General features: G+C 40.1%; 3 protein-coding genes and 3 pseudogenes across 3 annotated transcripts; 3 read left to right on the forward strand and 3 right to left on the reverse strand.

Moving 5' to 3' along the window:
- Window positions 1–586: 586 nt before the first annotated feature.
- LOC102908852 (olfactory receptor 6C3-like) lies at window positions 587–3,880 on the reverse strand. Its single transcript, XM_006996160.2, has 2 exons — window positions 3,852–3,880; window positions 587–1,538 (listed from the first exon to the last, which is right to left on the reverse strand). The coding sequence occupies exons 1-2, from the start codon at window positions 3,878–3,880 to the stop codon at window positions 587–589; spliced, it is 981 nt and encodes a 326-aa protein (XP_006996222.2).
- A 7,734-nt stretch (window positions 3,881–11,614) lies between these two features.
- LOC102909160 (olfactory receptor 6C3) lies at window positions 11,615–12,550 on the reverse strand. The gene has a single exon (XM_006996161.1). The coding sequence runs from the start codon at window positions 12,548–12,550 to the stop codon at window positions 11,615–11,617; it is 936 nt and encodes a 311-aa protein (XP_006996223.1).
- A 12,849-nt stretch (window positions 12,551–25,399) lies between these two features.
- Window positions 25,400–26,338, forward strand: LOC143269313 (olfactory receptor 6C4-like; annotated as a pseudogene).
- A 12,703-nt stretch (window positions 26,339–39,041) lies between these two features.
- LOC143269342 (olfactory receptor 10P22-like) lies at window positions 39,042–39,980 on the reverse strand. The gene has a single exon (XM_076554410.1). The coding sequence runs from the start codon at window positions 39,978–39,980 to the stop codon at window positions 39,042–39,044; it is 939 nt and encodes a 312-aa protein (XP_076410525.1).
- A 1,745-nt stretch (window positions 39,981–41,725) lies between these two features.
- LOC102909782 (large ribosomal subunit protein uL14 pseudogene) lies at window positions 41,726–42,118 on the forward strand (annotated as a pseudogene).
- Window positions 42,119–51,478: 9,360 nt separating this feature from the next.
- Window positions 51,479–52,380, forward strand: LOC102910110 (olfactory receptor 6C2-like; annotated as a pseudogene).
- The last annotated feature ends 19,709 nt before the right edge of the window (window positions 52,381–72,089 follow it).

Genomic DNA, 72,089 nt, shown 5'->3' on the forward strand with positions numbered 1-72,089 from the left:
AGAACAAGGGAATCCGTGGCTGATATGTAGAACTGAATGGTATTGTAAAATAAAATAAAAGGAAAAAAATGAAAAAAGAATGATAATTCTGAAATCTACATCCTGACACACTTTCTGTAATGCTAAATGTACTGTCTACATAAAAATAATGTACTGCTATTCAAAATAATAATCATTAGCCTAGACTTTTCATATTATCTAAATATATTTCAATAAAGATTTGAAACATCAAAAAATCATGAAGCAGAATTCATTTTTATCAAGTTTATTAAGTTACAATGAGAATAAATTTATAATAAGATATAACTGCAATTAAGAAGAATTTTGATATGGAATGCACAATAGAAATATCTGAAAGGACTTCATTTTTTTAGAAAAATATAGATATAAGTAAACACATAGAAGATAAATAGACCTATATAGATGAACACACACAGAAATGACTTGAATGTACAGAGCATGATTACTCTAAATATGGAATTTTATTAAATATCAGAATGTCAATCCTATTACAAATCATGCTTTTTTTCTCCCTTGCCTATAAATTCAGAAAGAAGAAATTATACTTTTAACATCACCAATGCTTTTATTTGCCAGAGAAAAGCACTACCTTTTGGATGGTGTCCTTAAAGGCTTGCTTTACTTGCTGGTTCCTCAGGGTGTAGATAAATGGATTCATCATAGGAGCAACAGAAGTATTGAGAATAGCCACTCCTTTGGTCAGTGATGCTCTTTCTTTGGCAGAAGGATTAGCATACATGAATATGCAGCTGCCGTAGGAGATAGAAATGACAATCATGTGAGAGGAGCATGTAGAAAATGCTTTTTTTCTCTGACTGGCAGACGGAAGTTTCAAAATTGTCATGAGGATGAACATGTAGGAAAGAATGATTAATGCCAAAGTGAAGAGCAGGATCATGATTGCAGAATAAAACCCAATCACTTCCAGGAGCCACGTGTCTGAGCAGGATAGCTGCAGGAGGGGGAAGTAGTCACATGCAAAGTGGTCAATGACATTGGAGCCGCAGTAATCTAACTGAAGAAAAAGAATGACGGGTGGGAAGATGTTTAGGAACCCTGCCAGCCAGGCAGAGAAAACCAGCAATATGCAGACTTTCCTGTTCATGATGGTGGTGTAATGCAGCGGTTTGCAGATGGCAACATAGCGGTCATAGGACATAGCAGTTAGAAGGTAAAATTCCGTGATACCCATGAAGATGAAGAAAAACAACTGAGCCGTGCAGTTATTGTAGGAAATAGTTTTGTCTCTGGTAACAATCGTGCTTAGAAATCTAGGGATGCAGACGGTTGTAAAGGTTATTTCTAAAACAGAGAAGTTCCTGAGGAAGAAATACATGGGGGTCTGTAGATGGGGGTCTACCAAGGTGAGAGTGATGATGGTCAGGTTTCCAGTGACACTTAGAATATATGTGATAATTAAAAAGAGGAAGATTACAACCTGAAGCTCAGGGTCATCTGACAATCCTAAGAGAATGAATTCTGTGGGCACTGTGTGGTTTTTCATTGTGGGTCTTCTTCTCATTCTCTTTAAACATACAAAGTATATTCCTCTATAACATAAAACACAGAAAAATATTGAAGATAGGGCATGGTATTTGGAAAACATTTTTAAAGATATGAAGAGTCTTATGAAATAAAAATTTGACCTTATTTTCAGTTCAAATGACAAACAACATGTTCTTCAATCTGTTGTCTGAAAAATACATTATAGCTACAAATGTAGATTAAAAATTCTGATATCACTTAAATCATTTTTCCAATGCTTTTAAAGTAGTTAGATCTATAATTATTAAAAATTATCAAGTTGACTGATGAAGCATGTAAAATAGTGTAACTGATCTTCCCTTCCCGCAACATTGTAAAAATGAGTCTAGAACATGGCAGAGTCTAAACACACAGTTCAAAAGCTTTAGAGGTAATTTGATCTTACCTTCAGATTTACATTTTGCAAATCTTAGTGCACTGTGGTTTAGGAAACTTCCCAAATCCAGCAACAATTGACTCTGATGACCTTCTCACTGGAGAAGCAATCTGCTTATTTATGGACATGTTCAGACATTCCCTTCTATATTTCATTTTGCAGGGTCTTTGGATAATGATATTTTTCTCCTGTGTGATTAAATTTTTTCTTTTATATTACAAAGACCAGAGGACAAGACAGGAAATGTGTGTCTTTCTTTCTTCCTTTCTTTCTTTCTTTCTTTCTTTCTTTCTTTCTTTCTTTCTTTCTTTCTTTCTTTCTTTCTTTCTTTCTTTCTTTCTTTCTCTCTCTCTCTCTCTCTCTCTCTCTCTCTCTCTCTCTTTCTTTCTCTTTCTTTCTTTTTTAAAATAAGTGTTAACTAGAAACATTTAATTCACAAAATGTATAATTCAACTTTAACACAACATTTCTATACAAATGAACAAATAGATGGTCAAAGTAACATTTGCAGGGAAGTAGACATTCTTTCAAATAACTGAATGTTCCTGTTAAAGACTATTTCTTTTTTTAACCTTTCTTCTTTCATTTTTCTTTATTAAGACATTTTTTACTCACTCCACATACTATCCACTAATCCCCCTCCTCCCTCCTCCCACCCCCCAGCCCTCTTTTCCAAGCTACCCCGCATCCTCACATCCCCTAAATCAAGGTCTCCCAAGGGGAGTCAGCAGAGCCCAGCACATTGAGCCTAGGCAGGTCCAAGCCCCTTCCCACTGCACCAAGGCTGTGCAAGGTGTCACACCACAGGCACCGGGTTCCAGAAGCCTGCCCATAGACCAGGGACAGATCCCGATCCCCCTGCCTGGGTCCCCCCCCAAACAGTTTGAGACAAACAACAGTAAAGACTATTTCTATCACAGTATAACATTGAACATAAGGGCTGTGGAAGAAGAGTCCAGTAATTATTGTTGGCTTTTTGCTTTGGGATCTAATTAATAGTATTTTTGGTGATAACATTTATTCAATTTTCAGAGTTAAAAGGGCCATAAATCCACAGAAATGTACATAAAATATTTCAAGTTTTTTTTAAAAAAAACTTGGCACATGATATAATGGGCTTATTACATTTTCATGCATATACATCATTGTATCTTACAATATTCATAGAGCAAGAGTAAGAACTTACTTCATCATCTCTCCTCTTTCCTTTTTCTTGGTCCCCTTCCTACACTACACTTCACACACACACACACACACACACACACACACACACACACACACACACACACTCACACTTAAATTTGGATTCTGTATATGAGAGAAAATGTAATATTTAGTCTTTTTCCCATTATACTATCTCATTCATTCCTTCTTTAATATATCCCCATAAAACCTCCTTCAATTTTCACAATGTGTGTGTGTGTGTGTGCAGATAATAATGCAAATGCTTAAGTAAATTGGAATATTATATAATACATGAAGATAACAAACTTACTTCTGTTTCATCTTGAAAATGAAGTCTGAAATTCTACTTAATTGTAATTTCAGAGCTGGCAGGTTGGCTCAGTAACTTATTTGCTTTCATTTTTACTGACAAACACGATGATTTGACTTTCTTGTGTCTCTCCAGATTATATTTCTTTTGCTTAGAGACCAGTAGTAGTTACTCATGGTATACTTAATTTCTGTTATTCTAAAACCTTTGAAACAATTTATCAGAATACAATGGAGCCATCATTTCTTTTTCTTCTACAGACAAACACAGGGAAGCCTGTGCTAATGGAGGACCTCTTCCATTTGGTCTTCTTCACACAACACAAAGCACTTACTAAAACATTTTTCTGTGCATTTACATGGGTGTTTCAAGTGAAGATTTTGCCGCACTGTAATTTACACCCATAAAATAAGCAATATTTTCTTTAGGCTTAAGAGAATCATGCATTTTTTTTTGCAAATGATGGTTTGAATAATAAAAAATAAGGAAGATTGCTATCTAGGTATGCTGTCAAAATGGACCTGGAGTTGGACTTACTTTATCTGTAGCTTTCCGTTAGCCCAAGGGAAATGTGTAAACAAAGAGTGCCATGGAGAGAGATCATTAAGACACAAATGAATCATCGACATGCTCATTTTTGTTAATATTGACAAAGTATGCAAAAATTCAGAGCAAATGAGACAAATATATGAATAATATGTAACAGAATTTTATTTTTCTTGTAAAATATTTTATTTTTAATGATGTGAATATCTGAGTATGTGTGTATGTGCATGTGAGTGTGGGTATCTGCAGAGGCCAGAGATTTTGGATTTCCTGGGACTGGAGTTATAGGTGGGGAACTGAACTCAGGTTCTGTGGAAGAGCAGAATATGCTTTTAACCACTGAGCAATCTATCTAGCCCTGAAGTTTACTTATTTATTTTTTTATTGTATGAGTTCATACTTCTCTTCTACATCTGTCTTCAGGAGAGTTGTCATGCTTGTATCCTTTGAGATTTGGTAACCCAGGAAAGTCTTCTTGCTGTGCCACAATGAGATGCTACTTTGATTTCTTTTATGACTTAAATGTATTTTGAAATGGACAGTGTTGGGAACCTACAGTTTTTCACTGTCTCTTAATTCTTAACATTCAAGAAAATCCTTTCAATGTTCTCTATGATAGTGTCACAGGGAAATTATCTTCAAGTTGCATTTATTACATTTTGGATGATTCCATTCACTGTATTATTTATTTTAATTAAATTTTGCTTATACTTGTGTATATATGAATCATTTATTTGTGAAAATAATTATGAATTGAAAAATACATGTTGCAAATGTGGTGTTTTCAACTTGTACTACACTTTACAATTTCTCTTTATGTTTTTTTCAGGTGCATAAAGCTTATATGCATTTAATTCCTTAAGTGCTGGTCATTGAAAAGTCTTATAGCTAAGAGTATCTGACAGTAGGACAAATGGAAAGAAATAAAAGAATTTAAAAAGTCCCTTGGTTGAAACCATAATGGTTGACATGCACTGAATTTATAAGTGATACACTATAAGAATAATTGATCCAAGATATTCATTCAGAAATATTAAAAATTTAGTTCATACTCATGAAAGTTTTATTTATCTGCCTTTTGTTTTAAAAATCTAAGTTCTTATTATTTGCCTACTTTATTCCATAAACCTATTAGTGACAATAGATATAGCAATCATATTTTGGCTAAACTGTTTCTAAAAAGAACAAAACTATGAGATCCCACATATTAATATAAGAGGTAATTCATATTCATATAAAAACTTGAGGGAAGGAGAAGTTAGATTAGTATTTTCCCCCATCATATCTATAACTGTGAGCAGTATAGTTCTTATTAACTTTCTTTTTATAAGAAAAAGCAAACACCTGTTAAAGCATTTTTGAAGCTCCTCTTATATACATTTCTTCTCCATAATATATTTTTTAAGATTCTAAAATAATGACTTGCTCAGAGTCCTCCTTCTGTTTCTTCTGATATTTGTGTTTTTTCTTTATTCCTAGTTACTATTATCCCTAGATTTTTTTCATCATCTAATATTTCACATTTAGTTTTTTTTTTTTTATTTTGGTCTATCTGTATTACACTCCAAAGCTAATAGGACACTTCTTAATAATGTATCCAATTATTTCCAGAGTACTCAGAGGCGTGTCATGAACAAGGATCATGTTTTAAACCAATGAGGCATAGTTGGGCCACAAAGTTTAATACTTCTTTGAAAGTTCAGGGTAAGCTTATAGGTTGTAGACCAGGATCTTAGCAATCATGCCTCTATAGAAGAGCATTTGAACAATGATCCACACATGATATTAACTTTGTAATCAGTAAGGCAGGATACTTGGTCTCTGTCACATTAGATCATGCTGCACATTATCTGGCTTCATTGGCTTTATGGAACCTTAGTTCAATCTCCCATGACCCATGACTCTTGTGACCTGAATGCCCAAAGAACTAGTACTACATGGACACCATGTCATGTTCTCCTGCACAGCTCAAGATACATGCCGGCTCTCTTTTTAGACAGCCTTGGTGGCCTCTGGTCTCCAAGAGCCAGATCCCTAAATTTAGGAAATCATTTTCCCAGTCAGTCATGGTAAGATAGAGGGCCCTGGGCTCTCTGTGGATTTGATGGTGTTCTCCTGTTGTACCAGTGCAGACTGCAATGCTTTTCTTTAATTGCACTAATCTCCTTAGCATTTACTGCTGTTTGTAGTCATTTTGTCTACAGCTTCAGATTCTCTCATGGACCCTTCCCTCACCAAACTGCCCACTTTCAAACATTTTTGTTCTAATTTTGTTCACGGTCATAATTCTCCCTTTAATCTTTTCTAAAGTCAATCAACAGTAACTTGGCCATTGCCTGAATCCTACTTTGTCTTAACATCTTCTCCACTAAACAAATTTGAATTCATCCTCACTCAAATTTCTGGGCTATAGATAGGATGTGGCCATTTTTTTTTTTTTTTTTGCCAGAATAGAGCATGAATAGTTTGCAGTTTACTTCCTGATAGAGAACTGGTCCCTTTTGGAAATTTCAGGAGCACAGTGTTTATGTTTGATTTTCTGTTGGCATTTTGATTTTCCAAACATCTACTAGAATCACCTATTAAGTTCTAGTTATAGTGTTCTAAGACTCCTCTAGCCTACAGCTCTATACTCTGAGATTTCCCTCACAAACAAGTTCCAAAATCCTGTGGGCCACATTCTCATATTTATTATAGCAGTGACCTACTTCTTGATACAATTATTGATACTTTTTCATAATTGTGACAGAATTCCTGAAACAAACAACTGAAATGTAGGGAGATTTTATTTGGCTCATGGTTTAAGGGGGTAGGGTTCATCACAACAGAGGACTGGTGGAGGATTAGCTCAGGCCTGGGGTAGCAAGAGTATGAGGTGTGTAGACACATTATATCAGCAGTCGGGAATCAGAGATAACTTGGACCAGAACTGAGGCTGAATCATAATGTAGTAGGTCTGCTTCCAGTGATCTTTTTCCTCCAGGAATAACCATCTCCTAAAGTTCTCATAGCTTTCCTAAACAGCAGCACCTGCTGGGGCCAAGTGTTCAAACACACAAGAGTACAGGGGATATTTCATATCCAAATAATAATACTCCTGCACATGGGAATCCATAATTCCTTCACAAACTCAACTTGTGGTCTTTATCACTATCAGTCTACTGCACTGGTCTTGGTTTAGGTAAACCTCTTGGATGGAAAGCCACAGAGACTTTGATCTTCAAGTTCTCTCAGTATCACACTTGCTTTAGTGGCTGTAGAATTTCATTCTGGTTCTGAGCCAGCCTTGGAGGCCAAGTAGTCTATTCCATCCTGCTCTGGCTCTGGTAATCTTGGCTTAGGTTGCCCCCTTGTATTGCAGATAGTTGCTGTGTTTATGAGTTTGGGAACCATGCCGAGGGTTTTTACCAGATTTTCTTGAAAGGCCTCCTGTTACAAGATGTTCCCAGTCAGCTTCTGGATTTTAAAAAGGAACATGTAACTTCTTAAAAAGTAAATATTAATGCCTAATCACAAGAAGCAAGAATAGCCAAGGAGCCATGATATTACGGAGTGAATAAAGATAACGTTGGCTCAAAAGGAAGAGTATGAACTGCTTGACAATACATTTATAATAGATGTTTTACTAGATGTTCAGAAAACTTGAATATAGTGTTCATGTATGAAATTATAAAAAATAAAATATAGATAAAAACTTCAGAAATTCTGAGAGACCTTTAATAAAAGATCAATATAATAAAAAAATGAAATACAATAGAAAGCAACATCATCAGAACAGAATAATTCAAAGAAAACATTGTGAAGCTGATGGTGAGTTATTTGGAAATACTCATAAAAAAGGAAAAAAAAGTGAAAATAGCTCACGGATATTTATGAGTAGGAAAAGAAGAAATGAATAAGTCATTAACATTCAAGATGGAGAAGTGAAAGACAAATGGCTAAAAACCTTATTTAAGTAAATTACAAAACATTATAGGTGATGGGAGACAAAGAGAGGGTCCTGAGAGTAACTAGAGAAAAGAAAGAAATGGTATTCATAAGAGTCCCAGTGCACCTAGCAGGAGACATTTTACTAGAAATCATACATATTAGAAAGAATGGGATTTTAAATTCAAAATGAGGAAGAAAAAAGCCACCTTACCATCAAAAATATTTTATTCTTTAAAGCTTTCCCTCAAAAACAAAATAGAGATTAGCTTTGAGACAAAAAATGCTTTTCATAAATTTTATTTATAAAATTAAATCAATTAACTGACATAAAAATATAACTCACATGTATGAAGAAGTACATCATGCTGTCTGATAGAGGTAAATGTGTAATATTCAATTGGGTCAAACCTATTTATTTCCTTAAGAAATTATTTCTCTGTGGTAAAAACATTCAAGACATTTTATTTTCATTCCTCCACCCTTCCTCCCTTTATATCATCACTTGCTATCTCTCCTCCCTTAGAGCCACCCCCTACATGGCCATATCATCCACATATGATAGAAAACACATGATGTTTGTCTTCAGTGTCTGGTTACCTCACTCAGAATGGTTACTTCCGTTTCAATCCATTTAACTGTGAATTTCATGAATTGGCTTTGCTTAACAGCTTAATAATGTATTACAATGGAAATGTATCACAATTGATGGACATCTAGGCTGTTTCCATTTCCTCACTGTGAGTAGAGTATCATGGAAGTGGATAAGCAAGTAACATGATATAGAATCCTTTGGGATTATATCTAAGAATGGTATATGTAGTTGGATCATATGATATCTATTTCTAGTTTCCTGAGAAACCTCAATACTATTTCTATAGTGTCTGTACAAGTGTGAAATTCAACAAGCGGTGAGTAAGTGTTTCCCTTTGCCTACATCCAAGAAAGCATTTGCCATCTTTTAAAATGCTTTTACTTTATTTTACTTTATTTTTTAAATCTTAGTCACTCTGATCAGGGTAAGATGAAATCTCCTTTAAAAGTTTTCTTTTAAATTATTTTTTCTTTTATTCTTCTTTTATACAACACATCCCAAGTGTAATTTCCCCTCTCTCCTCTCCTCCCAGTCCCTCGTCCTGCTTCCCTCCCCCAGATCCACTCCTTCTTCATTTCCCTTCAAATGAAAGAGCAGACCTCCCAGGGATATCCACTGAACATGGCCTAACAAGTTATAGTAAGCCTAGGAACAAATCCTCATACTAAGACTGGATGAGGTAACCCAGTAGGAAGAAAAGGCTCCTAAACACAGGCAAAGGAGTCAGAGACCACCCCCTCCCCCACCACTGTTGTGAAGTCCCACAAGAGCACCAAGCTACACAACCGTAACTTATATTCAGAGGACCTACCTCAGACTCATACAGGGTCCGTGTTTGTTGTTTCAGTCTCTGTGAGGCCTTGGAGCTCTGCTTAGTTGGTTCTGTGGGTGCTGTTCTCATGGTGTCCTCCAGCACTCTGGCTCCTTCAATCCTTCCTTCCTGTCTTCTGTGAGGTTCCCCTGGCTCTGCCTAATGTTTGGCTGTGGTTCTCTTTTTCTGTTCCCATCAGTTGCTGGATCTTACAAGATTTAAGGTCTGCTCCCTAAGATGGAACCCGCTATGACACCATTGCTGGAGTTAAAAATCTGCCATAGAAAAGTCATAAGCCCTAGCAGAGAACCTACCACTATCATTCTGATAAATGGACATGCTATTTAAAGTGATTTTTAATGACTTAATTCTAAACCCACAAATTATGTACCTTTCAGCCTTCATCAGAGAAGTTTTTTCTTGTAGTAGATGGCAGTTAACATGAAGACTCACAACTGGTCACCCTGTAGAGACTGGAAGCCAGCCGAGGGCTCAGCCCTAAATAGGATATCTCTATACCACAGTCTGTTTTCCTAAGGATCAGGGACAGAAAGATTGTAAGAGCCAGGGATGGTGGATGGCTACAACAAACATTGTTTTCAAGACACCACAGAGCAATTGCACATATAAACTCGCAGTGACAGTGATCGCATGCAGAAGATCTGTGTAAGTTCAAGCCAGACAAAATTCTAGCCTGGATTAAAGAGATGGGCACAGTGTCCCACCCTTAGCTGAGAAGATTTTGAAAATGTAGAGCTGCTGGAGGAGGGAGAGTAAGTTTTCTTTAAGGGCGTGACCTCTGGTAGGTTGGCGTGACCTCTGGTAGGTCGGCTGCATTCCTGGAGATATCCTTCCACCCAGTATTTGCGGAGCGTATTTGGATTTAAAATGAAATATAATACATGAACTTGGGTGGGTAGGGAGATGGGGGTGAATCTGGGAGGAGTTGGGGAAGGAGGTCAATATGATCGAAACACAATGAATGGAACCTAAGAGAATTAATATTTTTTTTTCTGGTGAAGAAACAAAATATCCTGTTTCTGAGTCATTTTGATACTCCAAATATTGGAATGTGACTTTGAATTACATATTTTCAAATGTCTTTCATATATTCTTTTCAACTATTCATTATTTAAAGTTGTTCCTTTCAAATATATTAAAATTGTTATTAAAACACTTTATTCATTTTACACATTTCAGTTTGTATGCTGTGGTGCTCTACATATGTAGAAATAAAGTAGATGAGACATAACATTTCCTAATCTGCATTATTTGGAAGAACATGAAGGAAAAAACCAAACACTTGAAGATGAAACTCCCTCTCACAGTATAACAGCAACAGAGACCTTAAGGCAGAAGATGAGTTATTGAAATGATGCCCATATAGTTCAAATAATTAAGAGTCCATTCCAAAATTTACTTTTGTGTTTTAAAGGAGTGACTTATTTAAGTTACAGATAAAACAAGTGTGGCACATTTTAAAATTTACAAAGAATAATCTTGCATTTAAGATGCTTGTAGGGAATGAAAATAGAGAACATATAGAATCTTAAAATAATATCAAAATGTCAGTTTATATTGATATATGTAGCTTTATTGAAAATATAATGTAGCTTTATTCCTAAAGTATTTGATGACAGAATATATAAACTTTATGGACATATAAGCATAATTAAAACCGCTATATGATATCTTCCCATAGAGCATTTGTTTAAAAAATATAATGTTTCCAGAAAATTCTATAGGGGAAATAAACTTTATTATTTTCATTAGTTATTTGGGAATCTTGTACAACATATTTTTATCAAATTCATCCTCCTTTGCACAACTCTTCCCAGATCTCTCCTCCTCACTCTGTTTTGTGTCCTTGTCTTTTTTTGACCATCAAGGCCAATTTGTGTTTCCCAAGTATTCTTATGTGTGTGGCCTTCCACTGGAGTGTGACCAACTTATCCAGATCTACACTCTTAGAAAAAAGACTAACCCTAACTTTCCTGGCATCTAAGAATTACCAAGAGTTCCTTGGCCGGGGGTGGGACTTTGTGCCTGATTTTCCTCTTGGTCCAGCTTGGGTTTTCCCATGCTGTCAACATTTCTTAAAGATTTCAAAAACCAATGTATTATATATACTTGATTGTAGAAATAAAAAAGATAGACTGTGAAACTATAAAATTTTCTATATTATAGCACACAAAGAAACTATAAGAGAACAGGGATACCTAATACAGATATTTAATAATTTTGAGAATATAATTAATTAGATCTTAATAGAGTTTTTATTTTTAACATACTTTGATTTCATTTGCTTATAGAAAACACTAATTTGTGTACTGCACCTTTGAATGCTTGCTTTACTTGCTGGTTCCTTAGGGTATAAATGAAGGGGTTTAACATGGGGACAACAGAGGTATTGAGAATTGCCACTCCTTTGGTCAATGATGCCTTTTCTTTTGCGGAGGGATTGGCATACATGAAAATGCAGCTTCCATAAGAGAGGGAGATGACAATCATGTGAGAGGAACAGGTGGAGAAGGCCTTTTTCCTCTGGCTGGCAGACGGAATTCTTAAAATAGTCCTGATAATGTACATGTAAGATAAAATCACCAACGCCAAGGTGAACAGCAGAGTGACCAGAGCAACATAGAAACCAATCACTTCTAAAAACAACGTATCTGAGCAAGACAGTTGTAAAAGGGGGAAAAAGTCACACGCGAAATGATCAATGACGTTGGAAGCACAGTAATCCTGCTGGAGTAAAAGCATAAGGGGTGGGAAAACAGTCAGAAACCCACCCAGCCAGGCGCACAGCACAAACAGGGTGCAGAGTCTCCTGCTCATGATGGTCGTGTAGTGAAGGGGCTTGCAGATGGCAACATAGCGGTCATAGGACATGGCAGTGAGAATGTAAAATTCACACACACCCATGAAGATAAAGAAGAAGAGTTGAGCAGCACAGTTGTTATAGGAAATTGTCTTGTTCCGGGTGACAATGGACCCCAGAAATCTAGGGATGCATACACTTGTAAATGAGACTTCGAAGAAAGCAAAATTCCGGAGGAAGAAATACATTGGTGTTTGCAGATGGGAATCTACAAAGGTCAAAATGATGATAGTCAGGTTTCCAGTGACACTTAATATATATGTGACTAATAAAAAGAGGAAAATCACAATCTGGAGGTCAGGATCATCAGAAAGGCCTAAGAGGATGAACTCTGTAATCTCGGTGTGATTCATATCCTCTCTCCTCCTGTTTCCTCTTCTAAAGATATATAGGATGAAAAAAATTTTAAGGGAGAAAGATGTAACTCATGATTAATAGCATTCTAACTAATACAGTTCTAAAGTATTTTCTATAGTTCATGACAATTAGATATGGACTATCATTTTTTTGCATTGTTTTAGTAGATATTTATGAGTACATCTTATTTAGTAGTCTCTTAAGTATAACAGGAGATCTTAGGAAATTTTTGTATTGTAAGACATATTAGAAAATGGAAAATAAAGTCAATAATTTTTGTTTCATGACTAATTAAGGTGAAATATTATTAAAATTTATATAAGTATTATGAAACATTTACCTTTTTAATTAATGTGTACATTAGAGTGAACGTCCTAAAAACATAAGTGGATGATTCTAGTGCTGTTGAAAGATAATGATAGCTCTTTACTCTTTTATATATAAGAAATCAGCCAATGATTTTTCTTAGTAAATAAAATATTTGAAGATTATTATTCATGTTTAAGTAATTAAGTTTATTTTAATAGCAATATTATGGAATAATTGTTAAGAACAAAAGAACATTATATGTATGTTGTATGATTAAAATAGAATTTGTAATTATTTAACAAATAGAAAATATATACTTAGGTATTGATTTATCTTTCAATTAACATATGTAAGCAACACTTTATTCTGTCTACAGAGTTAGAAATACAAATAATGTACAAAAGGAAACTGTCTTTGGAGATCAACAAAACATGCTCTATTTGCTTTTAATATTTCTTTAGAACACAAATTGCAAAAGTCATTACTTGCCTTAGGTCTTAGCAGGTCTGTCTCTTGAATTGTCCTATATTTATGTTTTTCATTTGATCCTGTTTGTACTTATTTATGAAGCTTTATGGACAGATATTTTATTTATACAAAATCACTTGTTGTATGTGTCTATTCATCCACAAGGATACATAGCGATACATAGAGAACTGTTCCCATTCATCTTCACCTATTTAGTTAATTCTCAGCTATTTAGACACAACACTAGAAGATATTATATTCTTTAGATTTTATCTGTTAAATCTCAAAAATTGCTGCCTCTGTATTTCATGAAGGCAGATTTTTTTTTCTCTCTCTGAAGAACAGAGTGTAAAGGTATGGCTGCTCTGCTGGACACATGCAGCACTCATATTCATCAGGCTTCATTTAATTTTTCTTTATTTTATGATGCCTGAATAGAAGTACTTGAAACAAAAATAGAGTATTAAAACCCCTCAGAGTTATAGAAACACACTCCAGCCTTCTATACTCTCAAGTAGCAGTTCAGAAAGTTAATATTTACAGAGAACAGAGTAGGATGTGGCAACACTGCTGTTATGATTACAAGATGCTTAAAATAGAATCCTACTCTGACAGCTTGTACTTATGCTAAAGATGCTCCAGGTGTATTTGTTTTGACTTCAAAAGACTTGAGCCCCTGGGAACTAAAAGTCCAGGCCATAGCTCTGCTCTCCTGTAGACCATGGGGGATTTCTAGAAGCCATCCTTCAATATCTCACTAACTTCTAACTCTGGATCTCCCTTGAGAATGTGTTCACTGTTGTATCCCAGAGAGCCCACAATGTTCTCATCTACTAAATACCTACGTACATTAGTTACAATTACTTCACATTTTATTCTTATCTAATAATTCACGAGCAATAAAATAATTATGAAATGTGCTTTGTTGAAAGCCTGGAACACTTTAACAGTTGATATTTAATTACATCATTCAAATATAATTTTCTACATATTTAGTGGTTTATTTTTAGTTTTGTTAGGTGTCAGGGTATAATGAAATAAAAGGTTATAATGCTGTGTTAAATAATAACAATTAAAACATGTACATTGTGCACACAATGAAATAAAATGTCATTTTACAGTATAATTTAATCCTTACTATGAACTTTTTCATTATTCATATTTATTATACTTGTTAGTCTTTTTTAAAACAATCTATTCAAAATTCTAATAAGAAATATCATAGGGCACTAATTTTTTTTATGTGAAATTCTGGTTAGTGAGTTATATTAATTATTTTTTTCCACAAATTTTGTTTCTCAAATATTTGACAATAAAATGTATATAACCAGACAATAAAGACATAATGTAATTATTATTTAATAGCTAAAATTCATATTGTATAATTTAATGAAATAAATGTTATACATTTTGATAAAGCAACTAACCATTCATGTATATAAAAATGAAGTAGCATATATGATAAAGTTTTTATTTTATTTTCCACCTTATTGTTACTAAGTGATATTTGTATACATTTAAGGTATATAACAAGATACTTTGATATACATATACCTGTGCATCCAATAACAACAGTCATTCATAGAGAACTATATTATGGGTGAGATGCAAACTTGATGCTTTAGTACATAAACAGCTTGGCAGATGTGGCTCTACATCACAAGGAGTGATGTCTTTATCAACTTAATTCCTTGGAAAAAGTAAAAATGTTGTTACCTTTTCTTTAACCACAAAATACTAATTAATAAAAAATATTTCATATTTCATCACTAATCATTGAAATAAAATGAATAATGAAACAATGAAATGAAATGAAAATGAAATAAAACACATGAAATAAAATGTCATTTTACAGTATAATTTAATCCTTACTATAAACTTTTTCATTATTCATATTTACTTTACTTGTTAGCCTTTATAGTGTTTTAAACAATCTATTCAAAATTCTAATAAGAAATATCATAGAGCACTAATATTTTATTTATGTGAAATTCTGGTTAGTGAGTTATACTAATAATTTTTTCCACAGATTTTGTTTCTCAAATATTTTAAAATAAATATATATAACAAGACAATAATGACATAATGTAATTATTATTTAATAGCTAAAATTCATATTATATAATTTAATAAAATAAATGTTATACATTTTGATAAAGTAGCTAACCATTCATTTATGTAAAACTGAGGTAGTATATATGGTAAAGTTTTTATTTTACATTTTTCAGCTTCCTGAAATATAAATGACATCTGTATACATTTAAGGTATGTAACATGAAGCTTTGATATACATATACCTGTGCATCCAATAATAACAGTCATTCATAGAGAACTATGGATGAGATGCAAACTTGAGGATTTCTTTAGTGTTATAGAGTATGAGGTAAAGAAGCAGCTTGGCAGATGCAGCTCTACACCACAAGGAGTGATATCTTTACCAACTTAATTCCTTGGAAATAGCAAAAAATGATGTTACCTTTTCTTTAACCACAAAATACTAATTAAAAAAAATATTTCATCACTAATCATTGGAGGACAATTTGTATTAGTGTCTCAAACTGTACTCTTATCTTTTTCTGTAGGTTAGAGTTAGATTTAGATGCTCATTTCAGGTTTTGCTTATTTTAATTTTCAAGAATAGTTCAGATAATAAATCTTCTATACTCTTTCATTTCATTTGTGTTCCTCAAAATACAAATTCACTGTATTTATGTGATGATCCGTGTGCACATAACCAAACATGACAGGTCTAGCTGAAAATATTTTGCTCCCTGACTTTTTGCCTTCATGTATTGCTGTCAGTTACATCTACCAATTTCTGCTGCTGCCGCTGCTGCTGCCCCCATCATCCCTTGCTAGCATCAAAATTCAGTTTCTTTGGCCTTCCAACAAGAAGGAAGACAATGACTCTCTGGGAATCTTCCAGGCCTTCCACACCAGATTAGGACTGCTGAAGCATCCAGCAGTGTGGAGTCTGATCAGCTCCCAGTTTCAGTATCCCATGTGAAGAGAGCCACTGTTGGGTTACCAAGACTATTTTGGGTAAGCCAATCTAATAAATCTTATTTTCATATAAAAAGAGTAGTTCAGAAAGTGAAATTTAAAGTTCCAACAGAAATACATGTTTATATTATGTCATTATTATATAATATTTATGTATAATAATGATTATATAATATAATGATATATTAATGTTTATTAAAACTCTCTTGTTTAACCCATTAACTCATCATGATACTAAATGGTGGTAATGTAAATGTACAGTTTTTCATTGGCTTCTTTGTTGCCACAGTTTCAGCCCTCTGCTCAAATTCCAAGGTGGGTATCCAATACTTTTAACCTCATTTCCAACACATGTACTTATAGTTTCTATTTGTTTTAGATGACATTAGTCTTTGATAGAAATAGTTCAGACATATGTTATATGAATATCTCTACTTTAGGATGACTTGTGACATTTTTTGGTTATCGCAATTTCACGTTGGTTGTACACTGATAGATGATATATATGGCATGAGGAATGCATTGCATTTTATATGTTTCTTATGGCCATCTAAAACAGGCAAGAACCAATTTCCAAGGATTCTATCTTTTTACCCTTAGATTTGTAATATAAATTTTCATCATATATTATGTTTTTGATCATAATTTAACCCAATCTAGATCATTCTATGTACATTAAATATATATTAGATAATACATGCATATATGTATTAACTTAGAAGCATACGTTTTAATTTTGGGGGGCCAGAGAGGTACACATAGAGTTTTAATTAATATTTTGATTTATGTGTACGTCTATGTGCATATCTATGTATGTGTGCACATGTGTGCAAATGCCAGTGGAGGTCAGAGGAAACCTCTGGAATCTCCAGGGCTGAAGTTATAGGCAACTATGAGCCACTTGGGAACTGAACTCTGGTCTTGTGCAAAACTATATTCTTAACCACTGAACCATCTCTCCAGCCTCAATTTTTTTTAAAAATAACTTATTTAATTTTTTGTAAAAGTATATTGTATGTTGAAGCTTACCATCTCTCTCTTAACTCTACCCTTTTTGTTAGTCCCCTTTATCTCTCTAGATAATTTTATTTCTATTTTCTTGTCTTATATACATAAATGACTCTATATATGTGTATAAAATCTAGGAACCACAAATAAGTGAAAAGATTTGGTATTTGTTTTTCTGAAACTGGATTAGTTCACTTAGAATGATTAATTAGAGTTACATCTATTTTCCTATAAACAGTATAATTTCATTAAATGGGATCTCATGAAATTTTTTTTTAAAAAAGCAGTTCACTGAGTGAAGAGACAATATCCCAGATGGGAGAAGAATCTCTGTAAGCTAAACAATAGGAGATAAACAAATTAACAAATTGGTTAATGAATCAGAAGGTGCTGTGTAAGTGGCTGGGAAGAACTGCCATTGAAAGTCATATTCATCTATGGACCCTGTGTGCAGCATTACAAACTGGCCAGGTAAGGTATGCCCATTGCTGAGACTGTGGCAAGTCTGTTATGGGGGTAACCAAGAATTTTCTGGCTAGATATAGGCCCAGTCCCCTGGAGAGAATTCATGTAGTATGAATTCATGTTCAAATGCCCCTGACTGGTTTGGGTATAGTCCTCAGTGGGAAAGCTATTGCTGTTATTTTGCTAAATGGACACAATGTGTCTATCAAATTGCCTTGTAAATAACATCATTTATGGCATATAGGTTATTATTATTAGCTTTGTCAGAGAGGCTTCTCTTTCCTGTGGGCAGTGGTAACTACAGAGGCTCATAACTGGTCAAGTGAGGAGAATAAGTAATATCTGAATGCTCAACTATATATGGGACACCTATATCATCTCCTCTCTGGCTCAGGGTAAAAAATGGATAAGAAGTGGAAAGAGTGTAAGATTCAGAGGAAGTTGGGGAGTGGTGTGGAATGTTGACTTCTGGGTATGACATGGTCATGTACTCTTGAATACACAGCACTGTGCTTATCTGAAAAAAAAAAATCTATCCAAGATTGAGACACCAACATTCTGTCTTAGCAGAGGTCATAAGGTAGGTGGGTTATGGTTGCTGGAGGAGGGATAGATGTTTCCTTCTGTGGTGTAGTCATTGGTAAGGTGCTATGTTACAATAGATAGATAACCTTTCACCCTTACTGCTGTAACTCTAGTGAAACTCATTAGCCCATGAAAAACAATATGAACAAAAGACATGAAAATTTAAGAAGGACTAGTTGAGAAAAAGTTCAGCAGAAGTGGTAGGGCAAAAGAAGGGAAAGGATATGTATGAAAAAATGTTACACAGAAATCTATTACATATTAATGTATAGTAGTAAGACAAAAGTTGTTAAATGGAAAGACAACTCTCAAAAGATGAAATATGCTGGGTGGTGGTGGCGCACGCCTTCAATCCCAGCACTCGAGAGGCAGAGGCAGGCAGATTTTTGTGAGTCGAGGCCAGCCTGGTCTACAGAACGAGATCCTGGAAAGGTGCAAAGCTACACAGAGAAAACATGTCTCAAAAAACCCCCCAAAAAGATGAAATACAAATAGCCAAGAAGTGTATGAATAATATTCAACTTTAATAGCCATCAGAGAAATGTAAAGTAACACAACATTAAGATTCCATTTCACCAAATTTGGAATGACAATCTTTAGAAACTAATAATAACAAATAACAAGGATATGGACAAAACAGAATCCTTAGATATTGCTGGTGAGAACAGAAACTAGCCTAGCAGATATGGAAATCAGCACAGATGTTTCTCAAAAAACTAAAGATAGATCTTTCATATGACCTAGCTATACCACTGCTAGGTATTTATCTAAAATATTCCATGTCAATATGTCAGAGACACTTGCACATTAATTATTATTGCAGCAATATTCAAATAGAAAAATTATAGAGCCAGCATAGGTATCCAAGAACAGCAATAGGGATAATAAAATGTATATATACCTTGTGGAAGATTTTTTTATTACCACTAGTACATGTAGTTAATTTTTTCTTTACAAAATAGCTATTCTTAGTTTATGGACAGAACTTTACTCTTCTCTTGCTTCCATTACTCACAAAGTTTTCTTTCTTTTCTCATTTTCATATAAACATTTTCACATTTTATAACTTTAAAATTATTTTTTATTTTGAGATTAATATAATTACCAATTATTTCCCCCTCCCTTTATTTCTTCTAAAGCCTCCCATATATCTCTTCTTGTACTCTTTCAAAATCCATGGCCTCATTTTTCATTAATTTTATAACACACACTCCTAAATACATATACTTGCCATAGACAAGAAACTTCATTTTCAAGAGGTTTCTAAGCCTGTTGATTGATAAACAAGAATATAAGCCTCTTAATTGTCTGTGCTGTTTCCTCATGTAAAAAATACAGTTTTTCTTCTCTATATAAGTCAATCCCATAAGATAATTTTGAACATGGCATAAGGTAATGCATATGAAACCTTTGGAGATATGCTTAATATTTAATAAATTACATATGTATGTTTCAAAAGAGAAAATGCTCCCTGACCACTGAGCTGAGAACCTTTTGTTTGAGGATGGTGTCCAATGTAAGAGGCCATGTGTAAGATAAACAGCAATAAACATGCTTAACAGCAGGAGGAATGTGTGAAAGCAACAATTTTGGGAACACCAAAATAGAGTAGGATTCCTTTGTTGAACAGTGATTCTTAGCTTTGTTCTTATGCCTTGTATACAAGATACAACCTTCATTGCTAGATTATATTTGCCTTTTCCACACTGTTATCAGACACCCCTCCCCTCCACACACACCCTGTCTCATCTTCAGGCAAGCTTTCAAAGGCAAGTTTGATTGCTTCATTTGGAAGTCTGGATAGCACATCAACATTGAAATATTGTTACCTACTGGTAGTTCATTTCTCTTCTTGTCATGAAGATTTTTTTTCTGAAAACATTTATGAAACTTTAGTAAATTATATATGTATCCAAACACAGAAACACATATACATGTGTATGATTAGCATTGTGTGTAGCACGTTATACTACCCAAGTCCTTCTTACCTCATTTCCATGGTGGTAGGAATCATACTGTTGAATACATGCAATAAACACTCACACTCATTCTTCATAGTATCCCATATTCAGACTGTGCTGTGTACCAGGCTTTATCTTTTGGGCCACCAACCAGCTCGCAAATCATGGGACAGAGACTTATGAATGCTCAGTCCAGCTTAGGCATGTTTCTGGCTAACTTTTTAAACTTAATTTAACCTGTTTCTCTTTATCTACCCTTTGTCTTGGGGCTTATTATTTTCTTACTTCTGTATATCTTACTTTGACTTCTCTGTGTCTGTCTGTCTGTCTGCCTGGCTTCTTGCCCAGGGTGTGTCCCTCATTCTCTCCTTTCTTTCTCTCTAGTTCTTCTCCCAGCCTAGACTCTCTACCTCTACCTCTACCTCTACCCTCTACCCTCTACCCTCTACCCTCTACCCTCTACCCTCTACCCTCTACGCTCTACCCATTTTCCACATTGTCTATACACAAGTTTATTAATAGTTATTGTTCTGAGGTCAGCCTTGTCTCACCTTTCCAGCCCCCTCCAAAAAAAGGTCTGTGTCTGGGTGCTAAGCTTTAATCATATACTGTACAGAGGTACAGGAGGAGGGGGAGAAGGAAGGGGAGGACAAAGTTGAGTGGGAGGAGGAGAAGGGGGAGGACAGAAGGCAGAAGAGGAATGGAGGATGGGGAGGAGAGAGAGGAAAAGGTGGGGAGTTGGGGGAGAAGGGGATTGGCAGCAGCAGCAGTGTGTCTTCCACTTGTAATCCCTGCACTGAGAGGTAGTGACAGGCGCATCCCTGGAGCCTGGTGGCCAGTGTGACTAGCCTACTTGGTGACTTATAGGCCAGCAAGAGACCCTGACAGAAGCGAGAAAGGAAGGGAAGGAACGAGGGAGGTAGGGAGGGAGGCAGGGAGTGATGAGAGGGGAAGAAATGTAAGGGAGGAAAGAAGGGAAGGGAAGGGTGGAGGAAGGCTTGATGACACCTCAAGACTGACATGTGACATCTGAGGTATTCCTCTGGTCTCCGTGAGCACTCACACATCTGCACACTCACACATCTGCACACTCACACACATGCACACTCACACATCTACACACTCACACACATGAACACTCACTCACACACACACACACACACGCACACTCACACTCACACATCTGCACACTCACACACATGCACACTCACATATCTGCACACTCACACATCTGCACATCCTGAGTATCGAAAGTCGTGGGCACAGAAGCATGGTTGTCAGGCTTCTTAGCTGAAAACAAGAAAATAATCTAATTCTACTTAGACAAGTCATATGCACGCCATGAATCCATCCATCTAGGTAGGCTAGACTTTGTTAAAGTCATTCCCAAATCTTTTTTGATTTAATTTACATTAATTTGACTTAACTTACATCTACCACTTGCTCATGGGGCCTACTAGGGGCCTGGGTGACTCTCCAGGACAAAGAAACTCTGTGCCCTAGCTCGGTATTCTGAGTTTGGGCACCACAATACCAGGTCCAAGAGGTAAAAATAAGATCTGGCAGAATGATAAGCTTTCCACTGCCTCCACCAACATGGCCTTACACTATGAAATGGCTGCAAAACGGTGTTTTCCACGAATAAAATGAGGACATTGCTGGCAGTACTATTGCCTACTGTATGGAGAACAGTAAACTACCCAGCCATTTCTCTACTTGCCTGCCCGCTTACCTATCCACATATAAACAAGTCTTGGCAAACAAACAAATAGGCATTCATTTATTAACATTTGGGGAAGGACCCAGGTAGTCAGAACACTAAAAGGATTTCTTTTGTGACTTGCTCGTGAACACCAATTAAACTTAATTGTAATATGTCTACAAACGCAAGACTCATTAAACCAATCCAATAAATTAGGAAGGGCACGAGAATGTTAATAGTCCATGATTGCCAGCCTGCTGCGTTCAGCTGTGCCGTGGCAGGTGGCGCTAACACCGTTGTATATCGGTATCTATTTTGGTTGGAATGCCTCGGCAGGTGCTTAATGGGATTGTGTGCTTGTATTCTGGTTGGATGGCTTTGTCATAGGAGCCCTGTAAACAGCCCTTTCCTTTCTTTGATTCAAGGATGCATGCAGTGGCTTCTCAGAGCCTTTTCTGCCCAGTCTCTGAGTCTTTCTCTGCCTTATAGTCAGGTCGCTTATTCGGGCAAAGGACGAATGAACCAGTCCGCAGATTCCAACTCTCACGGGGTGCCTTGCCTCATTTAAACTTCCTAAGAGGTCTGTGAGTTAGGGGTTTATAATCTATTACTTACTAGGATGTGAAATTTAATTCATTTTAGAAAGGGCACTTGTTTCCTCAGGCTGGGTCATCTGCCCACTGCCACAAGGAGGGAGGAGACTCGGTTAGAATTCAAAGCAATTGCTATTAGTGGCAGGCCTTTTTCATCGTACTTTGATCCTGGTCAGAATTCTCTGAGTAGGGCATCACAGGGACATCTATATTCTCTGCAATGGAGTCTGTTGTGACTCCACAGCATACAAATGGGCCGTGAAAAAAATGATAAAGGGACCAGACAACTTCTGACAAAAAAAAAAAAAAAAAAAAAAAAAAAAAAAAAAAAAAAAACAACCAAGGTGGTTTTCTCACTCTGCCCGCCCATCACGCCAGTGCTTGTCGTCACGAGGGTCCCTATTGACATTCACTCGAGAAGCCACTCAGTTCTTGGTGTCCCTCTCCTTGCTTCCTAAAGGGTGCATAAAACCCTGCGCTTCAGCAAAGCCCTCAGCATGAAGGCAAAGCCAGCACCCTAATCACTCCATTGCCGCTTTAAGAGAGAGCTAATAATAAATGTGCTGCTAAAAGTCAGTGTGGACTTTCACGCCTAACCAGATGGTGATGAAGTAATGTCCGACTCAGGAAAAAGGGAGAAAGTGAGAGAGCATCTTTCCTCTTCTCACAGTAGTTTAATTTGAAAGGACCTTCTAAAAAGCAAATTGCTTAAAAAATAATCCCATTTATTTTCAACGTATTTGGACATTTTCCAAACTTGAAAGGACAGGAAAGCATAGACTAATTTTAGAAACGAAATGGCAGGCTTATATGATTGGCTAGAGAATATGGTAATCTCTGCTGCACATACGCCACAATATTGGCTTCAACTTTTAATTGAAAAGATGGTTATTAATATTCATTTCTCTTGATCTAACATCCTATTGTTTTCCACTCAGTCAAAGAAAACCATACTCCAGCAGATACTAAAAAAAAAAAAAAAAAAAGCCTTTAGCAGGAAAATGAATTTTTACTAGACACCTTAGTTTATGTTAATTGTTATAACAAAATACTGGAAGTAGAGCTAACATTATAAACAAAAATAAGTTTTTATTTTTCACATTTTTGGAACTTCGGGAGTATTGTGCCAGAATCAGCTGAGTTCTAATGAGAGCCTCAGGGTGAAGGGTATTGCAATTCCAGGGGTGCGTATGGAGAGCAGAGAGCAACTCAGAGATTGGACTCGCTCTCTCTTTAGGAAATCTTGGGATTCTCTGAATTACCCTTTTGAGGGAAGCTACAGCAATGAACTATGGCCCTTCCACTATGTCCCACCTCTTAAAGAGCCCTCCCTGCTACCTTTCAGCATCGACACACTAAGGAACAAGGCGCCTTCACATGAAACTGTGGGAGACAAACTCCTCCTCTCCTCTCTCCTCCTCCTGTCCTCTCTCCTCTTCCTCTCCTCTCTCCTCCTCCTCTCCTCTCTCATCTCTCCTCCTCCTGTCCTCTCTCCTCCTCCTGTCCTCTCTCCTCCTCCTGTCCTCTCTCCTCCTCCTCTCCTCTCTCCTCCTCCTCTCCTCTCTCCTCCTCCTGTCCTCTCTCCTCCTCCTCTCCTCTCTCCTCCTCCTCTCCTCTCTCATCTCTCCTCCTCCTCTCCTCCTCCTCTCCTCTCTCCTCCTCCTGTCCTCTCTCCTCCTCCTCTCCTCTCTCCTCCTCCTCTCCTCTCTCCTCCTCCTCTCCTCCTCTCCTCTCTCCTCCTCCTCTCCTCTCTCCTCCTCCTCTCCTCTCTCCTCCTCTCCTCTCTCCTCCTCCTCTCCTCTCTCCTCCTCCTCTCCTCTCTCCTCCTCCTCTCCTCTCTCCTCCTCCTCTCCTCTCTCCTCTCTCCTCCTCCTCCCCCTCTCCTCTCTCCTCCTCCTCTCCTCTCTCCTCCTCCTCTCCTCTCCTCTCTCCTCCTCCTCCTCCTCTCCTCTCCCCTCCCCTCCTCTCCCCTCCTCTCCCCTCTCCTCCTCTCCTCTCTCCTCTCATAGGGAACCGAACCTAGGACTTCCGCAATTGCACTCACTGCTCCTAACCCCTGAGCTTTTCTCCTACTGCTTTTCTCCTTAGTCTTTTTTGGTCTTCTCTCTTCAGCCCAGGTTTCTCCTATTGATTCTCTCTGCCTGACAGACACACCCATCCTTTCTCTGCCTAGCTATTGGCCCTTCAGCTCTTCACCCATTAGGTGCTTAGGCCGGCAGACCCAAGCAGATGCAGCACATCTTTAAGTAATTAAACACACATCCTGGCATCATTACACAAATGCAGCATCAACAAAGGTAACACGCTTTTACACAGTTAAAAGTAACAGTCTACAGCATCAACAAATGGAAATACATCTTTGCCTACTTAAAATAATATTCTACAGCAGTCCTGTTGTGATGTGATTTGCAAATATTCATGCAGAGACACATAAAATACGATAGAAAACTATGTAAAACCAAAGATGTAGTTTAAGACACTCCATTGCAAGAGAAGTGCAAACCATCTACCAAAATGTTAGCACAGGTCATGGGGGGGGAGGAGAATTATGAGTGATTTTCTTTCTTTTTCCCCCCTCACATTTTACACATTGTCTATACAGAAGCTTATTAATAGTTATTCTTCTGAGGTCAGCCTTGTCTCACCTTTCCAGCCCCCTATGACTCTAAGACTTCCTCTCTGTACTGCTAAGCTCAGTTCACCTTCATCACCCATTTCTCTCTTTCTCAGCTTCACAGGGAATAAAAGCAGATGATGAAAAATCAGACTTTCAGTCAATTCATTCTCCTGGGATGCACAGATGCACCGGAGCTTCAAATCTGTGTTTTCCTATTCCTCCTCCTCACATACATTCTCAGCATTATGCGAAATCTCACTATTATCATCCTCACACTGCTTGATTCCCACCTCCAGACACCCATGTACTTCTTCCTCAGGAACTTCTCTTTCCTAGAAATCTCCTTTACATCCACTTTTACTCCTTGAATGCTGGTCAGCATCTCCACAGGACTTAAGACCATCAGCTTTGCTGGCTGCTTCACTCAGTACTTCTTTGCCATCTTTTTAGGAGCCACTGAATTCTGCCTTCTGACTGCCATGTCCTATGACCGCTATGTGGCCATCTGCAAACCCCTGCACTACACCACCATCATGAGCAACAAGGTCTGCACCCTGCTGGTCCTCTGCTCTTGGCTGAGTGGCTTCCTAGTCATCTTATTCCCAATCATCTTGACCAGTCAGCTGGACTTCTGTGCATCCAATGTGCTCAATCATTATTACTGTGACTATGGGCCCCTCATAGAAATAGCTTGTTCAGACACAAGGCTGCTGGAACGCTTTGACTTTCTCTTAGCAGTGGTGACCTTGATAGTCACCCTGGTGCTGGTGATTCTCTCCTACACTCGCATCATCAGGACCATTCTGAAGATCCCTTCTGCACAGCAGAGGAAGAAGGCCTTTTCCACATGTTCCTCCCACATGGTTGTCATCTCCCTCTCTTATGGAAGCTGCATCTTCATGTACATAAAGCCTTCAGCAACAGAAGGAGTGGCCTTCAATAAGGGTGTGGCTGTGCTCAATACCTCAGTTGCCCCTTTACTGAACCTGTTCATTTACACTCTAAGGAATAAGCAAGTAAAACAAGCTTTCAATGATGTGATCAGAAAAATAATGCATCTTTATTCGTATTAGTGGCCTCAAAATAAATGGAAATGTTGGGTGACATTCAGGCTATGCCTCCTCTTTGTTGAAGTGAATGTCAGGGAAGCTTGGTGTGACTGTGTGTCCACAGTCTGTTTCAAACCAGTTCAAGAATTTCTGTTATCTACCTTTAAAGAATGAAAGAGGGGGGCTGGAGAGATGGTCCAGAGGTTAAGAGCACTGGCTGCTCTTACAGAGGTCCTGAGTTCAATTCCCAGCAACCACATGGTGGCTCAGAACCACCTGTAATGAGATCTAGTTCCCTCTTCTGGCTGCAGGTATACATGCAGGCAGAACACTGTCTACATAATAAATAAATAAATAAATAAATAAATAAATAAATAAATAAATAAATAAATCTTTAAAAAAAGGAATGATGGTATTGTATTCCCCAAAATATTGTGCATGCTAATAAACTTATCTGGGGTCAGAGACAGAGCAGCCACAATATTAAACATAAAGGATAGACAGTGGTAGCACCTTTAATCCTAGCATTTCAGAGGCAGAAATCCATGTGTTCAAGGATACAGACAGGCATGGTCATTCATCATGCCTTTAATCCCAGAAAGCAAGCCTTTAATCCCAGGGAGTGGTGGTAGAAAGCAGAAAGGTATATAAGGTGTGAGGACCAGAAACTAGAAGCATTTGGCTGGTTAAGCATTTGGCCTGGTTAAGCATTTTGGCCTGGTTAAGCATTTGGCTGGTTAAGCATTCAGGCTTTTGAGCAGCAATTCAGCTAAGACCCATTCTGGATGAGGACTCAGAGGCCTCCAGTCTGAGGAAACAAGACCAGCTGAGGATCCAGCGAGGTAAGGTAGCTGTGGCTTGTTCTGGCTCTCTGATCTTCCAGTGTTCACCCCAATAACTGGCCTCAGGTTTGATTTTTTTAATAAGAAACTTTAAGATTCATGCTACAAAAGGGACAGAAAAATTATCTTGGCAGACTGTATACAGAATACAACTAGCTAAAATTCTTTTGCTTGTCATAAATTGGAGGATCAGCCTAATGACTGCACCTCTATTATTTCAATCATCATCTTTTAACTCAATTGATAATTATCAAAAATGCAAACATACTGTGTCAGAAATTGCTACCTCTTTCTCAGAAGAGATTATTAAACTATGTGGGATATTCTTTTCTAGATCACTTTTCTTTGGGCTCTAAACAATTGCTTTCTAGAGTTTCTTACTCTGATAATTCTTAAGATTGCCTCTCTGGCTAAGGTGAATGCTCCGCAGATAATATGCTTGCTTTGAAAATCTGAACCTGTGTTCAGATCCCAGTACCTCTGTACTAGCTGGGCACAATGGCTTACACTGTAACCCTAACATGCAAGAAAGGGCCAAAGATAAGCTGATTCCACATATTCACTGGTCATTGGCCTAAAAGGTAAGCCACAGGTTCAGTGAGAAATCCTGTCTCAAATAATAAGATGGCAAGCCATTGAGGAAAGACACCAGATGTCAACATCTGGCTTCCAAACCCCTCACATATTGGCAAATATATATATATATATATATATATATATATATATATATATATACAGAGAGAGAGAGAGAGAGAGAGCCCAATTTTTTAAGACATTTCTTCGAATCTTGCAAGGTAATTCCCTAATACACAGCATTGGGTTTCATGAGTACTCCCAAGAACATTACTAACTGTTTCCTGAGAACAAAATGGAAAATGTTATGACTCTTTTTAAAGGAAGACTCAGAAAAAAAATTTCTGGCAATCTTGGTTGTAATAGAAATCTACTAAGTGATCATGAAGCAAGGGCATGCCTGAGATTTAGAGAACACATAAAAGATGATTTCTGGAGAGACTAGGATGAGTATTTAGGGTGCATTGCCACGTTCTACTATATCCACAATACCCTGCATTCAAAGACTCTTGAATGCTTCTTTGATCTTGCCAATCATTGTAGTCATAGCAGCCTGAGTTCCTGTACACACAGAGCCATCTGGGTTCTAATAGGTCAGTTCCCATTGTCTCCATGACCACTCCTCCTACCATTATCCTTTGTAAATGAAAACCATCACTGAATCTTGGTGGTTCTGGTGCCTTCTCAAAAACATCAACCTCACATCCTGGGTAGATGTAGGGCCTCATAAGGGACAAATATTTTAGTCCAAACTATGTGGCCAAAGCTGCCAAATTCTGATGCTTACTGGAGCTAGAACATGGCCCCCTTGTTCAACTACATCTTCAACAACTTTCTGTTTTCCGTGGTTTCCTTCACTGCCTAAGCTTGGCTGTCCTGGAACTTGCTCTCTACCAGTCTCTGCCTCTGGAGTGCAGGGATTAAAGGCATGCACCACCACACCTGTCTATGAGCCTTTTGTTAATTCCTTTTCACAAGTTGGAAATGTAGCAGTGTGGGATCTGGTCCTGAGGTCACTGCTCCCTTTATTCCATTTCTTAATCTACACTTTTCTATATGAAATAAAACTTGAAAATCACTCAGAAGTGTCCAGAGCCTCTGACAGGAACTCCTGGACATCTTTCACAGGGACTATAAAACCCTAAAATGAAGGAGATGCTCCACAGGAGGGGAGACCAGAGCTGCCTCATCTGCCTCTGTCTCCCTCCCTCTCTCCATCTCTGTGTCTGTTTATCATTCTCACTCTCTTTTTAACATCTTTTCCTTTTTGCCAAACCCAGCAACACAATTGGTGAGCTGGGTTGAACAAGTGCTGTTTGTGACACTCTATGGTCTCAGTTTGGACATACACAGCACTAGTACCTAGCAAATTCATTCCAAAACTCTTATACTGTGACAGCAATTCCAGTGCAAAGTCCAAATAGGAACTACAAAGGAGGGCCCAGGTCTGAGGCTTACAACATGTGTGAATAACAAAGAGTCCAGATTCTCAAGGTCTGACATCCAGAGTCTAGATACAAGTAAGTGGCTGCTTGGCTCCCTCTAGTGACACATCGTGTTCTTGCAATATCACACACACCTTGATCTACAGTTTTTAAAGATAATAATTATAAAAATACTTTAAATAAAAAGGTAAAACAACTTAAAGTTCTCCTGTGATTGAACCACTGCTTGAAGAATCATCTAAGCAAGCATTACCTCAAATGCAGACTGTTTCACTTTTGAGAAAATGTCAAATACTTTCTCTTTTCCCTGCTCAAAGATCAATCCAAAGGGGATCAGAGACTTTAATATACAACCTAAAACTTTGAAACTGTTAGGGAGAACATAGGTAAAACTCTTCAAAATATAAGCATGGGCAAGTACTCTAACAAGGGCTCCAATAGCACTTGAAATCATCCCAAGAATTGAGAGAGGGCAATAGATTAAAGTAATTCCACACAACAAAGGAAATTACCACAAATCTCCTTTTTAAAATGGCCAACTATATATCACACGGGAGATTGATATCTAAGATATATAAAGAATTACAAAAGTCAAATACAAAAAATTATCCAATCAATAAATGAACTAATGGAGTATATACAGTTCTCAAAAGAAGAAGTACAAATGGCCAAGGGGTACTTGAAAAATGTCCAACATCCTTAGCCATCAAGGAAATACAAATTGAAATTGCTTTGAAATTCCACCTCACCTTAGTCAGGATGGCTATCATCAAGAAAACAAATGATGACAGATTCTGTCAAAGTTGTCAGGAAGGAAGAATCCTGACGCTGCAGATGAGAGTGTAAGTTGATGCCTCTACTGTGGGAATCAACACGGGGGCTGTGTTACTTCCCTGAACAGCAAACAGCCATGTAGAGACGGCAAAGTCTATATCAGCTTGCAGTTAAAGACATCACAATTCTCAAATTTGTCTGCATGATACACCATTCTGCCATCACAATGCTGTTTCACTACACAAGTGTTCAGTTTTCTGTCACAAAGATGCACTGTGATAACACGGCTCAACCATGGCATCGCAATACAATGCCTTCACAACACTCAACTGTTTTTAGATAACAAAGTACCATTAAACCATCACAGTGATGCATTGTGAAATCACAGCTCCATTGTGACATCAAAATTCCACATTCTGTATTACAGGGCTCAACCTTGTCTTCACAATCCATCCTTGTGCCACCACAATGCTCCATTTTGGCATATCAGTGCTCAATGGGGCCATCACAGTGGTGCATTGTAGTATCACATCTCCAGTATCAAATCACAATGGTCCAATGGGCCAATATGATCCTGCAATGTGACATCACAATGCACCATTGTGCTGAAACAATTTTTCATTGTGACATCATAGCTCCTAAGTGAGGTTTCCCACTGTGACACCACTAGGCTCCATTCAATATCAATATGATGACATCACACCACAATGCTACATTCTGCCCTCAGAGTCCTTCATTGTGCCACCACAATCCTCCATTTACATAACAATGCTCATTGTGATATCACAGCTCCTTTGAAATCTAACAGTGCTTCATTGTAGCACCATAGTGCTGCACTGTGATGTCACTGGTTCTACTGCTATATCACATGACCCGTTGTGCCATTATAACTCTCCACTTTATGTGGCAAAGCTCATTTATGCCATCACATAGTGCATTTTGACATCACAGGTCCACTCTAACATTACAATACTCCATTGTGACATTGAAATCATCAAATTTGCCATCAAATGGTACACTGAACCATCAAAATGCTCCATTGTGTCATCACAGACTCCATTATGATATCACAACACTCAACTGTGCCAACATGAAGCTGCCTTGTGGTATCACACTCTATCATGACATTATGATGTTCCACATTGACATCACAATGTTTCATTGTACCATCACATTACTTCATATTTATATGAAAGTGCTCAATTGGACCACTACAATGGTGCATTGTGACATCTCAGAACCATTATCACATCTTAATGCTTCATTTTTTCATAACAATCATCAACTTTGCCATCACAATAGTACGTTTTGGCTTCACATCTCCACTATCAAATCACAATGCTGCACTGTGACCTCATGTTGTTCAGTTTTACTTTAACATTGCTGCATTGTGCCATTGAAGCTCCCCTGTGAAACCACAAGGCTCAATATCGCCATTGTGATGCTGCTTCTCTGCAAAGATAAAGTTCCAGATACCATGTCAATGCTCTACTGTGACATTACGTTAGTCCCACCTGAATGCTCCATTGCTGCATCACAATGTTCCATTAATGCCATCAGGATATATCAGGTGAGGTGGCAAAGATAATAGGCAGGTATGATCTGCTGGAATCCCCAGGGAATAAGCTAAGGAAAGTTGGATAACAGCTATCAAAAGAGGTGGGTAGCAGTTTAAACTCTGCAGTTTAGTAAAATGGGAAATTTTGCAAAGTAAACAGGGTAGGGGGATCAAGTTTGGCTCAGAGGGATTGGCAGGTATGAGGAGCTGGCTCTCCCAGAGAGAAAGGGTAACTGCAGTCGTGATTAAGACAGAGAGCCTCAGAGAAGCAGTATAGTCCTCTAAGTAACAGATACATTAAAGTGGAAAACAGAGGAGGAAACGATGTGCAGAGCAGCGGCAAAAGAAAGATGGTGCCTCAAAAAAACCCTCTTCTCTCACAGGAGCAGCAGCCAGTGCTCTGTCACCCCAGATCCACGAGTCACACTCATGGGAAACTCAGAGCAAGTGCCCAAGACTACAGGCAGAAACATGAAAACAGAATAACTCTAAATCGGGGAGGAAAACTGAGTCAGAATCATTGAATCACACAGAATTCGTTGAACTGGAAACCTGGTCAGAGCCAAATGTGCAGGGGAACAGAGACAAGGATTCCAGGCACCATGCTGGAGGACTGCCTGGAGGAGGGGCCAACATTCACAAATGGATTCCTGTAGGACCACCCTGAGGTGTGATGAGTACCTGTGACCTGACTTCATGAAGGATAGCTCACCAATGGGACCAGCATCTGTGACCCAACCTTGCAAAGAAACATCTAGAAGAATGATAGACATCTGAGAGCCTCTTCATATCCTTCTGCTTCACATTTCTCTCTCTCTCTCTCTCTCTCTCTCTCTCTCTCTCTCTCTCTCTCTCTCTCTCTCTCTCTCTCTCTCATTGTTAACAGTAGCCCTGCCATGGCCTGGATGCTCTCCTGTCTTGAAATTTCCTCCACCACACATGTTAGTCCATCACCTTTCAATTCAGTCCTCACTCAAATTCTCAGGACACTGGCAGAATGAAGCTTGACTCTTTCCCATATGATCGTATTCAGGGCCCCAGCCTAGTTCCCATGGAATCTGCACTGGTTGATTTTCCTGTTGTTGTTGTTGCTGCTGCTGTCGTTGTTGTTGTTGCATCAAAATGAAACAAGCTATGTAGTCATCTGGAAGAAGAAACCTCAGTTGAGAAGATCCCTCCATCAGGCAAATCTATGAGGGCATTTTCTTGATTATTGATTTATGGGATGCCCAAGCCAAATGGGGCTGGTGCCACCCTGGGCAGGTGGTCCTGGGTCATATAAGAACACCAGCTGAGCAAACCATAGACACAAAGCCAGTAAGCAATGTTCCCTCAAGTTTCTGCTTCAGGTTTTGCCTCCAGGTCCCTGCCTTGAGTTTCTACCTGGACTTGCCTTCATGGTGAACTGTAAGCCATAAGATGAAATAAATGAACCCTTTCCCTCCCTAGTTGCTTTTGGTCATAGTCTTTATCAAAGTGATAGAAACAAAGCAGAGTCCTTGTTCCCCTGTGAAACCTCATGAGCTGGGTCTCTCACCAGAATGGCTCATTGAGCTCTACTTGTGTCAATCAAGGGATTTTCTAGCCCAAAGTTCCCAACTTCTCTATACTATTCCAACAAACAAGAGCTCAAGAACTGCATGGTCAGGTTTTCCCAGCAGTACCCCCACTTATTGGTACCAAATTTCTGTATTTGTTTCATTTCCTGTTGTGATAAAATGCCCTGGCAAAAGTAACTTAAAGGAGAAAGTGTTTCTTTCAATTCACAGTTCAAAAGTACTGTTGATTGTGGTGAGACGTCCCAGTGGCAAGATCTTGAAGCAGTTGATCACTGACCCATTGCATCACAGTCAGGAAACAGTGAATGCTCATGGTCAGCTCCCTTTCTCCTTTTCTTGCAGTCCAGAACTGCGCCCAGGGAATTTTTGGTGATGCCCAATTTTATAGTGGCTTTTCTACCTTAGTTAACCTAATTAAGATAATCCCTCACAGGCATCCCAGTGGCTTGTCTCCTAGGTAACTCCAGATCCTGTGAAGCCAATCATATCAACCATAATGCCTCTTCTAAGCTGGCATGCCAGACCTTCAGATGAAGGTCCTTCTGAAGAGGTGGAATGTGAGCTGAGACCTGACATATCATCCATAAGCTTTTGTGGATGAGTGTTGGAGCACCATCCTGCATCTTGTCATCCACAGCGCTGAGACCACTTCTACCATAAAAACACCAATTTGTCAGAGGGAAGACGTGAAGCGGGTGAGGCCTCTGCCTCAATTCTTCTGTCTTCCGCATTTCCCAGAGGTGCCTTGCATAGGCAGAAGTTAGGCCATGAGTGGAACTTGAGCTATGAGGGAGCTTAGGGAAGGCAATCTTCAGCTGTCTAGACTCTAGAAAGAGAAACACAAGCATGCTTTTTCTCCTCTCTCCCTTTGAGTAGACTGAAGGAACAGTCTGTGATGTGTGCAGAACACCTCTTCTAAGCTGTACCATTCTCTTCTAAGCCTTAAAGTCATAGCTCTAAGCAAAGCAAAGCCTCTGCCTTTAAAGAATATACCTTCCAGGAGAGAAGACCTGAACTAAATTCCCACTCAATCAAAAGAGCAAATGTCATCTCTCTGAAGGATGTATACCACGAAGTAAGTATATGAGAGTGACCACCATATGGTCCCACTTGAGGGATGTTCAAGAAGGTCCTTCTGAAGAGGTGGAATGTGAGCTGAGGCTCAAATAACGTTAAATTACATTTGGATTAAAGTATGAACTTGTGGACAATATTTTGTGGAGCAAAGTACAATGATATGTATAGGAAAACTATATCATGAAACTCGTTCTTTTTTGTTTGCTAATTTAAAAATTAATTTTAAAAATAAATAAACTTTTTAGAAACAATAAAGTTTATCTTAATCCGCAAAAAACGGGAACTTGCAGGCATAGAGCAAGACATGCAAAGAGCCTAAATGCCTAAGGATGACAAAATGTGCAGTGGAAAAGAAAGACAATAACACAGTGTTCTAAATATAGGTGTCATTATTCAAATTTGGTAAGGCACCAGGTCAGGAGACACCTGTCAGAAGATAGTCTGCTACTCAGTACTCAGGAAGGGAGCCCCACCATGCCACAGGACCACACCATACTAGGTAAATCATCATGGACTATCTAGAGACAGGTAGCAAGAGGTAAATGTGGGAAAGTGCTTTTGTCGGTTAGGGTTTCTGTTGCTGTGACAAACACTGTGACCATATTTTAGCTGACAGTTCCACAGCACAGTCAATCACTGAGGGAAGTCAGGGAACTCAAACATGGTAGAAACCTGGAGGAAGGAGCTGATGTACAGACCATGGAGGGATGTTGCTTACTGGCTTGTTCCTCATGACTTGCTCAGTCAGCTTCCTTGTGGAAAGGACCACCAACCTGGAGATGGCATCACCCACAATGGGCTGAGCTTTCTTCCATCAACCATCAATCAAGAAGATAGCCCAGAGCCCTGTCCAGAGGTCAGTGTAGTGGAGAGTTTTCTCAGTTGAGGTTCTCTCTACCCCCAATGAGTCTAGCCTGTGTCAAGTTGACATAAAAACTAGCCATCACAGTGTTTTACAGTAGTTTTCATGGAAGGAAATGGACCAGGTGTGGTAAGCAGGTTATGCAGGTTGAATGTTGAATATTTGATACTTCAAATTATTTCATTGGACTGAGGTCCAAGGCTTTCTGGTACCTGACCCTGAGATGATTAAGTCAGTTAAACATAGAGCAAAAGACATTTCAAAGGAGCAACAGACAATTTATTTGGAGCCATATATGAGTGACCATGGCCCAAAAACATGGATTCAGTTTGCTCCATGGATGTGGTTACATAAGCTTTTGTCAATAACAGAGCAAAACAGACTCATAAATCAAGGCATTTACCAAATACACTGTTAAGGACAGCCAGTGGACAACTTAAAACCAAACATGGGAAGACTCTGCCAGATTTAAGATGTTGTCTGATGACACTCAGGTTTTGGACTAAGAATTCATTCCAAAGGTTTTATCTGACAGTCACAAAGATGTTAGGCCAGACACAGAGGTGGGCATGAATGGTTATTAAGGGTACCAAACATAGGCCAAGATAATGTGGTTCTAGTTCTACAAGATTCTACAATAACAAAGTTTTAATCAATCACCTTTGAAGAATCTTCCACAGAAGTGGAACATTTTTCGAGGAATTTCAGTTTACAGAAAAGTGTTGGAATAAATTCTTTTAAGAATCACTTTATTTTTATTTTGTGTATATGTGTTGGTATATCTGTATTTGTATGTGTATGTGAGTGTCTATGGAGGCCAGGAGAGAGTGTCATATCCCCTAGAACTGGAGTTATAGGTGGTTGTGAGATGCCTAATGTGGGTATCTGAATGCAGGTCCTCTGCAAGAACCACAATGCTCTTAACCACTGAGGCATCTGTCCAGGCCCTGAGCATTAAATTTTTGAGGCACAATAGGTGTTGAGGAAAGAAATGCATTTAAATAGACTACTAAACTTCTATCTGAATAACTGAATGGCAACTGCTCACTTACTGGATGGAAGAAGCTTGGGAGTAGAACAAGAGTCATCCGGCATGGTAAGTAGATAGTGCTCTACAGAATCTAAAGGGAAATGGTCATAAATAAGAAGTTGTGTATTTGGAAGTCACAGACACTAAGGAAAGTTTTCAGAATGGACAAGAGATTGCACATGTCAATAATGTCGAGATATTGAGTAAAATGAAGACTGAAAATTGATCATTGTGTTTCACAACACGGGGATATTAATAACTGTGGAATGAAAGAGACAAACAGAGAAAACTGGAGGTAAGAGAGAAACACCACCTGATGCAGTACTCCATTCCTGTAATTGCAGCACATAAGGCTACATGGCCACATAGCAAGACCATCTGGGGAAAAAGTGGGCACAGCAAGTGTCCAACTACACTGTAATGTCCAACTACAAGGCATCAACACATCTAAGCTACTTCAGATAACACCTCTCCTACCCACGGGGTCAGGGGCTGGGGTTGCCTGTGCTTCTGGTATCAGGAAGTAACTGGTAAGGTCCCAGTGCTCTTGAGATTCAGAGTGGGGTGGAGTGGAGGAATGGAGGAAAGAAGAAACAAACCAGCAGAAGCATATAATGTGAGTAATTATAAAGATGTGAAGTGTGTGTGGAGGGTTGATGGTTGATGAGTGTGGGGTGTTTCTGGAATGCTTTCTGGGAGTAGCAGCTTATGGAAGGGCCTCCAATCTTCCTTATAACATGCAACAATGGGTAACATTTGGAGTGTACATCTGGGTAAAACAAAGTGAGTTTGGGGGGAATTTGGGAAAATGATCTACATAGAAAACTTCATTGCATTTTTTACTACAATTTTGTAAGGAAAATATGCCACTAGAGAAGTGTTTAAATACTGATTTATGTAATAGTTCTCAAACACTGCTTGCATCTGTGAACACAATTTTTACATTATGTTTTGTGCCTGGAAAATAGCTAACTGTCCAGACATATAAAGCACACCTTAGTCATAGCACTTAAGAGGCAGAGGCAAGTGAATCTCTGTGAGTTTATGGCCAGCCTGACCTTCATAGCAAGTTCCAGGCCAGCCAAGGCTAAATAGTGAGACTCTGTCTCAAAACAACAACAAAAACTGGTAATGTTGAAAATTCTTGTACTAATGATAAGTGTTTCATATCCAATTTTACCTTCTTAGTATCAAGTATTTCAAAATAATAGATTCTGGAAAGTCTAGAATGAACAGGCATGGATTTCTTAGATACTTGAATGGGACATATCAACAGATAACAGACAGAAGTTTTCCTATGAACAAGGGAACAGAAGCCAACAGTCACCACAGAGAGGTGATCGAGCCCTCAGGAAGTCCAGGGGCTCACAGCTCCAACATCTGAAGCCCTCACCTTAAGCTTGCGTTCTTATGTTCAGACACTGACTCTGCCTGAAAGTAGTCCCTTGGGTTACATTTTGATGCATTTTGGTGTATTTCCAATCCACATGTCTGACCTTGTCCTTGGTCATCTAAGGAAAAGTGACTCACATTTGCCTTATTCTTTTCATCTCAAGAAATTTTCAAAATACTTTCCTCATCCTTCTTTTCTTTGGGTCATCTAATCTCAACTCCTTCCTGACCCTTAGACAACATCCCTGCCCTGAAACTTGAGGGAAAGGTGCTCAATTGGGCAATAAAACACAATAAAAATTCTTGTGGCAGGTAATTTGGCAAAGTATTTCAAAAACACTTTTACTCAGCAGTCCTGTTTCAGGGAGTTGTACTAGAGAAAGTGTAGGTAAAGATATGTGTGAATATGTTTATCTCAATGTCCATGACAAACGTTAACTGTGATGACAGGACATTTCTTAAGATTATAGAACCCATACTGCAAGATATGACAGAGACATTGAAGGAACTCCCTAGGAGCCATGGCACAACATGTTCAAATGCCTTCAATAGAGTAGAAGCTGTAAAAACACAGTTTAGACAATATAATCTTATTTTTAATTTTTATGAAATAGCATGTACACAAACGCAGAGCGAAAGCAGGCAGCAGTAATTTCCCAAAAGCATTATTAAGATTCTGCTGATAGATATATTTTCTTCTGTATGCAAATTTATTACAACCAACAGAGTTCCTTGTTGCAAGCTGGGAAAAAAACAACACTGTTTCTAGGCCTTCTATTACACCTTGGGCACGTTTTCCCTGCCTCTGCTTCTCCCACCCACAACTAATAGCTGAGGAGGGTGCTGCAAGAATCAAGAACTAGCTTTCCAAGGAAAGGGCGATGTGCCAAATCCCTCCAACCAATAACCGAGGGTGGACACCAAGTAAAAATAGTGAACACTTTGTTGCAAGAAACCAGTGTCCTTTCAAGAATTGAGGGCCATATCAGACTCAGACCAGAGTGGGGGAGGCAGGATGTGACCAAAGGAGGAAATAAAAGCAGTTTTTAAAACAGTTGGGAAGTAAAGTAAAGATCACTAACATGTTGGGAGAGTCCAAGGAGATAGGATCATTCAGGAGACAAGCAATTGAATAGACCAAGCCTACAGCAAAACCAAGCAGGACTCAGGAGCTGAACTTGCAAACCAAACCAGCCAGTTGCTGTCTCTGTCCCTTACCGGCATATGGGAATGATGTCAGAGAGAAAGGCTTACAATAAGGACGCACTGGGAGAAGCAGGAAGATGGATGTCTCAAGAGCACAACCCCAGGAAGGCACTAAACCTCAGCAATGAGCAGGAATCACATCATCACCCAAGGTTATCCCAGCAGCCTTCCCCTTGACCTCCATGCCAGTCCTCAGCTCAGCTCTTATCATGAAGCCCAGTCAAAGTCTTAAGACCAGGTCCCAGAAACAGAGCTCTGAAATATACACCTGTGTCTTAGATGCTCATGGCGGGTAGAACAACCAATGCACAAAAGACTGTGCCCTGGGGTCTCAGGTTCTCTTTTTCCTTGAGAATGTCCAGGGATCAGGCCCTTAGATCCAAGATCATGGGAGGATGGTGGTGTATGGTCAAGGACCCCCAAGGTATCTCTTCATGAGCCGCCTCATGGCCCCTATGACCTCCTTATTCCTCAGAGTGTAAACAAAAGGGTTGCACATGGGGGTGACAACTGTGTAGAAAATGGAAAGAATCTGGTCTTTGTCCCCAAGAGAATCTTCCTGAGGCCTAATATAGGCAGCAGTCGCAGTCCCATAAAAGAGTATGACCACAAACAGGTGGGAGGAGCAGGTAGAAAAGATCTTTTGACGTCCCTCAGATGTTGCAACACCAAGTATAGTGGCAATGATACAGGTGTAAGAGGCCACAATCAACAAGAAGGGCGTGAAGATAAAAGCTACCGTGATGAAGAGTTTCCCCACTTCACCCCAGAAAGTGCTTGCACTGGCCAGTCTCAGCACAGGCGGAATGTCACACAGGAAGTGATGGATGGTGTTGGCACCACGGAAAGGCAAAGTGAAGATGCAGACAGAGTGAATGGTGCCAGTGATGATGCCGGCAAAGTAAGAGGCCCCCACCAAGCTGGCACATGTTCCCTGGTTCATCAGGGTGGTATATTGCAGGGGACAGCAGATGGCAGCATATCGGTCATAAGCCATGGCAGTGAGCAAACAGCATTCGGCAACGCCAAAAAGGGCAAAGAAGTACATCTGAGTGAAGCAGCTGGCCCGGGGGATGGTGTGGCAGGAGGACCGGAGGTCAGCCAACATCCTAGGCACAATGGTGGTGCTATAGAGGATCTCCACCACGGAGAAGTGACGCAGGAAGAAGTACATGGGGGAGTGGAGGGCAGAGTCCGCCAGCGTGAGGAGGATGATCAGAGAGTTGCCCAGCAAGGTAACCACATAGATACACAGCACACCCCAAAACAGATGGCCCTGAAGAAAGCCAAAACCCGAGAACCCCAATAAAATGAACTCTGTTACTTCTGTACCATTGTCACCTCCCATGCTCCCAAAGCCAGACTAGAAAAAAGAGGGGCCAGAGAGGGGTAGCTGGCCAGAAACCTTTGCAGCAGTAAGGATGAAGAGTCGTCCATGAGAATAGCCCAGAGGATTGAGGAGGATGCTGAGGATGATGCTGAGAAGGAGGAGGAGGAGGATGCTGAGAAGGATGCTGAGGAGGATGCTGAGGAGGATGCTGAAGAGGATGCTGAGGAAAAGCCTTAGAACTTCAGCTGCTCCTGACTCCCACAAAAAAAAATCCCTCTAGAAGAGGAAGAAAATCCAGAGAAGATGAGGCACACTTGCAGATCTTCTTGCTGTTGCAAGATTTCTCAGACAAGTCTGTTCCACTCACCCAGGCCGGAGCTAGGAGCAAAAAGCTGGGGGCAAAAGAAAGAAGGGGGCTGAGGACGTGGACAGAAAACTGGGTGAGCAGACAGAGAGCAAAAATTCTGGCAGAAGAGAACTGGGTCCACCCAGAGGCAGAAAGTGAGTGGAACAGGCAAGAGCAGGAGACAGGAGCACAGATCTGAGGACCACAAAGGGCTGTGGAGCTTTTACCTGCAGATGGATCCCCACAGCCCTCAGAGTGCCTGTCCCTGGAGCACATCCCAGCAGATCAGTCCCCTGAGGAGCTAATTCTCAACAGAGGGAGCAAAGATGGGGAGTGGAGGAAGATGGGGAAAGGAGAAGCAGGGAGGAAGTGGCTTCCCCTTCATTGTGCCTAACCCTAAGCTCCCTGCTGTTGGTCCTGGGTCTGGCGGGTCCTCCTCCTCACACCCAAGCACAAAGGAGAAAGAACATGTGGAGGAGGATGGTGTGTACAGAGTCCTTCTGCTAAGCACCAAGTGAGCTGGGCTCAGAAACCCTGTGCTCTAACTCCTTGGCTGGTTTCTCTAGGTGGGATTGTCAGCCTTTGCCCAAGGGCTGCAAAGCCTTTCCTGCTCTCAGAATTAGCTGTTAGCATTCTTCCCATTACTGGAAAACACCTTTTCTCCCAGTGCTGGAGATGGAACACGGGGCCTTGTGGATTCTGGTTGGCTTCTCCCACTGGACTGTACCCACAACACTTCCAGCCCTGGCAAGCCTTTGTAAACCGTTTTGTAAAATAGTGTTAATCCCTAAAGAAAATAACTATTGAAATAACAACGAGGCTGATTCTGGAAGAACTCCCAGCCCAACATAGGGCTTTGACTTACCATCCAGCTGCAGAGCGAAGCAGTAAACTCTGAGTGTCAGAAATGGAGAATACTCTTTGGATCTCAGCCAGAAAAGATGGCACTCACAAGAGCAGATGACAGACAGAGGCAACCTGAGAGGATGCCCAGTGAATCAAGACTAGAGAAATAGGGCAGGTCCTTTCAATGATGTCACTTAAATAAGAAAAACATGGCCATAGCTTGGAACCCAGTTAGGTAATCAAGAAATATCTTCCTATTCAAGGTAGTCTGTTGTCTATTTGGCTCGTTTTCCTCTTGGGTGTGAAAGTGTGAGAAAGAGTCCAAAGAGGAGGCTAGGGAGAGGGCTCTGCAGTTAAGAGTGCTTGCTGCTCCTAAGGAAGTCTGGAGTTCAATTCCTGTACCTACATGGCCAACTCACGGCCAATCTCTTCCAGGGGATCCAACACACCTTCCTGAGGCAGTGCATACACATTATACACAGACATACATGCAGACAAAACACCCAAACATATAAAATTAAAAATTTCTTAAAAAAAAATTACAAGTGACCTTTCTGACTCTTTCCGGGCATTCAAGATGTCAAAGCGAGGACGTGGTGGGTCCTCAGGAGTGAAATTCCGGATTTCCCTGGGTCTTCCGGTAGGAGCTGTGATCAACTGTGCTGACAATACAGGAGCCAAAAGTTTGTATGTCATCTCTGTGAAGGGAATCAAGGGACGACTGAACAGACTTCCTGCTGCTGGTGTGGGCGACATGGTGATGGCCACGGTTATGAAAGGCAAACTAGAACTAAGAAAAAAGGTCCGTCCAGCGGTGGTAATTCAACAACGAAAGTCGTATCGAAGAAAAGATGGGGTGTTTCTTTATTTTGAAGACAACGCAGGAGTCATAGTAAACAATAAAGGAGAGCTGAAAGGTTCTGTTGTCACAGATCCAGTCACAAAGGAATGTGCAGAATTGTAGCCCAGGATTGCATTCAATGCAGACAGCATTGCATGATTCTCTGTTGTATTTGTAAAATATTCATTAAAAAGTCTTTGCTCCAAAAAAAAATTACAAGTGAGTCTTGATAAGCCCACTGTGGCATGAGCCCATGTGCATACACACGGGCTTACACAAACACACACACACACACACACACACACACACACACACACGATTAATGAATTTTCAATTAATTTTTAAAGTGTGGGAACCATAAAGATGCATCAGAAATTAATAGCATAAACTTCTCTTCCAAAGGACCCATTAGAGTCCTGGCCCCCATGTCAGATGACTCACAACCACCTGTAATTCTAACTCTAGGGGATCCAACACCTTCTTCTGGCTTCTACAGACAACTCACTCACGCTGGAGAGATGGCTCAGCAGTTAAGAGCACTGTGGCTACTCCCAATACTTGCACACAGACACCTAATTAAAAATAAAATAAAACCTTTAAAAAAGACTTCTTTTACGTGATACTGTTCAGTTGTGCCTGTACAAAGCACATTTTGATAGTACAGGGGGATTGTGATATCATAATGCTCACTTGTGTCTTCCCAATGCTGCCTTGTGGCATCAGAGTGCTCCAATGTGTCATCACTACACTTCATGGTCTGGTCATAATGTGACTACACAATGCTCCCTGTGCCATCACAGTGCTCCAATGCATCATCAGTATGCTTCAAGTCTGAAACTGAGAATGCTGGGAAGAAGGAGAGCAGAGTCAAGGAGTCACCATCCAGACACAGAGGAAGCAAGATGAGAATGCCACAGTGAGAAAAGGTATCAAGCCATGTGAGTACACATAGATAAGAATTTTGGGTTAACTTAAGAGTAAGAGCTAGTTAGTAATAAGCCTACACTACCAGATGAGCAATTATAAGTATTATTAAGCTCTGAGTCATTTATTTAGGAAGCAGCTCCTGTGTATTTGGGAACAGGCAGGCAGGAGAGAAACTTCCACATACTTGACATTACACACAGAGAAAGAGAACTTAGAACACACAGCTCTAAATGTGATGTCTCCATCATATGTCTCCCCTCAAGAGCTCAGGGAATTTCATGGAAGAGGAGCCAGGAGTCGGGGAGACAGAGGTGATGGAGGACATGAGGAGAATGTTAGAAGAGTTTGTCCTGGAGGGAAACATAATAGGCACTTCCCAAGAGACAGAAAAACTAGTGCATCTACAATTAATTAATTTGGGTAACATTTTAATCAAATTCCTTTGAGAGCCATTAGACACTGGAAGATATAGAAACCTGGGTATAATGTCAGGACTCATATGAACCAAAGGGAAAGACTGAGGAAACAAAATTGCTTAATTGTTTCAAACTATCCTTCCAATTACTATTTATGGTTTGCTTGTTTGTTTGTTTTGTTTTTTGGGATTTTTTTTCCTATTTTGAATATCATTTGCTTCCATATGAATTTTGAGATTTTTTTTTCAATTTATGCTAAGAATTGTATTGGAAATTTGATGGGAATTGCGCTGAATGTCTGTAGGATGTTTTTTGGTAAAATAGCCATTTTTCCAATATTAATCCTTCCAACCCTGGAGCATAAGAATTCTTTCCATGTTTTGATATTTCTTCAGCTTTTTTCTTCAGTGTCTTACAGTTCTCATTAAATGAGTTTTTCATTTCCTTTGTGAGATTTATTCTGAGATATTTTTGAGACTGTTATGAGTGGGATTTTCCCCCTGATTTCTTTCTATGTTTGTTACTGGCATATAGGAAGGCTACTGTTTTGTGTGTCACTTTTATGTCTTGATACTTTGCTAAACATGTTTATCAGCATTAGGAGATTTTGTCTCTTGTATCTCAAATTTTCTAGAACTTTCATCCTGAAGGAATTTGGATTTTGTCAAAGGCTTTTTCTGCATCTAAGGAGATGACCATGTAGTTTACATCCTTGAGTCTATTCATGTGGTGGGTTAAATTTATTGGTTTATGTATGTTGAATCATACTTGTATCTCTGGATTGAAGCTGATTTGATCTTGGCCAATGGGCTTTTAGATGTGTTCTTTTTTTTCATAAGATTAGTTTTGTCACTTTTTATTATTTTTAAATGTTTCATGTCATATGTTTTGATCATATTTTCCCTACAAAATAAATCTCTCCTTTATACAAGAAACAAAAAGAATGAAGAAATCTGGAGAGCAATCACATTCACAAAAAATACTTCTTAAAATTAAGTATCTTGGAATAAATCTAGTCAATAAGGAATTTGCAATAAAAGCCTAGACATTTTAAGCTTTAGAACACTGAAGAGAGAAACCAAAGATGACACAGGGAGAGATCCATACACTTGGCTTGGCAGGTTTAGTATGTAAATGGTATCTATAATACACAATGCTGGGCAAACTGGATATCAAAATGTAAAAGAATGAAACGTGCTCTTCCCCTCTCGCCCTACACACAAATCATTTTCAAATAGATCAAAGAGTTCAATATTAGACCAGAAACTCTGAACATTCTAGAAGAAAGAGTAGGATGTACACTTCAGGATACTTGCTCGGGTAGGGACCTTCTGAGTAGGACACCACTGACATAGAAAAAAAAAAAAAAACAAAACAGCACTCAAGAGTGGAGTGCCGTGAAAACTGTTAGTCAAATGCAGAGACAGCATAGAGAATGGGAAAATATCTGTCAGTTACACGTCCGACAGTGAAGTATTGTCTGGAATTTACAAAGAACTCAAAAAAAAAAACCAAAAAAACAAACAAAAAAAAAAAACCTAAACATCAAGAAAAACAAAAACCCTGAACATAAAAGACAAAGATTGTCAGATGACTACAGGAATAAGTGTCTTCTGGCCACAGCAGGGTTTTTTTCTTACAATATATTATAATTATGGTTACCCCAAACTTCTCCCAGTTCCTCCCCATCTCCCTTTCCATCTAGATCCACCATTTTCTGCCTCATGTTAGAAAACAAACAGGCATCTAAGGGATAAAATATAACAAGATAAAACAAACAACAACAAAAAACCCAATCAGAACAGAACTTCTGAACAAGCCATATGGAAACCTATTTTATAAGTTTCATGTTTGGGGATGGGGGGTGGTACATGTGTGTGTGTGTGTGTGTGTGTGTGTGTGTGTGTGTGTGTGTGTGTGTGTGTGAAGTCTGATCAAGAACTCGGGTTCTGTGTTATTTGAATGAGAAATGTCCCCTATAGGCTCCTGTATTTAAATACTTGTTTCAAGTTAGTGGTGCTGTTTGGGGGAGTTTATGGTACCTATAGGAGGAGCAAACTCATTGGAAAAATACCTCACTGAATGCAAGCTTTGAAGGTTTATGACCTCACACCACTTCCTACTTTCTTTTGCTTCCTGTTTGTGTTTTAAATGCGATCAGGCAGCTTCATGCTACATCCATCATTCTATTCCTTCCCTACCACAGTGAACGCTCCCCCTCTGGAATCATGAGCTGACATTAAACCCTATTTTTCAGGGTTTGGTCATGGTATTTTATCAAAAAACAGAAAAGTAATTAGAAGAGCAATTCTACAGGTCCCAGGAGTCATTTTCATAGTATCATTTTGCTAAATATCAAAGTACAGAACTTCTCTCTACATTTGTATTTCTATCCTCATGAACCAGAGAAAACATCTTATCAGAGAAATTTCTTCATGTAATGCATGATTGTTAATGCAGAAACTCAAAAACAATCAGAGTTCAGCAAACAAGTTTTATTGGAGTGCTCACTACAAAGAGGACATCAGTATAACTCCCCATCCTCCCAAAGCTCAGGGACCATGATAGAAGAGGGGCAGAAAGACTGCCAGAGATCAGGAAGGACTAAAGAAAATCATGCATTTAGGACATGACGGTGCTTCTGCATCCATGAACTCACAGTAGCTGTGGGTATCTGCATAAGACCTGTGCAAACTCAAGACAATCTACATTACAGATAGACAGGGAAAGGGCTCAGAAGACTGCCTTTAGCTGAAGAACTATTGATTATTGACAGTTGATAGCTTATAATAAAAGGGCAGTCTCTTTTTCTTGAAGTTGTGGCCCTTAGTAGCTGACCACACTTCAGTGGACGGCTCCATACTCATGAATATACAGGCATCACAAACTGCACTCCTTGATTATGTTTAGAAAGGAGAAACAAAGTTAGGGATGATGATGGAATGGATATAGGAGAAGTTAGGAGGAGGCATGAGAGTGAATACGATCAAAGTACATTATAATCATGTATAAAATTCAAAGAAATAATAAAATATATTGGAAAAGAAGTGGACTGAAATGCTATAATAAAATCTAATATTTAAACTACTTTAAAAAGTGGAATGCTCATCATCATGTTCATTCATCAATTCCCTCCCCCTCAAGGTTCAAGGATCTAGGAGAGAGAGAGAAGATGGAAACATGGCAAGAACTAGAAGTTATGGGCGACTCCAAGGAAATGGCGTCTTTTGGACACATCAGGACCAACAGAGACTGTGGCAGCACAGACAGAACCTGCACGGACCCAGCCAGATGGGGTCCTAGCAATAAGAGGGAAGAGTAGACATGGGTTCCTCCCCCCAACCAAGAAGCTATCTGCAATTCACATCCACTTGCAAAGGAAAAAACAGTTTCTCCAATGGAGTCTCACTGGGTGTATTAAGCACACCTCAGGGCGGGTGCCATGTACAGGAGTGGTTGGTAGTTGGAAAACTCAATGGTATTTTTGTAGTTATGGGGTATGTGTGTATTGTATTTCTAGATTTATTTGTTTTGTTAAGATAGAAAGATAAAGAACATAAAATTGGAGATTGGGAGGTTCTGGGAGATATTGGGAGAAATATGATAAAAATATATTGCACAATAAAAAATTAGTAAAAAAATTAAAAATATATGTTATATGAATTTTCAATAAAAAAGGAAAAATGGTCACAGCAAACAAACCAAAAGCCATCCCACAGTGTTTTTATTTAAGTCATAGTATTTAGCACACTTGCACTTCCTGTTGTCTCTCAACAGTCAGGGAATGTAGTATTCACTTGCCATTCACTAGGCCTCTTCAGCACTGAGTTGACAGCTTGCAGCATATTCTAAAATCTTCTGTAGATGCTGAATTGAATATTGTTTCTGCTCTACAGTCTACTTCCACCTCTTCTGGCACACACACACACACACACACACACACACACACACACACACACACGTCAGAACTTCCCTTAGTTCCACACAGCTCAAGACAAACAATATTTTATATATTATTTCTTCAGTTCTGTATTATTTACGTACTAATTATTTAATAGCACATCAATCATCATAGATTTGTTATCTTATCAACTCTTTCAACTATTTCATTCTTCCACACTGCTTCAAACCCCCAAAATATAGCATATACTTTTAAAAAGTGAATTTTTTTCTTGTCAGGGTAGAATTAAATGTTAGAAATTTTCCAAAATGCATTTCTTCTTCACAAAGAAAATATCTTACCATACTATATGTTTCTCAATCAGTTGGTGATGTCAGTATCTGTGAAAAGCTCTGGCATCATCTGTAGCAAACTTAATCTTACACTAATTTAAACTCATTTATATAATAGATTTCTTAACAAAAATACTTTTTTTGATTTTCAGCAATTTGTTCTTACATATAACATCAGAAATAACATCTTCCCTGTAATTTTGATTATAGGTCTATAAATTTTCAAATCGTTTTCTTGAAAGATTTTATTTACTTACATTCTGTAAGTTACTTTCTGAAATTTTAGTTAGGTCATGTTTTTTAGCCAGGCTGTTAGTATATAGACATCAGTGTGTTGAGTTTATTTGGAGACTGTAAGAATAAAATAGACTGGGTGTAGATGTAACCAACCGTCTTATTAAATAAGAAACACAGAAACAATGTAAAAGAGAAAGCCGAGAAGTCAGAGCTCAGAGCTAAAATCTCACCCTTCCTCCTGCTGTCCCAGCTTCGCGAAAAGAGACCTACTTCCTGTCGGTTCGTATTTTTAAAGTATGTTGTTCTGCCTTCTCATTGGTTGTAAACCCAAACACATGACTGCCTCGTCACTGTCTGAATGTACAGCCCCCTAGGTCTTAGAGGCATATGTCTCCAATGCTGGCTGTATCCCTGAACACACAGAGATCTTATGGGATTAAAGGCGTGTGCCGCCACCGCCACACTCTTGCTATGGCTCTAATAGCTCTGACCCTGAACACACAGATATCTATGGGATTAAAGGCGTGTGCCACCACCGCCACACTCTTGCTATGGCTCTAATAGCTCTGACTCCCAGACAACTTTATTTATTAACATACAATCAAAATAATAATTCAGTACAATTAGATTATCACCACAACTGGGCTTTCACAAAAGACATATTTCTTGTCAAGTTATGATAATATTGTCATATGTAGATATAATAATTATTCCCTTCTCACATATTTTTAAGTAGATAATTCAGGAGCCCATCCCATCCATGCTCAGAAGTTGTAAGAATCCTAAAGTATTTTGAAGAAAGTTGAAATTTTACTGTAGGTCTTAGACTCCTTCAGCATCAACATTACAAGTTTCCCTATAGATACTAGGACTCTTTATTAACTTGGTTATTTTGTTTTCAAAGTTAATGATAAAAATAGTCAGTTAGCAAACTTTCCACAAAAATCCCCAAGGTTTTGTACCAGGTCTAAGTGAAAACATCATTTATTATTAAAGAACAGGACACCTCCAGTGGTATGGAGACAAAGTCACGTTCATCGAAGATGGAGTAAGGCAGCGACTACAATTCTTCAGTTACAAGAAAGCAGGAGCACGCTCCTGTTTGGGAAGACCCTGGTTATTTCATTTGTAGGGAAAACAGAACAGTGGATTGAAGGATGGAACATCCTGAATTCTGATTAAAGAGTGAGAAATATAATTTTTTTTAAATGAGCTGGCTTTTAATCTGAACAAGAAGAAAACATGGGTTAGGAAAAAAATACTCATTTTGGAAGAATTATTCATATTGAATTTTTAAACAAAAATAAAATTCCACGATGTATCTGCAAACAAAACCTCTGTTGAACTCAAAGAAAGTAAGTATTTTCAGTGTTTGTCATGCTGCATACAAAGAGGCTGTATTATGAACAGTTATTTCTTGAATACAGATTATACCATCTAAACCCGGCAATAGAGAAATTCAGACAGCATCCTTATAACTCGTGGCTAAGCTTCCTCTGGATGTATCTTAAAGCTGGTTATTCTTGTTTATTAGAAAAGCTTTACACATAGAACTCACAGTGCCTTTTATTCAAACGTTATGGGTATACATTGCTTTACATTTAAAAATTAGAAAATATAATACTTAATGTTGGAGGCAGTACTGAATGTGTAAATTATTTCTTGCACAAACAAAGCTACTTAAGTTGAATTGGAAAATAATTGAGAAGAAATGTTTTATTTATTTATTTATTTATTTTGGTTTTTCGAGAAAGGGTTTCTCTGTGTAGCTTTGCCTTTCCTGGAACTCACTTGGTAGACCAGGCTGGCCTCGAACTCACGGAGATTTGCCTGCCTCTGCCTCCCAAGTGCTGGGATTAAGGGCGTGTGCCACCACCGCCCAGCTGAGAAGAAATGTTTTAAATTTCATGTCAAAGGTTTATTTTCTAATTGAAGTAAGTTTAAATGTAAAACTCATAAAGTTGTTTTTCCAGCTGAACTAGTTCTATTTAATAGTACCAAAAAACTCTAAAATTAACAAATACCACTAACAAACACTCACTTTAAACAATTTATTTCAAATCTTTGTCATTAATTTAGACCCTTAAAATATATATATTTATTCTAGATGTAGTGTTACATGGCTTAAATCCCAGCACTCAGGAGGCAGAAGCACCTCTGTAAGTTTAAGATCACCTTGGACTATACCAGGTAACTTTAACTCCTGAACCAAAACTTGAAGTAATGAACTTTCTCATATCAAACATATGCCAAATTTATTGAAGAGAACATCCATGTGGAATTCAGAAATTCTGGATGATAATGATGTTCAGCTCCACTGACAAGTCTTCAAAGTAACTAAACATTTATCTCACTTTCTTTGTCTCTTAAATACTTTTATAACTTGACTTTTAAGTTTTTATGATAATTATTATTTTACTTGGTCTATTTCTAAGGGATAAAATAATATTAATCTTATTTTTATGTAGTTTCAATTAAAGTTATTGTGCTTTATTTTTTAAGGCCACCTTGGATGGCATAGTAAGCTCCTGGCTAGCCTGGGATATGTAGTGAAACCCTGTCTCAAAAACATCAAACTCCTCCCCCTGCAAGGCTCATGCCTAAAAGGAGATTACAAGAATGTGAGAGCCAGAGGGGGTGGATGTTTCCAAGAAAAGAGTGCCTTCCAGACATAAGGACTGATGCACATATGAACTCAAAGAGACTGTGGGACCAAGCACAAGACCTGCATTGGTTGGTTCATGCAAGGTGGAAGCCCAGTTCTGAGATGAAAAGTGAACATGGGTTCCCTTTATAACCAAGAAACCATTTGCAACTGATACTCACTGACAAAGGGATAACCAGGTTTCTCCCCTCCACCCCCACCCCCAGAGCTAGTTCCAACCCAGGGCCTTGTGCTTGCCAGGCAAGCACTCTACCACTGAGCTAAATCCCCAACCCTGAAAACCAGTTTTCTATAATGGAGTCTCAGTGGATATAGCAACCACCCTCCAGAGCAGACCTCATGCCCAAGAATAGTTGGCCAACAGAAAACAAACTCCATGACTTTCTTGGGAACTTTTTGTTTCATTTTATTGGATTTGTTATGTTTTTATCTTGTTTGTTTTGATTTTGATTTTTGTGTGCAGTTTTTTGTTTTTCTTTTTGAGAGATAGAGAGACAGGGAGCATTAAGTTGGGTGGGTAGAGAAATGGGAAGGACCTGGGGGAGGGGAAAGATGATCAAATATATTAAAATGATAATAATAATAATAATCACAGTAATAATAATATATAGAAATGCTTTGTTTGTGGAAACAAAGAAGATTATTTGAATAAAACGTATATTATTCAAACTAGACTAAACTATTGGGAATCAATTTTTAAAAAGTGGGGAAAATGGGAAATGTGTAAAAACTGATCACAAAAAATAATATAGAATTTTTTGCAAGTATGAAAAAATAGCCAAAAAGAATGAGAAATGAGTATCTAGGAAATGGGATTAGATACATGTTGTTATGCTTGTAGTTCTAACCAATGAATAAATGTGAAAATATTGAAAGGGGTAAAAGCTGCATTTCCGTTAACTTGTTGGATTCTTAGTATTACCTTCAAATATTTACAGAAGAGAACACATCAACTCACATGTATTATTTTTCTCCAGGATGAGACGATTTAGAAGACATTTAGACATGAGGAACCACACATTGGTGACAACATTCATTCTTCTTGGATTGACAGAAGACCCAACGTGGCAAATTGTAACCTTTTTCCTATTTATAACTTATCTGCTGAGTGTCACTGGAAACCTTATCATTATCCTTCTGACTCTGCTGGATTCCTACCTCAAAACACCCATGTATTTCTTCCTACAGAAGTTTTCCTTCTCCCTGACATCTACCTGCATCCCTAGATTCCTGGTCAGCATAGTGACCAAGGATAAAAGTATTTCCATTGAGGCCTGCTTCACACAATTATTTGCTGGCCTTATCTTCGGGATAGCACAGTTTTTCTTGCTGGCTGTCATGTCCTATGACCGCTACGTGGCCATTTGTAAACCCCTTCATTACACAACCATCATGAACACCAGAGTCTTTACTTGGCTATTTGGCACTTGCTGTTTAATTGCTTTGTTGGCGATCTGCCCTGAAGTCATTGTAAGTCTGGGTTTGGAATTCTGCAATGCTATTAGTGAACACTTTATCTGTGACTACTCTCCCATCTTGAAGCTTTCCTGCAGTGATACAAGGTCTATGCAACTGGTCGGCTTCATTTTTGCCATCATTATTCTCCTGATGATTTAGCACTAGTAAAGTACAATTCTGAGGTTTGCTTCTGCCCAGCAGAAGAAGAAGGCCTTCTCTACCTGTTCCTCCCACATGATTGTTGTCTCCATCTCTTATGGCAGCTGCATTTTTATGTATATCAAACCTTCTGCAGAAGAAAGGATAGCTTTAAACAAGGGGGTTGCCATACTCACCATTTCGGTTGCACCAGTACTAAATCCTTTCATATATACCTTAAGAATAAGCAAGTCAAAGAAGCCCTGAGGGATGTCATTAAAAAATGCACCTCAGCTACTTCAAAACAGTGACTTTGTCCTGATAAAGTGTGCTAGTAAGATGACTGAAAGTTATAGGCCATATCAGCTACTGTTTTGACTTATCTCTGTTTTGCTTTTTCTATTGTGGAAGTTACAGAAGGTGTCCGTACTTTACTCTAACTCTTATAGATTTTTATATTTTTAGCGAGATTATTTCCCTTCATTCTTTCCCATATGTGTTGCTGGATTCACTTTATTCTTTTAATTTAATACTATGAATTGTTTGGCTTCCAAAATATTCCACTATGAATTCCCTATGGAAACAGCATATGTCTATGATTTTCTAGCAAATATGTGCTTAAAGAAAATATTTTTTCTTTTCTTTTATTTTACAATACAATTCAGTTCTACATATCAGCCACAGATTCCCTTGTTCTCTGTCCTCCCGCCCCCCTCCCCTTCCCCAAAGAATGGAAACACATGAACTATGAACCAATGGCTGAGGGGCCTCAACTGGGTCAGGCCCTCCTAATGGGTGAGACAGTTGATTGGCTTGATCTGTTGGGAGGCATCCAGGCAGTGGGACCGGGTACTGTGCTCATTGCATGAGTTGGCTGTTTGGAACCCGGGGCTAATGCAGGGACCCTTGGCTCAGTCTGGGAGGAGGGGACTGGACCTGCCCGGACTGAGTCTACCAGGTTGATCTCAATCCTCGGGGGAGGCTTTGCCCTGGAAGAGGTGGGAATGGAGGGTGGGCTGGGAAGAAAATGTTATTTGAGAGGAGAGGAGCTCTTAAATTAAAAAATATTATTTAAGAGCTCCTTTGCTCTCCTCTCCTCTCCTCCCCTCCCCTCCCCTCCGCTCCCCTGGAACAAGCCTCCAAGAGATTAGGGGGTGAATGATGGAGGAGTTTGGAGTTTAAGGACATTTTGTATCTCAGCTGCCCAGCCCCAGCTAGGACGTGTGTGACCCAAGTGTGAGTCCACAAGTCACTCAACTTCCCAAACCTCTGCTTCTCCCTCTGTGAAGTGGGACTAACTAAACATACACACGTGCTACTAAAATCCCTTCCCTTGGGGAGATAAACAAGATATAGCCCTCTCCCTAAGGTTCCAGGACAAATGGAAGCAGGATTTCTGAAGTTCACTCTGGAGAACCATCCCTGGGCTGGTGGTCCTGGGTTCTATAAGAAAGCAGGCTGAGCAAGCCATGGGGAGCAAGCCAGTAAGCAGCACCCCTCCATGGCCTCTGCATTAGCTCCTGCCTCCAGATTCCTTCTCTGCTTGAGTTCCTGCCCTCACTCCTTCAATGATGGACTACAATGTGTGAGTGTGAGCCAAATAAACCCTCTCCTCCCCCAATTGCTCTGCACATGGTGTTTCCTCACAATAGTGACCTTCACTAAGCCTATATAGTCTAGCTCTCCCCAAGGCCTCGGTGCATCCGGGAAAACCTTGCATACAACAGGCGGTAAAGAGGGTCTTGTGACCCTCTCCATTCCCCCCACAAGGGAATGTAAAGAACCAATAAGCACAGCTGGACTGGTGAGTTTGTAAACAGGCACAGCTGGTCTCCCCAAGATGGCTGCTGCTTGGCACAGAGAACATGCAGGCCATGGGACCTGGGGATGGGAAGGAGAGATCCATATCAATAAAGCGAATATTTTAGTGGGAGGTACAAAGTGGCTCGAGACTGCTGTGTGACCTTGGGCAGACCATGTGGCCTTTTGTACCTCTTTTTCCCCCACCACTAAAATGGGCACAATAAAAGCCCTTACTCCTCGGGTAGAAAAGCACTCTTCTCTGTAGGGTTCTTAACCCAGTTCTTAGCCCACAGTGCGAGCTGATGGTACGGCCACGGCAGATGCTATTTCCACTGTACAGTCTGAGAGTGGTTGGAGAAGGCTGGCATTTGGCCATCTGGGCACAAGGGGCACAGAGTGAGTGGGAGGCAGCAATCAGGTTGGAGGGGACGGGTCTTGCAGGAGGCCGGAGGGTACCAAGGATGAATGGCGTGCTCACAGAATAGCATGCTCACAGAATGGGGTGCTCACATGCTCCTGCGTGCTCTGAGTCCCTGGCAGCCATACCTCAGCTGGTTTCTCAGCTGCTTTGAATGGAGGGAGCAGGGCATGCCATGGGCACTCTTGTGACCAAGAAGCTGGTTCTGGAATGAGCTGACTCACTCAGGACACAGTACCCTTCCTGCTTCCCTCCTCCCCTGGGAGAAAGGCCAACTGAGTCCAGGGAACTGATATGACCACAAGACAGCAGGCCTGGGGAGCTGGGCGGGGCAAGAGGTTGGGTTGGGCTGCAGGCAAGCTGGACTACTGGCACTTCAGGTGCTAGGCATGGCCTTCAGGGATGCCGGTCCTGAGCTCTGTTGCCCCCGCAGTCCGATTCATCAGTTCTAAGATGTGAAAAGACTTCTCTGTCCTGTCCAGGCTGACAGGACAAAGCTACCTACAGACCCACCGATGTGTTCTTCTTCAGGGCTTTGTGGTCAGGTTCTGTCCCTATTCTTTTCTCTCCATTGCCAGTGTCTATTCCTTATGCTGGGCTTGAAACAAAACAACAACAACAACAACAACAACAAAAAGGGGGTGGGGGTTGGGGCTTTTGCTCAGTGGTAGAGCACTTGCCTAGCAAGCACAAGGCCCTGGGTTCGATCCTCAGCTTCCAAAAAAAAAAAAAAAAAAAAAAATCGGTACGGTCCTTTCTCTAGCCTGATAAGACTCCTGTGGTATGCTCCTCGGCCCATGCCTTAGTCACATTTCCCTCATGTGTCCTGAGTGTTCCAGCCTCAAACGTGAGGTGTCTGCCTGTCACACGAGCCAGCTTCACATGGCTCCCAGCCACAAACAACTATAGAGATGGTGGAATCGAGAAACTCCCCACACTCATTATTACGGAGTCTGTTGGGCCATGGTCTGTGGAGGGGACCATGGTCTGGAGAGGGGACCATCGCCTGGGGATGTGGCCATCATCTGGGGAGGTGGCCATCATCTGTAGAGGGGGCCATCTTGGAAGTTTTGAAGCTAGAATGTGGCAGTCTTCCTTGAAGTCACAGAGATGCAGGATGGAATGAAGGAGGTAAGAAGCAAGCAGAGGCCAGCCATGCCCTCACTCTCTCTGATCTGTGCTTGCAGCTGGCCGTTCTACTGTGTGCTGACATGCCCAGCCAGTCTGAGTTTCAGTTGGTTCCAGATGTCGTCGTCACTGGGGTGGAAAGAGGGTGGGGTGGCACTTCCCTCATGGTGGCCAGTCGGGTACTGACTAGGATGGATTTGTTATGTGCTGGAATGGTGCTGGCACAGAAGAGGAAGTGTTAAATGTGGTGGGAGCTCGCTCGGGTGGGAGGTCAGCACCGAAGAAGACAATTGGCCTTTTCAACAGATACTTAGTGCCCAGGGGACAGCCATGGCCAAGGCGGTGCCACAATGGCCCCTCTTGTCATGAGTGTGTGCTCCGCTGTGGAAATGAACACTGGAGGCTGACAGAAACATGGAATGCAGCCTGCAGGGATGTAGTCCCTGACGGGGTGGAGCCTAAAGTCTTAACCCAAGACTAGACTTGGTGAGGGATGATCCTGGAATTGGGCTCCTCCATTCTGATCAAAATTCCAAGCAATTCCACACTCAGCCTTTCACTGAACCACCTTCCAAGTCCCCTAGGGTAAGCCTCTTTGAAGCCAATTCCACAGCTCAGAGTGGCTGGGAGGGTGTGTTGGTGACTTTTCTGGTTGCTGTGACCAAATACCTTCAAAAAGCAACTTGGGGGACGAAGTGTTTGTTCAACTGGCAAAGGGTTCAAGAGGATGCGGTCCATCATGGCGGGGGAGGCATGACAGCTGGAAGGTACAGAGGGGATGTATGTTTGTAGTTAGCGGTTCTCTGCTTTTTATGCAATCTACTTCAGTCGGTGGGATGGCACTGCCCATATTTGAGGTGGTGGGTCTCCCCACTTCAATTAAATAGATAATCTCTCACAGATATACCCAGAGTCATATCTCTGGTGATTCTAGGACCTGTCAAATGGACAACCTACTGTTAGTCACCACAGAGGGTCAATGCCAAATCTCTTCTGACAGAACTCCCTCCACATCTGGCCCACTGTCCCTCGATATGTGCTGATTCTTAGAATTTTGGCAGAAGGAATGTCACCACAACGGGTCTCCCCAGTGGGTACAGACAGATGACAAGGAGACAGACAGCTTTTCTGATCCCCGGCAGCAACTGTGAGCACAGTTTGTCGGGGGCCTCAGAGTGGAGAAGAAGGTCAAGTCATTTGGGTCTAGGGAGAAATCAGCAGCCAGCGCTGTGACTCAGTGTGGAGATGGATGACCCCGTCAAGTCTTAGGGCTGAGCAGAAGTGGCTACCAGAAGACAGGAGGAGGAAGGAAAATTCCACCATGGCCTGGGTTTTGTGGGGTGGGGTGGGGTGGGGGATGGGAAATGGAGGACAGAGAGCCACACTCCAAAGATGCAATTTCACCGCACAAATACTCAGAACCAACTGTTCCCTGTTTTTGTCTCCAGCCGTGAAAGGCAGCTCTGTTACTGGTGTTCATGTTCAAGGTGTGGTTAATCCATTATCCATGCACTAGCTGTGAGAGCACAGAGGCTAAGGCCTGTCACTGTGCAGGGCTTAGATTCAACTGATACCTGCTAGCCAAGAGCTGCCGCACCCAGATAGACAGACGCACCAGATAGTCTTTAGGTAGCCTCAAAAGTCCAGATGGAACCCTGCTCAGGTCACAGTGGGGCCAGGAAGAGGGATGCCCAGCCTGACCTGGAATATTCATACAGATTGCCTGAAGGTGATGGACAGATGAGAGGGGGTTAGGAAGTGTAGTGGGTAGCTGAGACCAAGCCAGAGTTCTCTGCTGGATGGTACCCCATCTCTCCTGGATCCTGTAACCCATTGCTATTGGCTCTGAGTTATCCCAGAAATAAACCTCTCTTGATTACCAGATAAATTATGTGGAATTGCCTCATTAAAAACAACAATAAGAAGCTGAGTGGTACTGGTAGTTTACACCTTTAATCCCAGCACCTGGGAGGCAGAGCCAGGCCAGCACTTGGGAGGCAGAGCCAGGGAGATCTCTGTGATTTCAAGGCCATCCTGGGCTACCAAGTGATTTCCAGGAAAGGTGCAAAGATACACAGAGAAACCCTGTCTTGAAAAAAACAAAACAAAACAAAACAAAAACAAAAAAACCCCACAATAATAAGGAAGCATTTATCCTGGGGAAGAACTGGAGGTATAAAAGAGAGGCAGGGTGGGGGTTGGGAGAGGAGAGGAGAAGGCTGAGCCTGGCTGGGCAAGAGGCTGTTGTGAGATGAGCCAGACTGTGGGTAGATAACTGCTCATCATGGATGAGACCCTAGATTCCTTCTCTAGGGCCACAGGACAAAAAGAAGCCATGAGGGGGAGGGAGGGGGAGGGGACACGGAATGGAGTAAGCAGTATAGTAGAGGTGGGTGGGGGGAGGAAGCTGGATGGCCACTCCGGCTTTTATCCCACAGCCCTCATAGACACCAGGGGCAAGTGCTCACAGTCCTTGTCATAAGAACAGAACATGAATCCACAGAGATGCAGCCAAGTCATTCTGGGGTGTGGAACACAGTACTCAGAATGTGTGATACGCATACATAGGTACATACAGTCACAGGACTGTCTGAGATGTGTCTAAATGGCCACATGAAAAAGCCTAGCATGCTCCTGTATATAAGAACAAGTCATACCAGGCAGTAGTGAAACACCCCTTTAATCCCAGCACTCGGGAGGCAGAGGCAGGCAGAGCTCTGTGAGTTTGAGGCCAGCCTGGGCTACAGAGGAGTTCCAAGACATCCAGGGCTGTTACACAGAGAAACGCTGTCTCAAAAAACTAAAAAGAAGGAGGAGGAAGAGGAGGAGGAAGAGGAGGAGGAGGAAGGCAGCAGACATGTGAGGCACCTTCCTCAGGGATCCCCAGGAATCCTGACCTAGGAGTTGGTAAGAAAACAGCCCTGACTTGGTCTCTATCAGCCTTGTCCCTGCTCACCCTGAGGGAGGCCACCCACCTGTGTGAGTGGCCCTACAGAGAGGCCCAGGTAGCAACAGCTTCCAGAGACCTGGGGCGGCCAGCCACTGGCCACCTGAGAACACAGAGAGGGAGCTGCCCTGGTTGCCACCCAGCACCTGGGCCAGCTGAGCTACAGCACTCCCGAGCCATGGAAAATGCCACCAGGAGAGCAAATGCTAACTCAGTTTATGGGAACCAAGCAGGAGAAAGGGTGCTCTCTGCAGGCAGGCCTGGGACCTCTGGGGATGTGTGGAGTGCTTCCAGAGGGGTGTCCAGGCTGGTGACAGTCACTAGGAACTCACAGAGGGGGATGCTCAGCACAGATGCCACACATCACTGTTCAACAGAGTCACCGAGGTCACTTAAAACAGGAACACAGGCAGGAGGGAGGGATGGAGGGATGGCTCTGTGTTCAAAGCACTGGCTGCCCTTGCGGAGAACCCAGTTTGGTTCCCAGCTGCTCACAACTGCCCATTCCTCCAGTTTCAGGTGAGCTAACACCCTCTTCTGGCCTCCAAGGGCACCTGCACTCATCTGGTATACATGCAAGTGAAGACCAGCATTGACGCACATAAAATAAAATGAATAAATCTTTTTAAAAAAACAAAGCAGAAGCCAGGCGTGGTGGCACACACCTTTGATCCCAGCACTGGCAGGGGCAGGTGGATCTCTGTGAGTTCAAGGCCAGCCTGGTCTACATATCAAGTTCTAGGACAGCCGGAGCTATATCATAGAGAGACTCTGTCTCCATTAAAAAAAAAAAAAAAGCACTGGGCTTTTTCTATATGGAGTTGTTGATGTTGGGAAAAGGGGACAGGCAGGCCTAGTCTGTCCCATCCTGTTCCACACCACATCCTGTGCTGATCTCCAGCACACACTGACCAGCAGCTAGTAGAGGGAGAACAGCCCAAAGAGTTGCTCTCAGCTCACACCACACAGGCCACACACCCTGTTCATATTGCACCCATGACACCACACACACACACACACACACACACACACACACACACACACACACCCCTCAGAGCTCACCACTCCAACTCTTCTGCCCACTTACCTATTCCAGCACTGTTAGCAAAGGGGCCCACCCTTCTGAGAGCTGTGGAGGAAGTCACAGCCATTCCCTGTCCGCCTGTTTTGTGTGAGAAAAGCCCAACTTTTAGTCTCAGAACAGATGGAGTGGCTGGGAGTACTCGGGGGTTTTCCATCCTGGCAGGGAAGTCACCTCCCCCAGGCTGGGAGAGGACCCTTACTTAGGAAGCCTGGAACTTTATTTCCCCTGGGCTTTGTCCCTGAGGCCCATTTGGAACCTAGGGAAGACTAACTCAGAGTTCTCCTGCTTTAAAGGCTTTCTGATTTGTATGGGATCTCCTTTCTCATGGCGTAGTATAGACCCCAATACATCAATATGAATTTGTCTTCTCTTCTCCAGGGGAGGGAAACTCAGAGGCTTTACAGACCTCACTGAGGGGAGGGGGCCTGTTCCTGCTAGTCTGTGCCATCCCCAGACACCCCCAGCTCTATCTTAGTCCTCAGAAGCAAACCTTTACTGAGTGCTATGTTGAAGGCTCTGTAGCAGTGACATTACATAAGACCACTCTATGGTGGTATTTTATTTGTACTGAAATGTGATTTTAATTGTATGTTAATAAATAAAGTTGCCCGGGGGTCAGAGCTATTAGAGCCATAGACAGAGCATGGTGGTGGTGGTGGCGGCGCACACATTTAATCCCAGCTCTTGGTAGACAGAACTTGGTAGATGTCTCTGTGTTCAGGGATACAGCCAGCATTGGAGACATATGCCTTTAAGACCTGGAGGGCTGTACTTACAGGCAGTGATGAGGCAGTCATGTGTTTGGGTTTACAACCAATGAGAAGGCAGAACAGAAAGACTATATTGAAGACAAACACACAGGAAGTAGCTCTCTTTCTGAGAGGTAGGAGCACCACAGGAGGAAGGGTAAGGTTTTAGCTCTGAGCTCTGACCTCTTGGCTTTCTCTTTTACATTGGTTCTGTGTTTCTTATTTAATAAGATGGTTGGCTACATCTACACCACCCTGTCAGGACAATTGCTATCTCCTTGTGTAGAGGAGGACCCAGGAGCTTTAAATAGACTGGGACTCTCAAGACAGACTCTCCCTGCCACCAAGACTGTGCTGTCCTCTGTCTGGGGAAGGCAGCAGGGTGAGTAACACAGGAGCATGAGGACTATCTCCTGGGACAGCAGCATCTCCATGCATCCTCCTGGGACAGCAGCATCTCCATGCATCCTCCTGGCCCCTGCAGCTTTATGGCTTCATCATTGTTAAGAGTGTGTTTTAATGAATGGACTTCCCACAGCAATTCATCAATTAGTTTAAAGTTGCACCCAATCCATTTTCCCGTGAGCTTGGGCTGAGGCCACTTCTAGGGAAAGAGCATTGGCCTTCTCCCACCGTCTGTCTCTACCTGCCTGTCAAAGACTAGAGAGGAACATGGCATCAACAGCCAGGGAGAAGAAATGCCTTCCATGTCACCAGTCTCTGTTCCTTCCATATTCCTTTTTATAGCGACAAATAAAATGTGTGTGTGTGTGTGTGTGTGTGTGTGTGTGTGTGTGTGTGTTTAAATAGAATTAAAGTGAAACAATTTCATTCAACTCCCTCTCCCAGTACAACCAAAGCCAAGGCCTTTCATCTTTGGAGGCTTCTGTGGATATAGTTTTCCTGTTTGAGCCACTCTTTTGTGGCTGAAAAAGAACCTTTCTTCCATGGTAACAAGACCCAGAATTTGATAATCCAAGGCAGCAAGCTGTCCTTGTTGAGATCTTCTGGAAACAGCCAGGCCCTCTCCCACGGAAAAAAGTGACACAGACCTAGGAAATCCCCAGCTCCTGCTTTCCCCACAAAGCAAGCTCAATGACATCTCCTGCGTGGGAAGACAGAAGAGCAAGTGCCGTGGGTCTAGGCCAGAGGATGAAGCTGTTTCCTCGGCACACCCACGCAGCCTGGTGGGTACTGACACAGGGGCTGCTCCTTGGCCTGGGCCCAGGAGACCCAAGCCCCACAGGGGCTCCTCTGGCAGGCTGTGTGCAGATTGATACAGTTCAGTCCTGGGCAGGACGAAAGTGCCCATGGGAACTCAGAAGGGAACACTATTAGCAGGAGGTGGGTCCCATTCTTCCAAGGGAGCTGGGGACCATATTCAGGCAAGGTTGTCTCTGAAGAACAAACATATCATCCAGATGCAGCAAGGAGAGTTCTGACCCTGATAGTGTGGAAGAGGATGCTTGGGGAGAGGAGAGTGGGCAGAGAAGGTCGTGGAGAGACAGGTAGATGGGACAGAACAGGAACACCATCAGCTGATGCGTCCTGCAGCAGTCAGGGCATTCAGAGAGAGACAGGGTAGAAGAACAGGGGCGTGTGCCTGTGGGTCATGAAATACAAGCATCCTTGGGGCCTCTGAGGCTGTAGGGGTCACTCAGAAACCACTGACATGAACCCAGGTAGAGATGGAGGTTAGGTGGAAATCTAGAAGTCCTCATTCACAATGGATATTTCTGTCTTCTCCTCCCCCAGCAGCCCAAGAAAAGAACAAGCTCTTCAGACTCCAGCCTAGCATAAACTATTGCTACAAATATGAAACAGTGTTTTGTTTGTTTGTTTGTTTGTTTGTTTGTTTTCTGAGACAGGGCTTCTCTGTGCAGTTTTGGTGCCTATCCTGGATCTCGCTCTGCAGACCAGGCTGGCCTCCAACTCACAGAGATCTGTCTGTCTCTGCCTCCTGAGTGCTGGGATTAAAGTCCTGGACCACCATTGCACGGCGAAATGTTTTATTTTTAAAGCAAAATCTCCCTTTTAGTTACAAAAATAAAGCCTATTTGGGCTGGGAATGCAACAAAGTTAGTCAAGGGCTTGCCGAATATTCATGAAGCCCTGGGTCAGGTCAGCAGTACTACCTAAGATTGGGCGTGGTGGCACACATCTATAATCCCAGCACTCTCAGAAGGTGGAGGCAGGAAGATCATGAACTCAAGGTCATCCTCGACTATATAACAAGTACAAGGCCAGCTTGGGCTATATGAGAGAGACTTTGTCCTGAAAATAAATAAATAAACAAATAAATAGATCGTGCTTGTGAAAATTCCAGTAAAATGAGTATGAAATTAAGAATTCACCTTAGATGGAATACATGCAAAGGAATGAGCAGGCAGATGAGATGGTTGAGAGGGCAAACACACTTGCCAAACAAATCTAACGACCTGGGTTTGGTCCCCACAGCCCACACAATGGAAGGAGAGACCAGACTCGTGAAGGTTGTCCTCGAAGCTAGCTCCATTTGCACTCTGGGGCACAGAAGCAGGTGTGAGCAAATGTGTGCACATGCATGCACACACACAAATATTAATAAACTATATGAAAAAAGAAATTCAAAGTAACGAGCAACCGCTGGGCTTTTGCCCTTTCAAACACTTGCTATGCATATCAGCATGTTAGCGCACTCTGTGGAGGGTAACTTTGTGTGTGTGTGTGGGGGGGCTAGCTTACACTTTTAGAGGTTCAGTCCATTATGATTGTGAAGGGGAGCATGGCAGCATGCGGGCAGACGTAGTGCTGGAGCTGAGAGTGCTACATCTTACAGGCAAAAGGAAGTCGACTGACTGTCACACTGAGGGAAGCTTGGGCAAAAGAGATCTCAAGGCCCGCCCCCAAAGTGACGTACTTCCTCCAACAAGGCCACACCTCCTAATAGGGCCAATCCCTTTGGGGGATATTTTCTGTCAAACTACCACCCATGTGTATACGACCACTGGTATAGTATAAAGTGACCATAGGAAAATGGTTAAATAAGTTACACATGCCTTTAATCCCAGCACTCAGGAGGCAGAGGCAGGTGGATCACTGTGAGTTCCAGTCCAATCTGGTCTTCATGGGGAGATCCAGGCTAGCCAGAACTACACAGTGAGACCCTATCAAAAAAGATACATTTATTTTAAAAATGTGATTCCGCTAGAACAGTAATACCAATCAAGAGGACCACTGTCTGTGCTCTCCTTGTTATGGTTTTAATTTAACTATTGTGATCTTCTGTTTATGAGTGTTTGCCTACATACATGTGTGCTCACGTGTGTGTGCAGAGCCTGCAAAGGGTGGCTGTGGGTGTCTCTCCTTACCTACTTCATTGTCCTCTGCTGTATGTACCAGGCTGCTTGGCTCAGGGAGCTTGCCGGGAGTGCCCGAACTCCACTGATCATCCCACGGCAGGAACATTGGGATTACAGGTATGTGTTACCATGACCAGCTTTATGTGGGTTCTCGAGGTCCAACTCAGATCCCTATGCTCAGTGCAGCAAGTACTTTAGCTGCTGACCCCTCACCCTAGCTCTAAAAAAAATGTGATCCTGAGACATCTACAACAACGATAATCCGACCGTTATTATCTATGAACCATATAGGCAACATTTCCATGTCAAAACCACAGTAGTCTAAGACTGCTGTGATAGATCATCAGTGAGATGCTCAAATTCCTCTGAATTCTATCCATAAACCTCCAAAAAGCCATATTCCGAGTCAAGAATGTGAGCAGGTTAAGAATTCGAGGCTTCCTCTTAGTTAGCTTTGCCTCCTAAGGAAGATGAAAGCAAGACACATCCTATGGTGTGCTTGTGTTTGTGGTAACCCAAGAAAGGCTCCTGCACATGGACAGTGTGGCCGAACCAGAGGGGAAGGCTTGTTCGTTGTGTAGATTTGTTTATTTTTTTAAAGATTTATTTATTTATTATATATACAGTGTTCTGTCTGCATGTATGTCTGCAGGCCAGAAGAGGGCACCAGATTTCATTACAGATGGTTGTGAGCCAACATGTGGTTGCTGGGAATTGAACTCAGGACCTCTGGAAGAGCAGCCAGTGCTCTTAACCTCTGAGCCATCTCTCCAGCCCCAGATTTGTTTATTTTATTTTCTGTGTATGAGTGGGTTTGCCTGTATGTATCTGTATGCAGTGCACGTATGTCTGGTGCCCGTGGAGGTCAGAAGAGGGCACCAAACCCACAGAACCTGAGTTACCCATGATTGTGAGCCACCGCGTAGGTGCTGGGAATCAAACCTGGGTCCAGAAGTCAGCCCTTGGGTGTTGTTCCTCAGGCACCATCGTATCAACTTAACATGGCATAACAAGATGCAGTAAGATGAGGCATAACACTCAAATAAAGGCTGGACAATGGAAACAAATAGGAGGAAAGGGGTCTTGAGATCAGGCAAAAGAGTCAAAGACACCTGCCACTCCCACTATTAAGAGTCAAACAAAAATCCCAAGCTAAACAACCACAGCATGTGTGCAGAGGACCTAACACAAACCCATACAGGCTCTGTGATTGCCTATGTGCCCTGCCTACTTGATTCTGTGGGCTGTGTTCTCCTGGTGTCATTGACAGTCCAGGCTACAACAATCCATCCTCTCTATCTTCCTGGTGTTCCATAAGCTCTGTCTCATGGTTGTGGGTCTCTGCACCTGCTCACATCAGCTGATGGAGGAAGCTTTTCTGAAGATGATTGGGCTAGGCACCGATCTATACCATCACATGGACAAAAAATGTACAACAAAAATTTTGATCTAACAAAAATGAGAATGTGCTAAATGTCACTAGCTGATTCTCCTGAACAAAAGAAGAGATGAGTCAGTAGAATACTGTGGGTATTTGTTATCTCCAAATCTATACTTCTGTGTCGACTGACAGGCATTCACCACAATTTGGATGTTTTCTTTCTACTTTGTCAAACTGTATCTTCAATGTCCCAAGTAATCCCACATTTATTCTGGTATAAAATGGACAGGAATAAGAGCAGAAAATATAGTGTAAAGCAAGATAGAAGAATGAAAGCTTGCACCTCTGAGTAGAATGTGCTTTTATGTTGGTTACCTTAAGTAGTCTTTATAAACCCTCCTAAGTCACTGCACTTCATAGAGCAGAGAATTAAGATGGGGAAGTAGGAGAGAAGTAGGCATTCTATGTCCATAAGTATCTCATGATTGTTCTATGGTTAATAATAATTGTCAACTTAACACCTAAGACAAAATCCTATAGGTACACTTGTGAGGGACTTTGGAGATAAGGTTAATTGATGCTGGAAAAGCCCATCTTATTTGTGGGTGGGAACATTCCCTGAGCACTGGATCATGGACTATATAAATGAATAGGGTAAGCTGAGCACTAGTAAGCATGCACCAATTCATAGCAATTCTTGACTGTAGATGTAGTGTGACTAGTTGTTTCAGTTTCTTGCTGACGTATCTTTCCCTACAATAAGGAGATGAAACTTAGAATTGTGAGCCAGACAATCTCTTTCTCCCTTAGTTTGCTTGTGTCATGGTATTTTATCCACCAATGGTGAAAGGAACAAAGACAGTTTGTATACATGTATATGTTATGGTGGGTTTTTAACTCTTGGGTCACTGTCTTTTGTTAAGTACCACAATTTCAAGGAAAAAATTTCATGATGTTAAGCAGGAAAAAATAAATAATTATTCTACCTATCACTTTAGTATGACTTAAGTTGAATCCTTTCTTCCTGAGAAGTGGTTCATTGCTAGGTGATTGACTTTCCCAACTGAATAATATCAGCTTCAGATAGAATCATGATCTCTTTATAATGTCTTTTCTTTCTCCTTCATAAATCAGTTCCTTATCATCTTTTCAAAAATTAGTTTATTGGACAGTTTCACACAATTATATAATATACACTGGTCATTTTCACCTCTATTACCTTCTCTTATCCTCCCATTCCTTCTAGTGGAATCCCTTAAACTTGAGTGGGGAGTCATTTACCAGAGCATGAGAAGCATACCACTGGCTATGACACTGAAGAAAATATCTTGCTGTCCATCCATCAGCAGCCATTCACTGTTCTCATGGGAGAGAAGAGATGACTCAGGCTGGAATGTTGAAGGACTTACCCATGTGCAAGTGATTATAGGTGTTGTTAGATCATAAGTACAACAAATATGTCATACACAGAAGGTAGGGGTTCATATCATGCCACCTCTTCCTCTGACTCTTAAATTCTTTTACTCAACTCTTAGGCATTGTGCTGTTCCCTGAGTCCAAGAGGGGAAGACACATGTACATACATACATATATACATACATACAATTATGTATTAGCATACATATCAATAGTCACTTGTTTTTAACCTGTTGACTAATTACAAGTCTTCACAGTTACATACATCTACTCTAATCAACACTAATCTACTCTTACCAATACTCATGTTGACAAGTGCTAATCTATGGCCATAAACAAATACATTGAAGACATAAGGATAATCATAACATGCCCCAATAATAGCTTATTCCCCAAGACCTAGAGCCTCACTAGTCATGAGCTTTTGATGAGGTTTACAATAAGCATGGACTTCCTTCTTTGAAGCAGCATTAAGTTAAATCAAAAAGTGATTAGTGACTGCCATAAGAATCATGCCACTTTTGCACCAGGGATGCAACAATTTGCCAGACCATTGAACTATTTGGTCTTCTGAGTCCACAGCTGGCTAAAATACAGCCTTTTCTCTCTCAACAACCTGCATGGCAATTTCCTCCAATATGAAATCTAGCCCTCAGGGCTTAAGCTTCTACCTTAGTTCCATCTTTATATCTGTGTGTATTACAGCTAAACAATGAGATATCTTCAACAATATAGTCATCACTTATCTACGGTGTGAAACCATAAGAAATGCCAATAGCCTGTTTTGTTTGGGAGGCCCTAAGAGGCTCTCTCGCCAAATTCTAGAGAGGTATTATACTTTTGGCACTGATGTTTTCCTTTGGTAACATTTGGAACCAGTATTATTCATGCTGGCACTATACCCTAATTCAAATTCATTGACAAAGGTTAGATACATTATTAAATTAGCTTACACAGTAATTTGGTTTCCATGTGGCTTTTTCAACTGTCTTTAGTTTTGATCAACACCTCCTACTGTTTTCACTGCTCTATAATTTTTACCTCCCACCCTCTCTTAACCCTTTTCACTCTCAGTATCCTCCAACTTTCATATCACACTTGTTCTCATACCCTCCATATCCTGCCCTCTTTCTCCTCCTCTTGTGGTTCTTTTCTAATTCTCTCACATGTACAAACATTAACTTCAACTTGAGCAGAGATCTAAAATTTTGAAGGTAGAATCCACATATGAGAGAAAAGAAGTGACATTTGACTTTCTGGGTTACCTCTTTTAGGTAAACTCTTCATTTAAATTTACCTCTTCATTTCAACCATTTCCACACAAATTTCATAATGTTGGTCTTTTATTTTTTTTTTTTACTCCTGAATAAAATTCTATTGTGTGTATAATTCCCAATTCCATTTTCCATCCATCAGTTGATGAGCAAATAGGATGACTCTAATTCCTAGCTATTATAAGTAGAGAAACTATGAATATTGATGTGCAAGAGTTTCTACGGTAGCCTATGGTAGCTCAAGGAGTGGGGTAGATGAGTCACACCATAGTTCTGTTTTAGCTGTTTAAGGAACTAAAACACTGAGGAGTTTTTAGTATTTAATATGACTTAAATTATGGTTATAGTTGTTACGATCTCCCCAGATTTCACCACACCCTTTCCATTTGTTTATTTGATAATAGCCACTCTGACTGTGGTATGCTACATAGAATGCTCAAAGTAATTTGATTTTCATGTCTTTGTTGGCTAAGAATAAATATTTAACACCTTTTAAAATGTTAATAGATTTATATTCTTACTTTCAGGGCCTTCTTTTAGTTCCAGGGACCATTGTTATTGAATAGTTGTTTTTCTTGATGCTTGCAGTTTGAGGGGTTATTTTATATTCTACATGAGTCCTCTGTTAAATATGTACTTGACAAATATTGTTCCATTTTGTGGACTCCCCTTTCATTCATATAGCATTTTTTATTGCTATACACAAGCTTTTAAATTTCATAGGATTCCATCTGTACACCTTATTTCCTAAGTAACATATTCAGAAAGTCCTTACCTATGCCAGTATTTTGCAATTTTTTCCCACTTTTTCCTCTTGCTGTTTCAGTTGTTCAATGTGATTATTTTGCCCTTTTCTTTTTCTCCTCACTCTATCATAAAATTATTATATCAACATGAAATAGAATCTAGTTTCTAAAAATAATGAATGCTAGTAAGGATGCAGGGCAAAAGAATCCTGATATATTGCCAGTATGATTGCAGATTACTACACTCACTATATAGTATAAAGACGTCACAAAATAACTATAAATATAATCCCAATGTTTAACAGATAAAACACTCCAAAGTATACACTCATTGGTGTCAGTCACTATACAAGATATGAGTGAATAGCCATATCTATTGCAACACTTTTCACAATATCTATATCATGGAGTCAGCTAAGTGACTGTCAATGGGGACATATATTAAGAAACTAAAGTAGATAAACATAATTAGTAATTTTCAGCCCTCCAAAAGAACAAAATGATGTTAGTTTCAGGAAAAGGGATAGAACTGGAGCTCAACATATAAAACAATATGTCAGAATCCCAAAGATAAATGTCACGTGCTTTTTGTCATATGTGGAATAGAAAAAATGGTTTTATGAAAGTAGAGTGAAGGAGTTGCACAATTATTCTGAAAAATATGTACAACCTATAAAAATGCACTTCGAGTACATATATGTGTATGTCTCTGTGTGGGGTTGTGCATGTAAGTGCAGTGTCTATGGAGGCCATAAGAAGGTGTCAGACCTGAAGAGCTGTAGTTACAGGTGGTTGTGAGCTCTGCAATGTGGATGCTGGGAGCAGAGTTCAAGTCCTCTGCAAGGGAAGAACCAGCTTGTACCTGGTCTTAACCTCTCTTAACTATTGAACACTCTCTCCAGCCCCCATGAATGCACCTTGAATGGAAATATAAAACCAAAACCCCACTCTGTGGTTGAGGATGTAAGAAACAAGGGTCCTGATACATTGCTGTTGGGAATTGCTTAATTCTCACAGAGAAATTTAGTTTAAATTCACTTATGGTTTACTTCTTATTCAAAAAATTCCAATTTGAGGACTTCATCCGAATGCTAGAGACCGTTGTTAAACATTACGGAATTTTGAAACATTCTGTCTATTCTTTGAAAATTTCATACATGTATAAAATGCATTTTGAGCATATTCACTGTCCAGCTTTTCCTGAATATCCCTCTAACCAAGTATCTCCCAAGCTCATGTCCCTTTCTTTCTTTTTTTTATAATCCTCTGAGTCTAATTAGTGCTGCACATATGAGCATGGACTTAAGTCTTTAAAGTTTACTTTATAATGTGCACATGCACAATTTTAGACATTAGTGTACTGTTCTAATTGTTGAAGAAATTTTTCTCCTAGAAACTGACCTCTAAGAGAAGGATAATATTTCCTTACAAAAAAAAAAAAACAAAACTATGCAGCTGTAGGCAAGATTGAAATCCCTCCAAGCACTTTTATGTGATGAATTGTTAAAGAAATAAGGCAGATGAAGTGGGGCATTTGTAGAATAACATACTCAGATTAGAGTTAATTGGTCTATGACGGGTTATCTTTTCACATCTAAAATGATCAATTTTTATAGCCACTTGAAATATTCTTTATTTTCTCTGATTTTAAATCCAGAACTGTGTAACTATAATTTCAAAAGATAGACATGTGATATAAATCAAGCACAATTCTGGAACTAATTTTCTAGAGTCATAGCTTTAAAAAGTAAAAGTTTGTGCATATATTTGTATTTCCATAAAAAGTACTTCTGTACCTAAATCTGTCAGTCCCTTAGGAAATGATGGTCTTGGTTTGCAGTCACCCTGAGAATTCATTGTTCTTAGATGATTTCCAATAGGACACAGAGGCACAGCTCTTCCATTACGTCAGAAACAGTGAATTTTCATATTGTTCTGTATGTCACACTTAGCCAGGTTTATAATACTCCTGATAAATGAGTTGTAGTAAGCAATATAAATGGTGATTTCATGTAACTTTCCACCAAGCAATAAATTAGTCAAAACTATTATCTCTATGACAACGTGAAAATCAGTCATGTATTTTAAGTTAGGATGAAGTGAGCCAGAATGGTCCAACCATACTCTTTGTTTACCAGGATAATGGCTGAAAAATGCAAGGGCACATTTACCAGGAATCTACATATACAACAGAGGAAAGCCATTGAATCAATAAAAGGCTAGTACTTTAATATCTTTTTATAGAGAAGTAATTGTAAATTATTACAAGTGAGATGTAGTAATGATGTAACAGCAGGAAATATTTTAATTTTTATGTAATATTTACAATATCCAACAAAATTCTATGCAATTATATTTACTAGACTGTGATCACATCATCTCATAGTGTAATTGGTGTTGTTATCCCTTTCAGTATGTAGTGTGAGAATGTGTAGTTATGTAATTGTTGAGGCAGAACAAACCAATAATTTCAAATGAGGAAATTCCACGGTAAGTATTACAGTATTAATCATGTGATTTTATTATAGATGAATAAATTTGAGGACGCTGACTTTTTTTTTTTTCAAGCTGAAGCTGGTTTGGTATATACTTTCTTTATCTAAGGCTGCTTCACCTGCCTAGAGAGCTCTGTCTCAAGTCTTCAATCCTTTAGAAACCATTCACAAGTCCAAATGCTCAAAAATCTCCTTCTGTAAATTCCTGTAACTGACAAAGGAAAGTACATTTATTTTCAATTATTATTTACTGCTTCATATGTTTATTTCATATTTGTACTGTTTTCAAATGAACAATTTATGCTTTACAGGCTGCAAATGATTCTATTATCATCATCAGTGCAAAACACATGGTGTACCTAAAATACATTTTCTACTTGAAATGTCTTAAATCATTTTAATGTGATAATTTAAAAAGCACCTAGTAGGAAATTTTTCCCTAGAGATATCACTAATTCTTCATAGTAGCCATGCTCTACAGACTGACTTATAATTAGAATTTGAGTAAAGTGTTGCATAAAATCTTTTATAAAACAGAGTAATTTTAAAACTATGACATCTGAAAACAGCCTCTCTTAGTTTGTCCCCTAAAGTAAATTCAAATCTCAAATCACAGTAGGTTTTTTTTAATATTTGATCTAACTCATTTAACTTCAAGTATATAAAATTGTAAAATAGTGATACGTATGTATGTGTATATATATCTACACATATACATATATATTTCTCAGTAGACAAAAGATTGTTGATATGTTTCAATATTCTAATGGTACTATGAATACTATCTAAAATGTGTATTCATTTCATTCTTACTATGTACTTTGCATTAAATTACTATGGACTTTCATTGTGTTTTTGTTTCCTTCTGATCATGCTCACTTGAAACATGCTCATGCCTTTGTTTGTACACTAGGAAATATGCAAGATGCACATTAGTAACATAACCATTCCCTGTTTAAAAAAGCCATCAATTGTACACTTATATTAAGAAATTATCTTCCACACTATTAAATTTATTTTCCTTCAGTTAGTTCACATAAGTAAAACAATATGAACTTTTAGGCTTTCATAACTCTTTATCATTCTCTTCATTCTATGATTTTCTTAACATGTGAAAATAGGTATATATTTCTCTATGTGTGCAGTAATTTTCTGTGTATCTCACATCAGTAGATTCTGTCTATTTTAAAACCTCAGAAATATGAAAAACATAATATGTTGCTCTCCCTAGGAGCATC

The sequence above is a fragment of the Peromyscus maniculatus genome, chromosome 18 (genome assembly GCF_049852395.1).
Source record: "Peromyscus maniculatus bairdii isolate BWxNUB_F1_BW_parent chromosome 18, HU_Pman_BW_mat_3.1, whole genome shotgun sequence".
In the NCBI taxonomy this organism is placed as follows: Eukaryota; Metazoa; Chordata; class Mammalia; order Rodentia; family Cricetidae; genus Peromyscus; species Peromyscus maniculatus.

Excerpts from the sequence above, each read along its gene's own strand:
- LOC102908852 (XM_006996160.2), bottom strand. The coding sequence starts at position 3,880 with ATGATTCTCTTAAGCCTAAAGAAAATATT. Across the intron at positions 1,539-3,851 it reads TTAAGCCTAAAGAAAATATT|AAGAAGACCCACAATGAAAA; the intron begins GCTTATTTTATG and ends AAAGAGAATGAG.
- LOC102909160 (XM_006996161.1), bottom strand. The coding sequence starts at position 12,550 with ATGAATCACACCGAGATTACAGAGTTCATCCTCTTAGGCCTTTCTGAT.
- LOC143269342 (XM_076554410.1), bottom strand. The coding sequence starts at position 39,980 with ATGGGAGGTGACAATGGTACAGAAGTAACAGAGTTCATTTTATTGGGG.